Here is a 72,089-nt window from a genome sequence, read left to right on the forward strand (position 1 = left end):
TATAATTTATGTTTTGAAAAAATTGGTTTGTTTGGTTGGTTAATTTTTTGTGTGTGTGTTTTCAAAAAAAATAAAAATATTATGTTTTCAATAAAATTGGTTTGTTTGTTTGCTTAATTTTATGTCTTCAAAAATGTTCTATTGTTCGTATTTGTGTAGGCTTCTTTGAACAGTTTCGTACCGTCACATCTGTGAGCATTATTTGAAAAAATATGAATTTTATCTTATAACTCCAAACGACGTGTGCCCTATTGCTGGTATTGTTAAAAACAAATACTAATTCATTTTTTTATATGCACAACCTTGTATCAAGTTTTGTTTGAATCTATTTGAATTCAACTCAATTACTAAACAAGTTTAAAAGCCGAGCTGAAGCGAGCCACTCAAACTCAAGCTCTTCATAAACAGTTGGATTTGTTTACAAGCTGCCTATTTTGGTTGTTGGTAGAAGGTGCTGGGAATATGTAATGGTTGTTGAAGCTATGGCCAAAGGAGTGGAGGAGAATAAGATAGAAAAAAATATAAAATGAGGAAATGAGAAGACTTCAATATAGTAAATGTAAGGTAAAGATAAAGAAAATACAATTAGTTCTATATTTTTAACATAATTATATTAGTATTTCTTGAAGTTTTACTTTGCATAATAGTTAGATTATTTTTTATTAATAATTTGTTAGTCATATAAATAAATAAACGATATCAAAATATTTTCGTATTAAAATGTATATTTATCATTTATTTATTTTAGTATTTACTTATTATTTATATTAATTTCAGTTACTTTGATTTTAGAGATCAATATAATTATTAACTGATTTTAGAGATCAATATAATTATGTTAAAAATATAAAATTAATTGTATTTTTTTTTTCTAAATCTCTGAGGTGAGTATAATTTATCCCTATAATAATTTTACATTTTCAGTTGATATTATTTAGGAGTACTTACGTTTAGGTCCTAATAAGTGGACTTTTTGTCTAATAGGACCTATGAGAAAAATTTGTCATAAAAAAGTCACTAATTGTAAGTTTTAGCAACAATTTATAAAAATCATGACAAAAAAAAGTCACTAATTGTCAATTTTTAGCGACATATATAAAAAATTGTCACAAAAAAATTATTTTTAACGACAATTTTACCAAGACTTATTTTCAATAGGACTTGATGGGAATTAAGTCCAACTATTAGGACCTAATGGTAATTTACCCTATTATTATTATTTATTTATGCCATTTCACATTTTTCATCACTCCTGTTAAAAAGACAAATATTTACCAGGGAGGGAGGTCAGTGTAATCCCACAAATGTCAAGGCGTAATTATCTTGTTTGGTTGAATCAATTTTTAAAAAATTTAGTTTTTTTGTCTTTTATAATTGAAACAAATTTTTTACTTCTTAAATGTATATACATTTAAGAAGTAAAATATTTATGAAAAAAATATTTAAAAAATTTACCAAATACAATAAATATAAAAATTCAAAAAAAAAAAAATGTTGAAAAACACAGTCTAAAAAAATATATATCTTGAAAACTTGTTTCTATTTTAAGTAACGATAATAAAATGCTGAAAGTGTTCTAAAAATAATTTTAAAAAAACTTTCAATATGAAATAGATAAAACCTTCTTATGTTGAAAGTGTGTTTTGTCAACACGATTTCTATTTTAATAAAAAAAAATTTGTTCAAAGGAAACGGTAATCAAATGATAAGATTGTTTTGTTAACAAATTTTCAATATAAAACAAAAAAAAATTGTTCTATTTCTAAGAAAATGCAAAGCGTCAAAAAAGTTTTAAGCTGAACACATGTTTTTAGTATTTAAAAAAAAAAAAAAAAAACTGTGTTGAAAAAGAGAAAAAGCATGTTTTTAATATAAAAAATAAATGTGTACAACGGTAATAAGATGTAACGCCAAAATAAATAAAAAAATAAGCTAGAAGCGTGTTTTTAATATAAATAAAAAAATTATGTTGAAAGAAACACACTCTGTTTATTTTTTAAAAAAATTATATTGAAAGTGTATGTCGTAAAAGAATCACGTATTTACAAAATAAACTTTCATTAATTATTTTAAAAAATAAAATTTTATTTATGAAACATATTTTCTATTAATTATTTAAAAAAATTATGATAAAAATGTATTTACAAAAATACAACACTATTAAATATTTAAAATTAAATAAAAATATATTTACGAAATACATTTTCTATTTCAACATACTTTCTATAGTTTTTTTAAAAAAAAATTATTAAAAAAATGTAAAATACTTATTTTCAATAGACTTTCTATTAATTATTTTTTTAAAAAAAATTATGATGAAAACATATTTTGTTTTTATTTAAAAAGAATTTATTTGTAAATGCGTTTTTATCACAATTTATGAAAATGTATTTACCAAATATGTTTTCAGCTTTTAATTAAAAAAATTATGATTTTAATTTTTTTATTAGTTATTTAAAAAAATTATGAAGAAAATGTAAACTTATTTACAAGACACGTTTTCTTAATGATTTTTTTTTTTCAAAAGCAAATACATTTTCATGAAAACGTATTTAGCAAATAAATTTTGATCTATTTTGGAAATTAATTTTAAAAACAACCTAGTTTTTTATTTTTGGATTAAAAAAATCCAAATTGGTTAATGAGTTGGGTGAGTTGGCGAGAGAGAGAGAGAGACTGAATGAATGAATGAACAAAAAGGAAAGAAAATAAGATGGGTGAGTGGGAATTAGAAATATTTTGACCTTAGAATGAATTTGGAAATTAATTTTAGCCATTGATACAAAATTCATCTTTTAGACATTTTAACACATTTTCAAAAACAGTCATACTTTATTTTATATATATATATATATATATAAAATATATGGCGGAGAATGAGAGTGAAATGAGAAGACTACTCTCTATCTGTTTCTTGTTTTCTCGTTCATGATCTTCTTTCTTCTTTCTCATTGCTACTGTTTTTTGTTTTTTTTTTTTTTTGAATTTTTGCCCCAAAATGACGTCATTTTGGAGCACTATAGGGAGAGGGGAACCCTACAGTCTACAAAGGATCCAAACCTTGTTTGTAGTGATGGCTACATGGTGGGTTTGGAGCGAGTTTGTCATCCCCTGTTTTTGCCCTCGTGGAAAAACCCTGCCCCGCCCCAACCCTGTTACAGGTGGAAAATTTTAACCCCATCCCTACGGATACATGATTATATTTCAAATAGTCAAAAAAATTGAGAATCATTTAAATTCTTAACACACTAAATAATTTCTCTTGTTTCCATATATATAAACAGTGAAACTTTTAGAATTATTATTTATTTATATTTAAATAGAATTGCAGACTTTTAATATTCATTTCTTATATTTAATTATATCAAGTCGAGTTTGGATCGGGAAGGTGAGATCTGCCCTCACCCCACCCCTATTGTGAGTGATCAAAATATAATTTACTCCCGCCCCACATAAATGTCAAGTTGGGAAAAATCCGCTCCATTCGAACCGGTATGAGTGGGCCCCTGCGGATCGGATTAAAATGGCTATCCCTACTTTTTTTGTTCCAATTTTTGAATTCAATTTTCTAAAAATTAAGTTTTTTTTTTATTTTTAATGATTTTTTTAATATTTTAAGCAATTTTTTTTTGAAACTTTTTAAATACACTTAACTTAAATGTAACTAAAAAGTAAAATATTTTTAAAAAATTAATAAATACATAAGAATAAGAAAATATACTAAATTTTCATATATATATATATATATATTTTATATTTTTAATATTTAATAAATTTTTTAAAAACCTTTTTCACAAATATTATATATTTTTAATTATATTCATATTAAATGTATGTAAAAAAATTAAAAACTTATTTAAAATATTAAAAAAATTCATTAAAAATAAAAAAAAAAATTCAACTTACAAAAAATCAAAATAGAAAATTGAAACCAAAACTGCTCATCATTCATGAATTAGTAATTTCCAATCAGTTTTATACCACATCCTCATTCTCTTCACTCTCTCTTTCTCCCCGATTGGGGATCAAACTGTTCCTCCTCTTCTCTCTCTCTCTCTCTCCAGGAAGCCCTAACAGCGACTACCCTGCCAAACTAAGACTTCACTACAAATATGGAGACCCACGGAAGCAGCAAGACCAAGAGCAAGAGGAAGAGAGAAGCTTCGTCTTCCAAGACCAGTCAAAGCAGAAGCAGAAGCCGAAGAAAATCCGACGACGACGACGACTCCGAGACCGATAGCCGCGGCTCGTTAACGCCGAGCCACCACCGCTCTCACAAGCGGAGTCTCAGCCGCCGGAGCGCTTCGAGGGATTCGGATGATTCCGACGATGGAAGTGATCTTGAGAGGAAGCGGAAGAGGTCGTCTTCGAAGAAGGTTACGGATGAGGACATTGCTGATTACTTGGCCAAGAAAGCTCAGAAAAAGGTACTGTTTTTATGATTGATTGATTGATTGATTTTTTTTTTTTTCTAATTTTTTTTTTTGTGGGTTTGGTGTCTAGGGTTTTTGTTGTTGATTGTTATGGTGGTTTGAGTTTTGATGCTTTTAGGCTCTTAAAGTCGCGAAGAAATTGAAGTCACAGACTGTGTCTGGTTATTCCAATGATGCCAATCCCTTTGGGGATTCCAATCTCAATGAAAAGTAAGTTCATTCTTTGTTTCTACATTGAGTTATTCTGATATATTTCAATTTTGATAAACAATTCTTAGTTTTATGTAGAGTTCAATCTAGATTTTAGGTAATTCTGTTTTCATTTCCTGAAAAGTTGAGGACCGAAACTTTTGATGGCTATAGGAGAAGATGCACAAAGGGTCATTCTTAATAACCACTCAAATCCAAATTTAAAACATTACACTGGAGTTCTTCTGCTATTGTGGTTTATAATTTTATCTGATACGGCGGGTAGAAAATCGAGCTACTAGCAACTGTGATGCGTGTACTTATAAAAAATGAAGGGTTGTGGTGCCTCTCAAACTCTATATATGTTATGAAGAGATGCATTTATTATGTAGTCGGAATCTACTAGGAAGCCTTCATGTGTAGTATTTTGTTACCTAATTATATGGAACTATGTTTCTTATAGGTAGACTATTATAAATATTCATGTGGGAAAAAATATTCATGTGGACTATAGGATTTTCTTGAGAGAGATTGAAGGGAAAAAAATAGAGATGTAAGGGGGGTGAGAGAACAAGTACTGTGAGGGCACCGGGTGAGGTTTTGAGTGTTTTGGCTATCTCACATGTATTCTCTATCTTTATCATAGGGAAATCTCTCTCCCGTTGATGTTTTGAGTGTTTTTGATGATAAATGTTGATTCAAGCCAAGGGCTTTATATGTATAGAGGTAAGACTCTTTTTTTGTTGTAACCAAGTGATAACTTGGAAAGATGTAAATCTGTAGGGCAATTATTTTGCTGTTAGTAATTAGAGTTACATGCTATAGTTTCAAGATAAACATTTATGAAAATGTAATGCATGTAATATCTTTTGTAAAAAAGACTCTGATGAATGAAAATATAACGTTTCTATTATATTTTATGGGTCTTATGAATGGTTTGTTTATGTCATATTTTGAGGGAGTTACACTCAATCACTAAAACTAAGAATATCAATTTCACTTTCAATGAAGGCAAGCTTCTTATTTGCAGTGAAATATTCGACGCCTTAAGAAGAAAAGTATTTACACCTTTATATTTATTTTTTACTATTCTAAAATATTTAATTTATTTACTAAATATAAAAATTTAAAAATTGAATTGCTTACACCTCACTCCTTTAGGCTTAGGCCTCATCTCAAAAGGGCTACAACGCCTCGAGTTACACAGCCGCTTTAAAAAACTTCATATACTAGGTACGTTTGGGGTACGGCAAAATTTACGGATAAAAAACTGGATACGTGTTTCGTATACCTGATACGTATGCAGAAATACCATGAGGTAGCCAAAACACTCAAAAAAAAGCCTTCAACTCCTAAACCTCCTAAGCTAAGACCTTGGAGGCAGCATGTCACCTGTACCTGAAAAATTGTTTCCCAAGTAGGATGAGCCAAAGCGCAGTAGAGATATGCTAAACAATATATGAGAATTAACTAAGATATTAGCATCAGATAAATGTGCAACATTCCTAAGCAATACATATTCCTTTCAAGTTCATTCAATATAGACAACCAATACCTCAACTCAATTCCATTCTTCCATTTCGGATAAAATCAATTAACCAAATTCATTATTATCAAAAAAACCAAAATGAGATTACTACTCAATGGTTGACAATTCAATACATTTATCAATCCAACACTTTTATTTCTTGCCATTTTATGGAACTACGTCCGAAGGAACCGACACCCATATACATATAAGATTTTGGGACTTTCACCCTGGACACTCCGGCCAACTTAATTTTCAATGGAGTCCATCCCCTATCTCCTCCTATACAATGAAGTACATACCCTATCTCCTTCCAAACAAAGTTACATATACAATGTATTTAAACACGTTGTCATATACAATGACTAATCAAATCACATATTCAATGGTTTAATCAAACCGTCATAGTCAATGACATAATTCAATTGATTAGTTTCGATCTTCCTAATCCTCATGCAGTTTCTACCAGTGTTTTTTAAGGCGAAAAGCGAATCGAGGCGACAAGGTCACCTAACGCCTAAGCGTGAGGCGACGAGGCGAGGCGAGGCGAGGGCTTCATCGAAGCGAGGCAACCAGAAATGATATTTTTTAAAAATAAATGGTATAGACAAAAATATAAATATTTTCAAGAACCATCATGCAGTTATCATTCCAAATACTAAATATCAATAAACAAAAGAAAATATCCAACAAAGACAAATACAATCCACCAATCCAAAAGTTCTAAAAATCATCTTCAACATCAAGCAAATGAACTTCTTCTTCATTATCATTGGTTTCAGCATATCCCTCTGCATCTTCTTCCTCTCTCCCATCTGAAATTGACTCTTCCTCATCAATAAGTTGCAACTAGGTCTACCTGCTGATTTTCAAGTTGAACAACCCCTTTCTATTGCCCTTGTTGATCTAGTTCTTTGACTACTTTCCTCAACTCTAGCAGCTATAGCAACATCATCCCATGTCAAAGTATCATCCTCAAAGACAAGTTCCTTCTCCATCCTTCCAACCAACCACTCATTACTTTCATCAATATCCGTCAAGGCAATGGGATCAATAGTGTCACGGGAATTGTATCGACGTCTCAATGCTCTATTATACTTAACAAATACCAAATCATTCAGACGTTTTTGAGCTAACCTATTTCTCTTTTTGGTGTGAATCTGCAAAAATTCAAACCAAATAAAAATATTCAAATTTTTATCTAGGTATTAAATAAATTTATAGGTATTCATATTCACTATAGTTAAAAATAGGTACTCACATGTTCAAACACACTCCAATTCGGCTCACATCCAGATGAGCTACAAGTTAGACTAAGAATTTTGATGGCGAATGTTTGTAAATTTGGCGTTTCAGATCCATATGCACTCCACCAATCAGCTGTTGATTATAACTAATTAATTAGAAAGAATATTTAAATTATAAAAAACTAACTAAAATTACTTAAGTATAAAATATAGATCACCTGGTGCCCTTGTAGTTCTTTGTCTAATGGCCAAAGCCATCCCAAAGAGACCATCAGATTTCTTATAGGTAGTCAACTCTGCGCAAACTTTATCTTGTGTCTCATTACTTGGGACCAACCTTTGTATGCATTTATATAGGCCTGACATGACTTCCTTATCTTTCTCAATATTCGGATTTGCGTAAAAATACTCTGGGTTTAAATAATACCCAGCTGCATGCAACGGCCTATGCAATTGAACATTCCATCTATTGTCAATTATTTCAAAAAACTCCTTGTACTTCTCTTCATTTCCATTAAATGATTTTGCAATCGCTTCTTTAGCCCTATCCATTGCCTCATAAATATATCCCATGGGAGGCTTTCTCTCACCATCAACCAATCGCAGTACACGAACAAGAGGACTTGATATTTTGTGAGCATAAAGAACATTGTTCCAAAAAGAAGGCATTAATATGACTTGTGCGGTCTTTTTACCCTGTTGTTCCTTCGCCCATTTGCTTATGGTCCATTCCTCTGAAGTGAACATCTTCTTCTAGTTGGTTTGTTGTTGATGAATCCTTGATAAAGTTAGAAAAGCAGTTGCAAATCGAGTTTTTGCTGGCTTAATCAAATCCTTGCACTGGGTAAATTGCCTCATCACATTCAACAAACCAGAGCAGTTCACAATATAACCATGCACCGCAATTGCCTTTTCAAATGTCTTGTTGAAGTTAGGAATTTTGAAAATGTCCTCCAACATCAAGTCCAAGCAATGAGCTGTACATGGTGTCCAATACAAATGTGGCCGCTTCGCCTCCAAAAACTTCCCTATTACAAGTTTTTTTTTAAAAAAGGAATAATATGAGAATTGCATATTCATATTGTAAGTAAGTACTAAGTAAATGTATACTACTAAGTTACTAACCGGCCAACACATTTGCTGAGGCACTATCTGTAACAACTTGAACCACGTTGGCTTCACCAATACGCTCCACAAAGTTGTCAAGCAATTCAAACATCTTATTTGCATCCTTGGATAAGCTAGAAGCATCAACGGATTCAATAAACATTGATCCTCTTGGGCAATTAACCAAAAAATTAATTAATGCTCTGTTTCTTTTGTCCTTCCACTCATCGGCCATTAAAGAGCATCCATATGTTACCCAATCTTTTTTATGATCCTCCATGGTCTTATTAGTGTGGTCTACCTCTTTCTGCAAATAAGGAACCCGCACCTCATGGTAGCTTGGTGGTTTCATGCCAAGACCATATTGCCCAAAAGCTTCAACCATTGGCCCAAAACTATTGTAGTTCCACAACATTGAATGGTATACCCGTATCATACATCCACCTTGAAAACCAAACAAGAGCCCGATCTCTCAACACCTTCTTGCTAGGATCATTATCATCAATTCTTGTTTGCTTTCCCTTGACTTTACGATTTTGCACCGCAACTTCCGGATCAGGGGTGAAGTACACATCCATGGGTCCCTTTTGCTTTGTTTGTTTGGAACCAACAGATTTGGAGGAGTTACTTCCTTGTTCTCGACAGGTAGAACCTTGAGTAGAAACAGGTCTTTTACCATGTTGATTTATCTCAAGAATTTCATCATCATCATCGTCATCATTATCCATCTCATCAAAATCAGGAACCATCCTCAATTGCACCTTTGATTGACTTTTTTGAGACATATAGTCTTTAATCTCATCTTTGACATGAGATGGACATTTTTTACAAGCAACAACATTTTTATAACCACCAGCAAGATGTTGCTTGACTCGATAAGCACCGCCATTCATTTCTTTGTCGCAAAAGTTACAAATGAACTTTGAAAGGTTTTGGGGATTTACCATCCGTGCATATTGCCATGCCGGATCTTTTTTACTTTCACTCGACTTCGACATTAATTCTATTCAACAAGCAATTCAATGTTTCAGCATAAAGAAATTAAAGAACATATTTTAACAACATTAAAGAACGTAAAGAAATTAAAATAGTTGAAATTAATTGAATCAAAATAATTAATTGAATTAAAATAATTAATTGAATAACCAGGAAATTAAAATAACCAACAAATTAATTGAATTAAAATAAACAAATTAATTGAATTAATTGAATTAAACAAATTAATTGAATTAAAATAATTAATTGAATAACCAGGAAATTAAAATAACTAGGAAATTAATTAAATTAAATTAATTGAATTAAAATAAACAAATTAATTGAATAATCAGGAAATTAATTGAATTAAATTAATTGAATTAAAATAAACAAATTAATTGAATTAAAATAATTAATTGAATAACAAGAAATTAAAATAATCAGGAAATTAATTGAATTAATTGAAATTTTAACACAGAAGAAAAAAAATAATTGAATTAATTGAAAAAAAATTAATTTTTTGCGAATTAAAAATTAATTTTTTTTAAAAAAAATGAATTAATTCGAAGTCGAACAGTGTTCGACAGTGCTCTTCTTCTTCAAGTCGAAGTCGAACAAAGAACAGGTGAAGTCGAACAGGTCCGACAGTGAACAAAGGAGAAAGGAAGAAGAAGAAGAAAGGAAGAAGGTAGAAGAAGCAACTCACCACGTCCGAAGAAGGAAGAAGCAGACCCAGGCGATTCGACTTCGGCAGAAGAAGACCAGAAGAAGACCAGATGCTTCGATTCGACTTTGGCAGAAGATGCACTCCATTAAGTCGATCTAGGGTTTGGCTTCTTATTTCGTAATTAACTTTGTCGATCAAGGGCCCAGATGATTCGAACGAAGTCGATCAAGGGCCCAGATGTTTCGAACTTAAATCAAGCAAAAATACGATGAAGTGTCGCTTCTTTCCGCCTCACGCTTCATCGCCTAAGCCTCGCTTCAGGTGCTTCTGAGTCGCCTCACCATTTCGCCTCGCCTCAGCACGCATGAAGCGCTGAAGGCTCGCCTCGCCTCGCCTCGCTTAACGCTTAGGCGAGTGCTTAGGCGAGCCTCTGATAACACTGGTTTCTACAACAATTATGGCTATCCTCCACCGATAGCTCAAAACAGATATTTCTAAACAGATAAATAAATCTATCAATAGATAATTTATCAAATTCCATAGGTGAGTAATTTATCAAATCCAACTACACCATTCAATTACAAGTCCTTCCAATTTCAGATTTCTCACATCAATTTCATCGTTTATACCAATTATTTATTCAATTCGTAATAGGGCCAATCTCCCCCTTTTTCAATCACCAACCCCAAGGCTCAATTTTCACCAATTATACACAAATAACTCCATTTTCAAGACCTCACATACACATATGGAGCCCAAAATAGAAAACCCCTCTTTCAAAATTTCAAACCCAAACCCTAACTTCCCAATTCCACCATTTATGCAAAAATGACGAATATCTAGGTCAAAACTCATATTAAAGAATAGGTTATCCTTACCTCAAATGGAGAAGCTCAAAGAGGAAGGAGGAGAAACTTGAAGATGCTCCAAACTTGAACTTTTTTGGATCAAAGGAAAAGCCCACGCGATACTCTACCCTTTTTACAAAGGAAGTAGGGTAGAAAGACTCTAGATCAAGGAGTATTTGTAGAGAGAGAGTGTTTTAGAGAGAGAGACAGCCGGATCAGGGTTTCTACAGAAGAAGAAGGTCAAAAATGGTGTAAACCATCTCTGTTGTGAATTGATATATGCGAGGCTCGCTCGAGCGAAGGAGTTGTCCTCGAGCAACCAGACACAACAAGTGGCCTCACTCGAGTGCAAGAAGTGTCATTCGAGCGGACAATGCAAAGCTTCAGGTCTGCCACAAACGCAGACGCACGCTCGAGCGCAAGAGTTCTCGCTCGAGCGAAGAATCGATTCCTCAAGGCTCGCTCGAGCGAAAGATGTGTCTGAGAAAGAAACCTGAAGACCCTCAATCCTCGCTCGAGCGCAAGAACCCTTGCTCGAGCGAAGAAGCAAATACCCAAGGCTCGCTTGAGTGCAAAAAGTCTCGCTTGAGCGAAGAAGCCAAAACCTGGGCAGCAACCACTTACACCAACTAACAACCAACTTGTTCCAAACTCACCCAACAAGTCCCAAAACTCAAATTCAATGAATTAAAGGAAGAAAACAAGACATAGACAACAACATACAATCACAAAACCCGAGTCCGGAACGCAATAAAGGTCGGGGTAAAACCCAAATCGCTATATTGAGTGTCTTACTTGAATATTAACTTTGTGTTTTATTTTTATTTTTATATATATATTCTTACTTGAACATTAACTTTGAGCAGTACGCCTTTTCTTCTTAAGGTGTTTTTTTAATTAATATTCTTAGTTTTAGTTCTAGTGATTGAAATTCATATGCGTACTACTCATATCTTATGCATGCGCAAAAGGCATACAAGGCGCATGGCTCAAGCTGTAGCCTTTAGGGAGTATGGCCTAAAAATCAAAGCTTTGATGCGTTTTACTTTAGTCTCGAGGTGAGTCCTAGTAAAGCCTTTTAAAACTTTATACTCAAGTCGCACCTCAACGAGAATAATATTTTCTTATATACAAAGGTGAACTTAGCTTCATTAGATTTTTATTTATTATTTACCTATTAATGTATGTTTTGCCTGATTTTAAAATTAAGATTTGGTTTGTAAGTTATTTAATATAATGACATTTAATTTTGATTTGTAGTGTACTTTTGGTATTAAATATGAATTGTAGGTTAGATCTTAACCAACTATATCATTTAACTAATTTTTGCATTACTCTAAATTAAAAATAGATATTTTTTACGAATGTACCCAGCCGTACCTGCACCCTACTTTTTAAAGATTTTCCCATATCGACTTACCCGTATTGTACTAGTACCAGTACCAGTGCTTCATAGACTGTAGTTAGTTGTTTATTTGGATGATGTTAATTTAAAATATTTGATTTGTAGATTTGTGTGGCGAAAGAAGATTGAGAAGGATATTTCTCAAGGTGTGCCACTTGACATGTTTTCAATAAAAGCTGAGAAGAAGAAGCAAAGAGAAAGGATGGTATGTAGTTGCATGTCAAATTTTTTATTTGCATATTATTATTTAGTGTCAAGTTTTTCATATTACTAACTTGAGCATTATATATCATGAGTAGTAATTCTAAGTTCATTATGTGATACATGTATAAATTAGAGAACTGACGTGAGAATGACTTGTCAAAATTGTAATTTCCATAAATAGAAAACTTAAATAATGTTAAGGTATTGTTTATATCATCTTATCAAGGGTTTTAAAAGGCGTCTTCTAGGCTCATCTTCAAGAACCATTTTTGTTGTTGACTTGTGTTTCAAAAATTGTTGGTTGATTGATAATTCTCTTATTAATTAAGGGAAAAAAGAAAGAAAGAAATTCACAGGACCATCCAGAATTTAAATAGCAGCAAAAATGTTGAAAATTTGTGTAACCCGAACATTGTTTGAAGAATGCGTCACTTGATCGGTTTTATTATCTTTCTTGCAGTACATTTGTGGCGTATCTACTTTTCCAAGCTTCAAAAGACGTTTGCTTAAAGAAATTAGAATAAATTGGTTATGTTGCATGTAAGATATTTAGTTACCTGAAAATTTTATTTCTCATTACTCTTGCAATTTTTGTTTTTCAAAAATTTTATTCATCAAGTTTGCTGAAACAGATTGTTCTCTGTTGGAACCATTTCTGTTGAAGAATGGTGTTCCAAAATTGTAGGCTGATATTGACATTACTAAGAAAAAAAAAGAAAAAAATCATGGGCTTATCCATAATTTAAATAGCAGCAAAAAAATGTTGATAATTTGTGCAAGATGAACACTGTCTGAAGAATACATCACTTGATCAGTTTTATTGTCTTTTGTTGAGGACATTTGTGTCATATCTACTTTTCCAAGCAGTAAAAGATGTTTGGTTGGTTATGTTGCATTTAGGATATTTATTTACCTATATAAAATTTATTGTTTTTTGATTTTTATTCAACGAGTTCTCTGAAACCTATGAGGCACGGACAATGACAAGGGACATGACACAGACACGTAGACACACAATTTTTTTAAAAACTGGGACAGGACACGCTGGGGACATGTTCAATATATATAATTTTATTTATTTATTATATGTTCTAAAATTGGGAAGAAAAAAAAAATCATTGGAAGGTAATTAAAAATGTAAAATAACACTAAAATAAATGAAACGAAACGAAACATACATTTCACTACTTTAACATCACATGCCACATTTAAGAATAAAAAATTCCTATGAAATTACAATAACAAGATAATTAATAAACACATTCAATAAAACAATAAAATTAATTAGCACATTCAACAAATTGATTTTTTCTAACAAATAAAAATAATTAGTTCTATATATATGTTGAAGGTTAAGCAAGCAAGAATACTAAAAAAAATAGAAACAATGAAAAGAGGGGAAAAAAACAGGGGCTCATATATAAATAAATAAAATAAAAGTTTTTGTTAAAAATAAGATATTTTTAATCTCTCATCAGAGAGAAGAAAAAGAAATAAAAAATAAAAAAGTATTTTTAATCTTTCATAAGAGAATAAAATATACGTATATATATATATATATATATGTATATAATATATAAACACAAAACAGAGACCATAAAACATAGGGGAAGAGAGATGAAAACAAAGAGAGATGAATTGTGAAAAAGCGAGAGAGAGAGAGAGAGCCGAAAGACACACAGATAGAGAGATGACATGCAAACTGAAGAAACAAGAAAAACGAAGCAAAGAAGAAGAACGAAGGACATACCTCGATCTAGGCTTCAACTAGCTCTTCACCATCTTGAGTTTCAACAAGTTCAGATTCTTCTTCACCCTCTTTCTATTCTCTCTTCTCTGTTCTTCTCTTCCCCTTCTGCGATTCTCTTCTCCTCTTCTCATTCTTCTTTTTCAGTCTTTGTTTTTTACAGTTTGGCCCCATTTAGAAGTTTCATAAATTATGTTTTGTACCTTGCCGTGTCTGAAACGTGTCCGAGCATGTCCAAAATGTGTCCGGCTGCAAAAAATTTAAAAACAAAGAAAAAGGGGACACCTTAGGGATTGGAGTGTCGGACACGTGTCCACAGCGTGTTCAATGCGTATCTGTGTCCGACGTGTGTCCGACACTGATATGCAGGCCCTAGGGAGGTGTCCATGCTTCATAGGCTGAAACAAATTGTTCTCTGTTGGTTTGTCAACTTTGAAGTTTGGATATTTTAAAAATTGTCTGTTTAAAATCTATTACTTCTTGTTGTTGAGTATGTAGCTTTGCAGGTTGTCATTATATACTATTGTTGATGTGCATTCTTCCATAATGTTGCAGGCGGAGATTGAAAAAGTGAAAAAGAGAAGGGAAGAAAGGGCGATTGAGAAAGCGCAACATGAGGAAGAAATGGTATGCCAAGCTTTCATGTTGTGGATTAGGTTTATTATTTGTTTGTTTGTGGGAAGAATTATTTGTAACTTTTTACTGGGGAAATTAGATTGCAGTTTATTATTTCCTTTTGCTTCCTTGGGTTGAGTTTAGGTATAGCTTGATGTAGATAACTTATTTTCTTTTCTTTTTTCCAGGCATTATTAGCCAGAGAACGTGCTCGGGCTGAGTTCCAAGACTGGGAGAAAAAAGAAGAAGAGGTGCAGCACTGCAATGATTTCAATATTCTATTCCCTTGCCATTTTTCCTTTTCATGTTTAACACATTATACCTTTATTATTTTTTTCTTGTTACGGTGGCATGTCTGTCATTTCTCTTCCATTTTGTGATATGACAAGTTGCTAACATATTTTATTACACAGTTTCATTTTGATCAAAGCAAAGTTAGGTCAGAGATTCGGTTGCGGGAAGGGCGTACAAAGCCGATTGATATTCTTTCCAAGCAGCTCAATCCTTTGGATGATTTTGATATAGAAATAAATGAACCATACATGGTCTTGAAGGTATAATTCCCTTACATATTTTAAAATCAAAAGTTTGCCATAGTTACTATCCAATATTTTTGCCCTTTCTGTATTTTCTTTTTCATTTTCATTTAGTTGTTTAACTTGTTAGATAGCTACGAAAAAGTCCATGCTTACACTAATGTTGGGAGCAAGAAAAAGCTTGTGTTAGATTTTATCAATATCTTCTATTACACAATATGCCTTCCTGTCCTCTATTTTAGAATGTCTAGCTTCGTATTCTCTGTGTTGCTCTAAACTTTTTTTTTTTTATCCTCGCTCTAAACTTATTGACATACTGTCTGTTATATACTTGTGAGCATAGAGTGGAATAATGGTGTGGCATTTGGATATGTAGAATGTGAGTCTTTTGGATATATGTGCAAGTTGATCCAGTGTAAATAATATTTAAGGTGAAAAAATGAGTAAATAGGAAAACATTTTTAATTATTGCAACATGGTGGATTCAGACCACTAGTGTAGTAGATGTCGAGAGTGCCACAACCATTTACATGAGATGTAACGATTCACAAATGTGGATTTATAAGAAAACATAACAGTATTACTCCCTCTGTCCCAAAATGAGTGATGTTCTACATTACACGGACTCGGCAGTTTTGGCGAAGTACCTGTGTCGGCACGACACGACACGACACGACATGGGTATGGGTATGGAATCCAATCAGGATACGGCATGGAGAAAATGGATACGGTGGCATACCTGCGATTAGGGCTTTGATCTTCATCTTAGGCTGCGATCGTCTTCATCTCTTGATTGTCTTCTCTCTTCTCTCACTCTCGATCTCCTCTTCTCTCACCCTAAATAAATAATTTATCATATATAATATAGTTTATAAATTATAATTTTTATCATATATAATATAAATTATATCATATATTATATAATTTGTCATATATAATATATCATAAATAATATAATTTTTACGCCTAAAATAAAAATAAATATAATCAGCTTGTTTGGTTTCGTTTTTCTGAAAATAATTTTTAGAAAATTTTACTTGTTTTTCATATTTTTTTGTTTTTATTGAATTTTTTTAATATTTGAAGCAATTTTTTTAATTTTTAGACATACCTAACATAAATATACCTAGAAAGTTAAAAAATTTTCAAAAAAACCTTTTAAAAATTCACTAAATACCAAAAATACAAAAAAAATACAAGAATTCAGTACAATTTTTGTATTTTTATGTATTTATTAATTTTTTAAAATATTTTTTCACAAATTTTTTACTTTTTAGATACATCTAAGTAAGGTGCATCTAAAAAATTAAAAAAAATGCTTAAAATTTTAAAAATATTCACTAAAAACAAAAAAAAAAAAACGCGAAAAATAAAAAACTCAGTTTTTAAAAAATTTAATCCAGAAAACTCAAATCAAGCACACTGAATATAATTTATTTTATGCCTAATATAATTTTTATTTGTTATTTGTTATTATTATTATTTTTTAATTGAATCTATTATTTCTCAACTTTTTTTAAATCATCTTCATATAATAAATATATTTAAAAAATACCTACGTAATGTATCCCCGTATCCATATCTAAATTTGGATCCATATTCACGTATTTTTAATTTTGAAGTGTTAGACCCCTAGATATGCACCGACACCCGATACCCACACCCAAGTAACGTAGGTGATGTTTGAAAAAGTTTTAAGGAAAAACAGTAACGAGAAGTCACTTGATCTTTTGCCATTACTGTTCCCGTTTATAAAAATAAAAAAATTGTGCATCACACAACTCTAGAAACAAAAAGTAATGGGATCCCCTTGAATGAAGATGCAACTGAAACCCAAAACGAAGACAAATAATAAATTTATCCTATAGACCTTCAAAATCTTTTGATCTATGAAGCACTGATACTTCTAAATGGGAGTCGTATCCATATTGTCCTTATATTATATACTGATACTCCTTGATGTTAGAATTTCCCATCTTTACCTTCACCTACTCCACTACACACTCCACTTCACCTACCTCTACTCCACTACACACTCCACTTCACCTAACCCACTATCACCTCCACTACACCTACTACCACATTTTCTTCTATATATAGATTGTATAGGAATTGTAATTAATGAATCTTGTAATCTATCAATCAAGACATCAATCAATAACATTATATCAATCAACAATACAATTCTCTATTTCTCTTTATACATTAAATTTCTACATGGTATCAGAGCCATAAGATTTAGGCCCGTATTTTGTTTTCTCACCGGCGGGCAGCCGGCCGGCAACCTTGCCTTCGCTGCCCGCTGGAATTTTGTACACATACCTTCACTTTCCTGCATCTTCCAACTTTCTTACAACTGTTGTCCCATAGATGGGCTTCATATCTACCAGTCCATCTATGCCTTGTGACACCTCTATACTGTGAAGTCCTCTGTCCAAATGTATCAATGGACTTCCTATGGCCAACCTGCTTCTGATCAAGCTTCTCAGCCCTCTTTTCTTCCCCTCCTTGAATGGTGTTTGGTACACCTCATGGCCTCTAAATGCATAGTAATCTGAGTATTGCTGGGCTTGAATCTGCTGTTGTTGACTATTGTTGGTCTCATGATCTGGGTTGTGGTGGTAGTACATGCTCTCTTCTTACATGAGAAGGCGCGTCACTGTCGGAATACGGGCTGCCGCCTCTGGCCCCTTAAGCTTCCGCTGCTTCCGCCCTACTCTTGCTGGCGGCGCCGCACCTGCGCTGAAGGTTGCCCAATTTAGGCGGAAAGTTTGCTCGGTATTTGGCATTGTAGTACCATTGGTTGTCGATGGCATCATCTTCACAGCCTCAATCTCTCTCCTCGAAATCACAGTGAATTGAAATTCGGCAACAAATGGTATACAGAGTGGTAGTAGTACTGTTTTTGTGCGAAGGGACAGAAATCATCACATTTCTCACCTTTTTTCTTTTATTTTGTCCTCCACTTTACACCTCACATGCCTTCTCTCTGTCTAAACAATAATTTTTCACCACCCAACTTTCTTTTTATTTTATTTTCTTTTCTTTTATTTTATCACCAACTCACTTCTTATGATGAAAACACATGCCTTAATTTATTTTAATAACATGAGTGGCCTCCCTTTTCCACCATCTCCCTCTTTTTCTACACAATATTTTTTGTACCACCGCCCACTCCATGATACCCATATTAATATTATTATTATTTTCACAAAAAAAAAAAAAAAAAAAAAAAAAAAAAATTCATTCCAGTTGATTTTTCTGCATTACCACACCTACCATTCGAGTTTGCCAAACACACTTATTTTATTCATGTCAGGATCAACCCCGATCACAATTTTACACAAAAAAAAAAAAAAAAAAAAAAAAAAAAAAAAAAAAAAACAAACAAACAAACAAACCACTACAACACACCCAACACCCACAGTGGGATTTTTCTTCTCTACTCTGCTGCAGGTCTCTTCTTCTTGCCTCCGTCCTGGACGGCCCTTGCCGGTGTTGCCTCCGTGTTTCCCACACCACCGAGCACATTCACTCCACCCTGCTCCTCCACTACAGCATATGGCGGCCCTCCAAATCGGAACATAAAACTGGCCTTCCGCTTCAGCTCCTTGTTTTCCGCCTTTAGCACACTTATCTCTGCTCGCGCATCCTTATACATGCGTTGGAGCAGAGCCAGTTGGGCGTTTAACTGCTGCACCTCATTTGTCCTACTCTGCAGCCGGTTCGACAAATTTGTAACCGCAGTCATTGTTTCCACGCATGACTTCAGAGTATACTGATTAGCCTCAATATCAGTTTGCACCGCCATTTTTTGCTCCACCGACCGCATCGGAAAGTTCAATGGAGCAAAACCAGAGGTGTTTGGTTGAGGTTCACTGGCCACCGCACCAGTTATTTCTCTTGTGGGCTCGTTCAGTTCTGGAAAGAGCGTGAGCAGGTTCTGGGTAGCTGGACGGGAAGAAGAGGCCATGTTTTTGGGTTGCTAAGTGTTTCAGCGAAATAGCAATTTCAGACTGGTAATGTTCGGAAGGGTTGGTGACAGAATGGCAACAAAGTGTTCCACAGTTTCTCTCTCCGCAGAGGCAGAGTTTTTTCAGCGAAGGGTTGGTTTCAGAGGTTTCAGAATGGTATGCCTCAGCCTCAGCCTTCGTCTTGGTTAAATAGCCGAGGCAGCCACGCGTATCGCGCGCCTCTTGCCGCCCGACAAACTGGCACGCCTTTTCATGGCACATCTTTTGACAAAGTGGACACGCCTTTTGATGGCACGCCTTTTGATGAATTGGGCACGCCTTTTGATGGCACGCCTTTTGACAAAATTGGGCACACCTTTTGAGGGTGCAACTTTTTAAGAGTCCGACAAGAATCTGTAAACTGTCCCGACATTGATTCCGGTTAGTTTTTACAAGTGTCCGACAAGACTCTGTAAACTGTCCCGACATTGATTCCGGTTAGCTCCTTTATGGGTCCGACAAGACTCTGTAAACTGTCCCGACATTGATTCCGGTTAGCTCCTTTATGGGTCCGACAAGACTCTGTAAACTGTCCCGACATTGATTCCGGTTAGCTCCTTTATGGGTCCGACAAGACTCTGCAAACTGTCCCGACATTGATTCCGGTTAGTTTCTACAAGGGTCCAGCAAGACTCCGTAAACTGTCACAACATTGTCTTCTACAACGGTCCGACATGACCCCATAAACTGTCTTCTACATCGGTCTGACACCACCATACAGTGTCCTCTACAACGTTATGACACCCCATACAGTGTCTTCACCAACGGTCTGACACGACCATACAGTGTCTCCTATCCTTTTTTATGTATTTTCTTGTTTTGTTACTCTCTCCAAACTCAAGTTGGTTAGTTTCTCTCCTCCTTGAGTTTGCGGGGGGCTGTTAGAATTTCCCATCTTTACCTTCACCTACTCCACTACACACTCCACTTCACCTACCTCTACTCCACTACACACTCCACTTCACCTAACCCACTATCACCTCCACTACACCTACTACCACATTTTCTTCTATATATAGATTGTATAGGAATTGTAATTAATGAATCTTGTAATCTATCAATCAAGACATCAATCAATAACATTATATCAATCAACAATACAATTCTCTATTTCTCTTTATACATTAAATTTCTACACTTGAATACTATCAAATATGTATCTGAAACTTTTTAAATGTATTTGATACTTGATGTTAAATTTTGAGAAGTATTAGATACTTTTCAAACATCCTATGTCACGTATCCAAATTATTATGAATCTGAAATTGTGATAACTTTTGCATTTATTAGAGTATAATTGTTAGAATAAAAAAAAGTTTTCAATATTTTCTTATTTGTTACTAAAGAAGAAAATAGTGAGATTATAGTATTACTCTACTTTTTTAGATTTTATCAAATTAATGTATCCATTGAGAAAAAAACTAGTATTTAATTCCTAAAGGATGGTTTCTCACTATTCTTTAAGTTCATGTATAATATAATACTAAGGCCTCGTTTGGGATGCTACCTTTTTAGCCAATTAGTCAAAAAGTTACTAAATTAGTCAATTAGCCAATTAGTCATACCAAAAAGTCAACAATTACGACTTCTCTCTACTTTTTGCACAGCTTTTCGTAATTAGTCAAAAAGTCATCCCAAACATACAAGTTTTTTTTACCTACCTTTTTATCTAATTAGCCAAAAAGTTACTAAATTAGCCTGTTCCCAAATGAGGCCTAAAGAAAAAGAAATAAACAAAAACTTATCATAGCCTTATCCGTATATATATTTATAGATTTTGTCATATTGTCATATCTGTGTCGATCGGTATCCCGTATCTATATCCATGCTTCATAGCTTCCGATTATCGTCAACAATTTTTGCATGTCTTTCTAACCAAATCACCTAAAAAGTACATATTACACAATACCATCGATCCCCTGCGCCTTATTAGGTCCGAAGCCCCTATAATGAATCAAAAACATCTTCGAACAAGCAGAAGGAGCCACCCAATTCGTCTCCACCAACCAAAATGCTTGTATCATAGAGCCCTAGTCGCCAAACAATCCAAAAATTAGTGATCAATGCTCTCCTCATCTTGCGTGCATATAACACACCATTGAGGGAGTAAACGGCAATTAGGTCTTCTCTTCTTAAACATATTATTGGTGTTCAAGTTTCTTGGAAGCCATGGAGCATGCAAATTTCTTACTTAACTTTAATTCTAAATCATCTCATGAAGGCTAAAGGTACCAATATTGGGATTATCAATGATCTATCGGAAAATGACTTGCTGGAAAAAAATTCATGAAAAGTGAATAATCCACTATCTCTCTTATCAAGAGTGTCGTGTCTCCAGGATAAATAATCAAGAATAGACACAAGGGATGCTAACTCAATAGCCTCATGATCATTGAGATTTTTGTAAAATTAAAATTCCAATAAATTAGAGCAGAAGAAGATGAGACTATAGAAGCAATAGATGCAAAAAGAGAAAAATGAAAACAGTACAAACACGGAGATAAAGGATCAAAAGAGGTCTCACCCCGTCCATTCATCCTCTCACAACCTAATTTTCACCCTTTTAGGTATCACATGCCAAGAAATGAGTAAACTGAGAAGAATAAGGAAAACCCTGAGAAATAGATTTCAATGGAGATTGAGCTTTTCCTAAATTAACCACATTAGAATCCCAACCGTTGGCCTGAATTTCATACTAAACCTCAATGATAAAGTGCAAAGCCATAGAATGTTTCATAGGGAATCTCCGAAGCCATTTTCCATGCAAAGCAACTTTTTATCTACAATGTTTTCCAAGGCAAAATCCCCTGTGGTGTTTGGTAGATAAACCTCATCGCAACTAGTAAATGATAATTTGTAATATATTTTTTATTTTAATGGTTAATATGGGAAAGAAGAAGAGTAATTGCTTTGATTTTTCCATTGTAAGAAAGATGATGGTGTTCTTTGCACGATTGGCAGGTTGAGGAGATGATGGAGTTCTTTGTTAGAAACCTTGTACAAGTGCATAATGTGATGGGGGAGAAGAGAGAATGAAATTAGGTAGTTAGTATTCAAAACTGGGTGGCGAGATAGTATCCAATGGGGGAAAAAAGAAACAAGATCTTATGAGAGGTTTAAAATTCAAAGGAAATAATTGAATATTTTCTACGAAGCCAACCTAGCTTTTGGTCAAAGCAAATACTTAAAGTAGTATCTAGTGAGGATTTAGAACTTGTTGTCAGGTTGAACTTTGACTACTGATAGTTATGAGTTAACAGTAGACAACTCAAAAAGAAAACTACATTATAAAGTTTGATTATAGGTTGGAATTTGGTCACTTTGGATCTAGAGGTAATGCCATGTAATGCAGTTGGAAACACGAAGTTAAAGGTTGTTCTCATAAGTAAACTTTGCTCACAAGTTGGTTCATTGAGGACTTAATCCACAATATAGAAAAAACTAAATCAATGGGACTTACAGCGTTTCGGCAGCCAGCAGAAATATTTGCATTTCATTGGGAGTTAATGTGTGGACATTCATTTTGTAAAGAAATTTGGGTGTGTTGAGCAATATGTTATCTATATTGTTGTCTTTGACTATGACTGTCAACTTTCATAGAATTCTGCATATTTGTTTGTATTTGTGATTGTTGGATATTTATTACAAAGAAATCTTTTAGTTTGTGCACTTATGATTGAAAAGTCTCTGTTTGAGGCCAACGATTTGATGTCATTATATATTTAGAGTGCCGTTTTAACTAATGAATGCATTTGCTTGCTTCAGTTTTATTTATGATGAACTACTATTGCCATCATAATGAAGTAAAAAATGAAAGTATGAACAATAAATTCACTACATATGTCAGCTCAGCTGTGGCGTAAATTTCTTTGTGTGCTGTCTGTTGGTAGCATTTTGCAATTATTAGTATATTTTTAGTTCCTAATGTGATACAATAGTCTATTTTCTTTCCCCACGCTATTTTCATTTTCATGCAATACAGGGTTTGACAGTAAGAGAGATGGAAGAACTTCGGGAGGACATAAAAATGCATCTGGATTTAGACAGGGCAACACCTACACATATAGAGTATTGGGAGGTATTCTCTCTTTCCTTTGTCGATTTATGTATTTGGTGGTTTTCTCCTCAATGGTAGAGTATTAATTGTAACCCATCTCTAGCTTTATTTTCTATATAGTTTTGCATGTCTCTTTTATCTATAGTTGCTTTCAGATATTTCAAAAGTTCTATTTAAGTTTATGTTTCAATTTGGATTTACATGTATGAAATATCTATATTTATGTGCATGTGAAGAATGCGATGGCTTTCAGAAATTCTAAAAAGTTCAGGGGAGGTTACAAATTGGATTTGCGGGTCTCAAACATTGTATATGTGTGCATGTGAAAGAGTGTGATGGCATTCGGGAATCTGGAAACTGTGTTGTTACCTTGCTCATTGAGGATTACACTCGTGAGGGGATGAGGGTTTGGATTTATGTTTGTGAGTAAAAAATTATCCATCGGAGCGCAAGGCTGGCAACAATTTGTGCAGTATGATTTCTTAAGATTTTTTCACTCCCACGTGTCCCATGCAAACAATTTTCTCCCCAAAATAAAGAAGACAATATAAATAGAATTAGCCCTTGTTAATAAAGGACAGCGCTGGTGTTCAGGAGTATATGCCATCACTGCATTCAACTATTGCATCGCCATTCATTCATTATTCTTTTAATTAGTTCTACATGTAGAAGAGTATGTCTCTGAGTGGATGTCGTGATAAATAAATAAGCACAAGAAACTTAAGCCTGCTTTTGGAGCAATCTGATTATATTTCACCCTTTGGTGTATGTTTCACCAAAAGGAGGAGATTGATGCAGTTAAAGAAATGGTGTGTGGATTAGACTGTTTCAAGCTTGCCCTATCTTCTGCAACTATTTGGGACATCATACGTTTTGTGAGTGCTTTGAGGCGCAAATATCCTCTAACTGAAGTAGTTACCCCCCCCCCCCCCCCCCCAAAAAAAAAAAAAAAAAAAAAAATCCTAATTGGAGTGATTGGACTCAGAATTCGCTTGGCACTTATGTGGATTGTTTCATCTTGCTTGCTGTCTACAATCGGTATGCTACATTTTTACCATATATGTGGCCCTAGATAGTGGAATGGTTTGAAAGGATTCATGTCGCTCATCCTAAATATTTGAGATTAAGCTGTTGTTCAATTGGTCTGTATGATCTTTGAACAGCTCTTTGCTTGTTTTATTGATTGGTTTTGATTTTGTTTTCCAGCGTGACCTTTTCCTCGTTTAACTTGTTAATCTACAATTCTACTCAGTAAAGGCTTGCAACTCAACTACTTGAATTCTTTTTTGCTACTGAGTTCTCTCGTCGGACATCCGCCATGTCCTTACTTACCCGCACTTTATGTTACTTCAGATTGGGCATAAGTGTTCGATGTGGGTGTCTTTTGGGTTAATCAAAAATCCTTACTTTCATGTCCTAGGGCAATGAATTGTATATGTACAACTGGCATAACATTTTCCGTGGCTTAAATTATACTGATGACCATGTTCACCATCTTTTGCATCCCTTGCTTTTACAAAATTGGTGGAGATGGAGAAAGTATTGAAAGTCTAGTTTAAAGAATTGTAATTTCTTTTCTCCACCATCAAATATTTTGGAGCCACTGACCTATAAAAAGAATGGGACCACTCTGGGAATCTAGCTCTTGGATCTTTCTTTGCAATGCCAGATCAATAGGGATGGACATAGGCTTATGTAGCATTTATATTCACGTCTAAAAATAAAAATGTTTCCCATTGTTTTTATCATATTTTCTTTTCTTCCCTGTTTTCCATGGTAATCGAAAAAGAAAAATTGAATTCCTTTACATTTAAATTTCCATTCACTCACCACATTCATGAATGAATCAGAGCGTTGGTCTGTTCTTATCAGATTTGACAATTGGGAGGCTTCCAACCTTTTAGGAAAGGCAGTAAGAATGTTAAGAGTCAGGGGATTTTGGAATTTTTTTGAGACTCGATGGTTAAATTGGCTACTTTGGAAGCTGCTTTTGCTGCTCAGAATTGTATCTTATCAAATGGGAGATTTTCTGTTCACATAATATTAGTCATCTTCAAAATTGACTTGTAAAACCAGTGGTTATTTTCCAATGGAAAACTGTTTTCCTTTTTATTTTTCTCTACACTTAAATATTAAGAATTTCCAAAAGGTCATAAGTACGTCAAGGAAAAGAAGGAGAAATGACGTCTAAATGTAAAACAATTTTGACCCTTCTTATCATTGTATTTCCTTTCCCTCATTTTCCATGGTAACCAAACAAGAAAAAAAGGATTTCCTTTACATGTTCTTTTCACTTCTCTCACCAAATCCTTGAACTTGTTGACTTGGTGAATTCTTTAATGTTTTAAACTGTGGCAGTTTTCGTCCTTTTAGAGAAAGTAAAAGGAACGTTAGAATTTTGGATTTGCTTTGAGACTTTATTCCTAGATCGGCTACCTTTGAGGCTGGTTTCCTGGCTCTGAGTTTTATCATATTTATGGGGATTCTGTACCATCATCATATTAGTCATCTACATTGTGTTGGTGGTTTTCTTTAGTTTTCTTGGTGCATTGTTGGAGCAGATCTCATTTTCCTTGCAGTTCCATTCTTTTCTGTAAATTAAATTGGGCAAATTACACCTCCAGTCCTGTAGTTTAGGTGAACTTTTACCTTGGTTCTTGTAAAAAAAAGGATGAAATTGAAACTGCAGAGATCAAAGTGAAATCTTACCTAAATCTCAAGGACCATTAGTGTAATTTACCCAATTAATTTTGTACCTCATGATGCAGACAACCATAGAGCTGCAATACATGGTTTCCATATGAAATGAACTAAATCTGTCATGGACATTGTTACCTGTCAAATCTAGAACTGAGTATTTTTTCCAAGTAACTTCTAAATAATATGGAATTTGATAGGCACTCCTGGTGGTTTGCGATTGGGAACTAGCTGAAGCTCGAAAGAAAGATGCACTGGATCGAGCTAGAGTGCGTGGAGAACAACCACCGGCTGAGTTGCTAGCTGAAGAAAGGGGTTTGCATTCAAGCATTGAGACTGATGTCAAAAATCTCTTGCAAGGAAAATCCTATGGGGAATTGGAAGCACTACAATCCCAGATTGAGTCACAGATGCGTTCTGGCACAGCCAAAGTAGTCGAGTATTGGGAAGCTGTTCTTAAACGGCTTCACATCTACAAGGCAAAGGTACATATCGTTCAATATTCTTGGATTCCTTTGTGTTCACAAAGTGACGAGTTGGACTCAAAAGGCATAAATTGCTGCAATTACAGGCTTGTTTGAAGGAAATTCATACTAAAATGTTGCGGAAGCACTTGGAACATCTTGAGCAGCCATTGGAGGGTGAAGAAAACTTGGAACCAGAGCGGAGTTTGAGTCCTATAGAAGAAGAAACTGATCATGATGAAAAGGGTACAGAGCACTGTCATCTTCTTAATTTTTGATCATTGGATCTAATAGTTGGCTAATAATAGTCTTTTTATATTTCAGATGCTGAAGCTTTCTCTCCCGAACCCATGCCGGATGAGGAGACACACGAGGTGGAAGAAGAGGCTGGATCATATTCACCACAGCTGTTGCATGACAATGAAAATGAAGAAGCAATCGATCCTGAAGAGGACAGGGCTATATTGGTAACTAGTCTTTGATTTGTTTTTAATTTTATTTATTTTTTTATGTACACTGAACTTGATAAATTTGTATGTGCATTGTGGCACATTAACAGGAACTGAAACGCAAGGCCGTGTTGGAAGAACAACAAAGACGGATCCAAGAAGCAATGGCTTCAAGGCCAGCTCCACCAGAAGATAACCTGGAGATTAAGGCCATGAAAGCAATGGGAGCCATGGAGGAAGGCGATGCAGTGTTTGGTACCGGTGATGAAATAAATCTTGATTCACAGGTGTCTCATCTTGGCTTATATTATGCCTTACCTTTCTGTTTGATTTATCATCATGTGTTTTTACACACCGCATTGATGTGGATACAGGTGTACTGGTGGCACGACAAATACCGCCCGAGGAAGCCAAAATACTTTAACCGTGTTCACACTGGGTATGAGTGGAACAAATACAACCAAACTCACTATGATCACGACAACCCACCACCGAAGATCGTGCAAGGGTACAAATTCAACATATTCTACCCTGATCTTGTTGACAAAATAAAAGCTCCTACTTACACCATAGAGAAGGATGGAGATAGCGGCGAGACTTGCATCATAAGGTTTCATGCTGGGCCGCCTTATGAGGACATAGTAAGTTTTCCTAGTCTAGCGGTTAAACATTTCTTGTTACTATTAACTGTTAAAATTAGATGACTTAATTTCATGTGTTATTGTGATACAGGCATTCCGGATTGTAAACAAAGAATGGGAATATTCACACAAGAAGGGGTTCAAGTGCACGTTCGAACGAGGAATCTTGCACGTATATTTCAACTTCAAACGATACCGGTACCGTCGTTAAGATCAAATGGGGTGCAGAGCATTTGCTTTTGCTTCTTGCTTATCAAAGATGCCTCGGATTCATTCATTTAGACTGGAGTCTTCTGACAGGAATATGAAAATGTTGCACAAAATATATTTTCTTACAAATTGATGTAGCATATAATAGTTGTCTTTGGTATTTAAGATTGGATTAGTTGGAATTAAATGATAGGGACTAAAAACAATTTAAATTAAACTATAATATAATATCAAATTTCTTGGTGTTTATCGGATTGTTGTAAACCCCCTTTTGCCAGCGTTGATTGTGCCAGTGTAAAATTATTTGTAAAATAGTAACAGATAAAATATAAGGTTGTGTTTCATTCATGGGGCTCACCTCTAGGCCTCACTATCTTGTGAATGATTCGTTTGGCATAGTGGTTGGGTTGGTTTTTTGGTTAAAATAGTCACAAAAAGATAAAATAAATTAAAAAATTAATAAGATAAAATGTCATATTTAAATCATAATTTTTATTTTTTCTCTTAAAAAAGTCAAAATAGTTAGAAAGTTTAATCCAAATTAGATTTTTTAGTCTCAAGTTAAAATAGTTAAAAAATTAGAAAGTCGAAAAATCAATTCACATTTCAAACGAACTTAGTGCTCTTTTGAGAAGTTTGTTAAAAGTCAGTTTTTAACTTTTAATCTATTTTAGGTCACATCACCTCTATAACTCATCCAAAAAAAAAAGACAAAATAGGCTAAAAAAGTAAAAAAAAAAATAACTTTTAATCAACTTTTCAAAACGTTCCAACAGTTTTTAATCGACTTTCCAAAACACCTCTCACTATAGTTGTGTAATTGTTATGCTCTCTCGCCTGCACACTCTTTATATATAAAATATATGATAAGTTTATACTAATTTTGCTGCAATGAGAAGACTATTATATGATATCTTTGACAACAGCTTTCATATTTGAACCATCATGATTGCATTCCCACATTCAGGAAGAAGCAATAAAAACTACGATGATGGGTAAATATCACAGGAATAACTGTTTTGTTGTTTTTTTGACTAATCCCATTCTTTGTTTTAAAAAAAAAAAATATTCTTGATCTTAGCTTCCTACCAAAAGAACAGATGCGTTTCGAATTAATATTGGCTGGTTAGCTATAAAGAAATAATCACATTATGTATTATGTCTTGTGCCCCCATGATGATTGCATCCCCACATTCAAGAAGAAGCAATGAAAACTATGATAATGGGTAAAGATCATAGGGAATAATTGTTTTGTTGTTTTTTTTGACTAATCCCATTCTTTGTTTAAAAAAAAATTATTCTTAACCTTTGCTTCCTACCAACGAGCAGATGAGTTTACGAATTAATATTGGCTGGTTAGCTATAAAGAAATGAGAAGACCTACATATAGGTCATAATAAGTAGATTTATTATTCAATATGTACTATGATATTTAATAGCGTTAACGTTATTAATTGTTAATTTTTAACAACAGTTTAAAATTTTTGTCACAAAAAATCTCGCTAATTATAAGTTTTAACGATAGTTTAAAAAAATCATCACAAAAAACACCAATTTTCAACTTTCAGTAACAGTTTAAAAAAATTGTTAAAGAAAAAGTCACTCATTATAAGTTTTAACGACAATTTATATAAATTGCGACAAACTGTGCCCCCATGATGTAATGATTCGAGCTATTCTCGAAAAAAGAAAAATTTATACAAAAATGGATACAAAATTTTGTATGTTGGATTTTCTCTGGCTGGGTGTTTAATTGGACAGTTTAGTTCGGTCCATTGTGCGCCCATTTCGGGTCTGTCTTAATGATTCAAATCGTTTATTTTGTAAGATTTTGTGAGAATATCATATATATCAAAAATCAAGTTGATTGGATATCAGAAGCAACTCGAGACTCGATCGGATCACATTTGTCTAAAAATAATTAGGACTACTTTCAAAATTATGTTGTCTTTTAACTATTTTTTAGACAAATGTGAATAAATTGAAAATGTCTTGATATCTGATTAATTTGATTTTTGATATTTATAATCTTCTCAAAAGATTTTACAAAATGAATTATTGAGACGGATTCAAAATGAACATACAATAAGTTGGATTGGACCATCTAGTTTGATATCCCAACAGGAGTATCCAATTACTGTGGGATTCACCCCCACCCAACCCAAGTAAATATTCTGACTAAATTCTATATATGCTTTGTGGAATTTACTGATTGAACCCTCACCAACCACAAGAATTGTAGTTGAAGATCACTATTGTCAAATTAACCAAGGTTAGGCATGCAGCTCCCTAGAATTAACAAACACCACAATAATGGAAATGGCAATACCCCATTTATAAAGGAATAAAGTGGAGAAAATTAAAATGTACTCATGAATTTGGTTTAAGTTTTTTAAACATTTGAATGGAACGTGATTTTATGTAAGAATTTGAGATTGTCCGGGGCTTTGGGATTTATTATGGGATCTATTTTGATAATTTGATTTGTTTATTTTGTAGAGCTCTTTGTGATAATTGTGCTAATTTTGTGATAATTGTTTTTTAGTCCTAAAATAAAATGAAAATGACACAATTTTCATTTTATTTTAGGTAAATCCAATAATCGTAACTTTTTTATTTTATCTTATTTGTCTCAAAAAACACACTCGCCATATTTTTATTTTATTTTTCAGAGAAAACACATGATCAAATAAAGATGTTACAATTATTGTACCAACCTAATTTTTTTTTATGAATGATATACACAGAGCGCCTTTTAAAAGTAATGGTTTAAATTATCGAAACGAGATCCTTGATAATTCGCATAGGCCCAAACAATTTTCTCAAAATCAAATTTGAATTTGTCAACATCTTATTTGCTTCGGAGTTTTAAACCTTACAGTTTCCAAATATAGGGTTAAAGTAAGAAATGTATTAGAGGTTACATTTTGGTTTATTTTGGATTGAACTCAAATCTTAAATTACCATGTGGGAGTGGTGATAGGATTTTTATTTGGTTTAGGAAAATGATTCCAATTTGAGTTATACTCAAATTGGATTGAGATCCTTACCATTTGTGTCGTTGTGAGCGTATTGGATTAATACTAATGAGATTCTCATTTCATCTTCACCAAGTTACTATGTCAGAGACAAAATTAACAAAATTAAATTGAGACCCTTGTGGTTTGAGTACAAGGTGGTATGGCATACATACTTTGGAGAGGTATCTATAGTTTATTATTGTTCTATGGATAAATTACACTAAATACCCCTATATTTTCACTAAAATTTTACTTTAGTCATTTCATTTTAATTATAACAGTCATCCCCTTACACTTTAAATCAAGATGCAATCTCACCCTTCTATCTATCTATCGTTAATGAAGTTGATGGAATTTGTCTTTTGAAGCATATGTGACATTTTTTTTTGGGGGGTCTAATTACCACTCTTATACTTTTATTAAAATCTCACTTTAGTCTAAACTGTTAGCAAAATCTCACATTGGTCCTTCCATTATCAATTTCCATTAGCTTTAGTAATGGTAGATGGACGAAAATGTGAGATTAGAACTTAATTTAAAATATAGGAGGTTGATTGTTGTAATTGAAAGTAAAATGATCGAAGTAAATTTTGGTGAAAGTGCAACAGCAGTAAGTGTAGTTTACGCTTATTCTATTAATGATTTAGATGACTTGTTTGGAATTAGACCAATCTAACTCGGATAGAAAATTTTAGAGACAAAATTAAGCTGGGGGGTCAAAGAGACACAAACGCACATATCCGAATTAGAGATACCACGGATACATATATGTAGTAGCAACCTATAAAACATGGATACTCTTATAAGGGAATTGTATCCATATTAGAGATGCTCAATGGATAATCACGAATATATATCGGATACTTCATAAATATCCGATACTTTTGGAATACTCTAGATCAAGTATTTGAACTATTTTAAAAGTCAGATTGTAATAATTCTTGCATAACATTAGAGAAGGAGATAAAAGTTAAATTAAAATAGTAAATTGATGTATCCTTGTATATGTATTCCATATCTATACTTATAGCTTTTTAGAAAGTAAAAATAAATTAGGAAATATGATGATACTCAATGATGGAGCCGGAAAAATTGTTCAGAAGGGACACTTATTAATTATAATTTTAAAATTATTTTCTCATAATCAATAATAGTAGGTAATAATTTTTTTTAATTAATATTAAGCACAAAATCTTAAATATTTAATATAAAAGTTTAATTTTTTTTTTTTTTTCATTTATACAATTGACCTTGCAAAAGATCATAATTGGAAATATGAGGTTACTTGTAAGTAGTGTATTATAAGTAATACAAAAGAGTCATGTATAGATTATATAATATATAAATAATAGTGATACCGCATTATCTATATATGATATCATTAATCAATAGTAAAATAACACATGGAGAGTTAATCCTACTTGTCAAATATAATTAACAATTCAATAATTCTGCATTTTCGTAGTGGAGTTAACTATGTTTACATATAAATGATGATGTGATATCACTCTTGCACTGAATTTTTTTTTACAAAATTTTCAAACATAATAATGTGGCTTGTTATAGTTTTTTCATTTTCAATCAAAACAGCCACTATTATTTTCATAACTGAAAAAATGCCATTAAGAAATCATTCTAAATGTTACTGCTATGTAATTTTTTTATTTGTTAATTATTTTCCTTATCCCCAAAAAAAAAAAATTGCAAAATTGAGGGGGGAAGGGGGCACGACCTCTTCATAAATCCGTCCCTGGTGATACTAAACTCGAATTTTAATAGTTAAACAAGCAACTGTGTACAACACTTAAGCATATAACACATTTAAGTATAAAAAGAAAAAGTATAAGGGTAATAAAAACAATTTAGCATATATATTAAAATGAAAATTTCATAGGATTCACTAAAAAAAAGTAATAGTTGATAGTTGGCTCTTAAACTAATACCTGATTCTTAATTTATAAATATTAATATACCAATTTTTGTTGAACTTTTGTATAATCCAATACTAAAAATTATAAAAATATATTTTTTTCATAGTATCATGGCTGTACCCATATCTTAACTTTTGAAGTTTTATTATATCAACATATCTGTATCGTATCTGTATTCCGTATCTGTATCATACTTCACAGATAGCAGCTTCTAAATGCAGATGTATTAGTATGGGTTACATACAAAAGAAAGGCAACAAGGATCCTGAATCAAGCTTGAGAGAGCAACCCAATATGACTTGGCCTATAACACCAGCCAGAACAGTGCATGCACACATGAGAGAGAGAGAGAGAGAGAGAGAGAGAGAGAGAGTGAGATTACAAAAGAAATGGTAAAATCACTATGTAATGCTTTCCCCATTTCACAAGATAAATTTTTTTAATTGAAACTTGAGAGTGCAAATGCAAATGCAAATGCTTTCCCCCATTTACAAAAGGTGGTTTGCGTTTCCCACCATGATCAATACCCAATGGATTGCAATTCCAGTTACCCCATTTTTGGAAATCTCTTTTGGATCATTCATACTTTCTGCACAAAGTAAGCATCTGATCCCAATCTTTTTCCTCCCCCCTGATTCTCTTTATTTTCAGTGGGTAACACAAAATCAAAGGTCTTTCCTCCCATCATTTCTACTACCCTTTTTAATTCTATACCTCTTTATCTTCACAACATGAATATGCATTGAATTTACACATCCATTTTTCAAGTTTTTAAAAAGTATCATTTGACACATCCATTTCTCAAGCTTTTCAACAGTTTCTGAAGCATCTTAATACGTAGGGCATGTTTGGCATAACTTTTTACAAGCTGAAGCTTGATACTGAAAAAGTAAACACTCAAAGTAACCTTTCCTCTACTTCCTAATAATAAGTTATTTTCAGCTAATTTAAGTAATTTCTAACTTGTAAGCTGTAAGCAAAAGCTGCAACAAACTCTCTGACAGAAATTTCAAAAAAGAAAAGAAAAGACCATAATCAACTCCATAATCATATAGTCTCAACACTCATCTCATTAGAAGCCTCTTCTTGTGCTAGTATCTCGCTTACATATTGGAGCTCCTGAACAACATCTTTCATGCTAGGTCTGTCCTCTTTCTTCTCTCTCAAACAGGCAAGCGCAAGCTCGGCAAAAAACTTCACACTTGTCACTATCTTAACATGAGGCTCCTCTCCAAGACACTGTTGATCCACGACTTCCATGATCGAATCACCGTGAGCTCGCTGACTGACATAAACAGCCAGGTTCACATCATCTTGGTCACGCGTGAAGTCTATTGCCTTCTGAGAGGTCAGAAGCTCAAGCAACACGACCCCATAACTATAAACATCACTTTTTTCAGTTAATTGGTAGTTGCGATAGTACTCAGGGTCCAAGTACCCTAATGTTCCCTGGGCACACGTGGATAGGTGACTCAACCCAGGGCGGGCCAATCTAGAGAGCCCAAAATCCGCGACTTTTGCATTGAAGTCATCGTCTAGGAGTATGTTTGATGACTTGACATCTCTATGGTAAATGGGTGTGTAAGCTGCGGAATGTAGATATGCTAATGCTTCAGCGGTTTGTAAAGAGATTCTAAGCCTTGTTTTCCAATCCAGAAAGGTGCACTTGCGATGTAGATGGTCATGGAGGGTACCGTTGGAAATGTACTCGTAAATCAACAATGGCTGCTCGGCTTCCACACAACAACCCATGAGCCTAACTAGGTTTCGGTGATTTACCTGAGAAAGTATACCGACTTCGTTGAGTACTTGATGGGTGCTTTTGATGTCACCCACTTTGGCTGACTTAACGGCGACAACTGTCCCATCTTGAAGCTCGCCCTTATAGACTTCTCCAAAGCCACCGCTCCCCAAGATCCGGTCTTTGGAAAACCCATTTGTCGCTTTCTTCATCTCCTTAAGGCTGAACATCCTTGCATACTTTCCACCATTGCTTGATTTTAATGCGTCTTCTCTTGCCTTGGCGAGCTTTGCCTGGTTTGAAACTTTCCTGGATTTTCTCACCGTTATTGCAGCCATTACTACTGCAAGAGTGAAAAAGGAAACAACTCCAATTGAAACCTTGAAAGTAAGGTCAGATTTTCGGTTCTTCTTCTTCTGTCTTGAGCATGTACTGAGGCTATGGTTCCAATAATACCCGCTGTTGCAAAGACAACGGAAGACATTGTTTTCACCAGTAGGCGAACACTTGGAAGCCCCAGAACAATCAAGTTGGGTTTTACAAGCTGGTTCTGGTGGAGGAGCCCACTGAATTTCCAACCCTTCTTCCCATTGATTCGGAGGTTTTTCTGGATCCAGATGAAGTATGCTTCTAAAACCTCTGCAACCCGAACTGTGCAGTCTTATCTTGTATGCTGATGGCGTGCCACCTGCAAGAAAGGTACAACATGGGTCTAGGCTGCTTGCACACTGAAGTGCACGTTTTTTGTCAACATGTCCCGAGCTCTCCAAGTAAAGGTGACAAAGACTTGAAGAAGTGCAATTTAGAGGAGAGATCAAGAGACGTGGTGAACAGCTGAAGAGGAAGATGGTGTTGGATGATGTGATGTTAAACGGAAGCGTCTGGTTTAGCCAGAGCCCCTCGCTCACGGGCATGTCTTGAGTTACACATGTACCCGGAAGCCATGGTGCTGGTTGTACCACGATGCGTTGAAAGGCTTCCATAATTCTTAGAATGAGATAAGAACTTCCATTGAGTCCATCAAAGAAAAGTTTGTGAGAAAGGGGATCACAACGAATAGAGTAATCAGGATCACCACAATTGGGATTGGTGCTTAAAGGATATGGGACTTGTACAGAGCCACAGTTTGGGCAAGTCTTTTGGGAAGAAGAGTAACTGAAAAGGTAAAGAAGAAAGAAAAGAGAGATACAAAGAAGAGGTGGTTTCCCATTTGGTTTGGTCATGTTCATTCTAAAAGAACAAAGATGACGAGTAGAAAAGATTATGGTACAAAGAGGGAGGAAGATGGGTAAATAAAGGCTATGAAAGGAGGAATAAAGTGGGCAAAATGAAAATCTTAAAAGTGGATACAAGAATCTATGTCAAAAATCACAAAAATTTTGGCATTTATAAGGCTGTTGGATTCCTATCTATGGAGTACATGACTAATGGTTTCTCTTCCCTATCTCAAAGGTTCTCTGATTTTCATATTTTTTTACCATATGGTAGGAAAAGTCTCAAAAATAAGTGTGGAGTGGAGCACGAATCATCAAAATAAGGAAATATTCAAAATTAAAAGTATGAATGCTATAGAGTAATATCTAGCACTACAAATAATTTATACTTTCTGCTCTATTATAATAAACATGTGGATCATTCCCAACAAATATTATATACAGTAGCACAAGGCAAGCACAAGAACAGTTGTCTATTACACGATACAATCTATCTATTTTATCATCACACAAAAAAGTTAAGGTGCAGTGAATTTCATAGTGTAATATAGAAAAGCAATATGAAAAAAAAGAACTACCAATGAATGAACACTAATGAATAAGAAATTATAAATATATGTACAAGTGTGCTCTACATTTCAGGTAAAACAGGTTACATATCATCATGCGTATTACTTTCTGAGGACATGCAAAAATTGAAAATTAGATAGCTGCTACTGAAAACACACTTCAAGCTGAAGCAACAAACAACTCCATACACTTCATTATTTTAAGTCTATTTGTTGGATGTCTTTTACATTCTTTAAATAATTTTCCATCCACTTTGTTATTCATGTCTGTCTACCCCTTAAAATAAAATTTGTTATTATTTGGTGAGATACTAAAATCTTAAAATTATACGGAATTAAGCTTCTGATTTCATTACATGAATAGTATGATATCAATGTACTAGGGCACATTTTTCCACTCCAGCAACAAATGAAAAGCAGCCTGATGGTCCACTTTGAAGTAAAACAAGGTACTATATGAATTTCGTGGAATGTAGTTGGCTTCTGTTCTTGGTACACCAAATGACCAGTGGTTGCAGAACATAATTGAGTTATCCTTCAACAATTTTAACTGGAGACCTGAACAAGAAAATAATACACAAGTTTGAGTATTAAATAGACAGAGACGTAAAGCATACCAGAAGGTTAATAAATGTGCTTCTCAGCACCCGTATCACGTACCCAAACGGGCTTTGTTTGATGGCCAGTAGTTCAACATTCAACTGCAGGTCCCCCAACACCACCACCACCACAAAAAAAAAAGAAAGAAGAAGAAGACAAATAAAGATACGAATATGGATGAGTAAGGATAAAAAAGGGCAGTGGAAGAAGTATAAGAAAAGTGAAAGGAATATTAAATTAAAATGAATAAACAATACAGGGGATTCATTGCACAAATACAACGTTAAGTGTCACTGTGTCACTATTCACAGTTACATGAGAAAAGAAAAAAAAAGGTCCACTCAATAGCTGGCCATCTATATGATAGAAAGCATTGTTTTTAGCAGTGAGTGATGAAGAATGAGAAGATTCTGGATGTCAAATCTGAAAAGCAACTTTCAACCATGGAGCATCCATTAAGGGCAAATTGTGTTTCTAAGGTAGCTAACAGCTTGTGGCTTCACTTTTGGTACAATTAAACATTTTTCCTTTCCTACATTTCATCCAGTTATTATAATCTAATATGAGTTTTATTTATTTTTATTTTTTCTAATATGTAAGCTCGAAGTCATTTATTTTAGTTGTCCTGGTACTGTACAGAATCAGACATTGATATTTTTTTTGTTGCCTTCGTCAACTTTTTTTTGGCACATTGGACGGCCATAGGCGAAAGAAAAAATGAAATAAGATAACATAGCCATATGTCTCATGACCTCAGCATCCTGCATATCCATAGTTAGCAAAGGAAGAATTTATTGTGGACCTTCTCTCAGCACTTGCCTGTTAACAGAGAGGGTTGATGCAGGAGCATAATTGTAACACCCCACATTTACGGCTTAGTCATGTTTGCATGCATCTATATATTTTGTCATGTTAAGTTGCTATAACAACCCATATTCGTGTCATAGTCATATTCATGTTCATTTACATAACTTTGTCTTGATAAGTTTGCATTCATGAATCTTGTCTTGTTTTGTGTTTATGTGATTTGTCTAAGTATTGTATACATGCTTTGCTCCTTCCTTGATGTTAAGCCTAGGACATGCCAAGCCTAGGTTATGTTAAGCCTAGATCATTCCGAGCCGAGGTCACCTTCAGCCTAGAAATTGCCTTGGAACCACTTTGTTTGACCTCCACCTTCGCCTTGACATATTGGCCGAGTTGTCATTATCTAGGCCGAGGTGTTCATCACCAAGGCCGAGATGTGTATTATCTAGGCCGAGATGTTACCTTTGCACCTAAGTGATCTTGTCCTGGAGTGGTATGACCTAGACCGAGGTGTGGCACATCTAGGCCGAGGTGTGGCACAGCTTAGTCAAGTGTTGTCCTTCCTAGCCGAAGTCATTGTCACCTTAGTTGCCGAAGCTTTGTCCTTAGCCGATGTCATCACTTGCCGGAGTGCCTTACCGAGTAGCTTGTTAGATACACTTTGTCATAGTCTTGTCTTGTCAATCTATCACCTTTTTGAGGAGAGCCAACCAGCTGTTGCCACGTGTCCGAGCTGAGTGTTAAGTCAGCCGATAGAGAGAGAAAACCTATCATTTCTATATCTTTGTTTTGAAGGGGAGAGAGAAGCTCTAGGAGAGGAAGAGGAGTTCTTGAGGGAGAGTAGATTTCCAAACTTGATCCCTAGAGATCGAACCGTTAGATCCGTGTTCTAAAGTTAGATTCTTGATCTGCTTTTGTCGTTCTTTATGTCCATGTTATTGCATTGCATGATTGAATATGACTTGTAAGCCATGTATTGCTTTGAAGTTCGGTTTTAGAAAGAGAAAATAGCATTCATGTGTTCTTGAAGAAAAGTCATGTTTTGATCCGAAAGTTCATGCCAAGATCCATGTTTTGTGTTTGTTTTCACATGATTTTCAAGTATGGGTACCCAGGTCCATGTTTTCGAACTCATAGCATGAAATCCCAGATTTTGTAATAAGGAAGTTATGATTTTAGCATCCATGTTCTTCATGGTCTTCATGTTTATGTTCTTCATGTTCTTCACGGGTGGAAACCCCGATCTCTAGACCTCACTTCCCTAAGTATAGTCGCCGAAATCACTCTTGCCTAGACCTCACACTTAGGCCAAGCATCGTATCTCACCTTGGCCTACCTTGCATGATCACTTACACCTTCAGTTTGTCTTGTGCGCACCTCGGCATGCAGCCGCACGCCGAAGCCTTGGTAACCACACCTCGGCCAGGAGGTGTGGGACCTCGGCAAAGACCTGGTTGGTACCCAGCATGTCTTCCTGACATGTAAAATAGTGTTTTGACTTCCAGCATGTTTTCCCGAGACCATTTGCATGCATGTAAGATTTGTTTTGAGAAGTGCATTCAGTATGCTTTGCCATGTGTTTGTAGGACTTGGACCCTTGCCTTGATCCCGGCGTCCCAAGAACTATATGAGTGGTATTTTTAATAAAGTTATGTTATAAAGATTTCATAAAGCCTTGTTTCGTTTTGATAAAAGTATTTGATCAAGCATGAATGATTACCCCTATTTTTATGTATCAAGTAAGCTTTGTTTTGATGACCTTCTCGGAAAGTCCTTAGTGCCAGGGGACTATAATGCAACTGCACATCTTGTTTTGAAAGTCCCTTGTGCTGGAGGACTCTAAATTTTCGCAGTACTCTCGTGTTAAAGGGCTATGGGCCTTTGTAACATAGGTCCCTTGTGCTGAAGGACTTTAAACTTTCGCAGTACTCTCGTGTTAGAGGGCTACGGGCCTTCGTAACATAGGTCCTTTGTGTTAGAGGACTCTAAACTTTTGTAGCACCCTTGTTTGAGATATCTCCCTTGCCACCGACTGCCTTGTGCGGGTGGGTTTGTCTAATTGATTCCGGGTCGATTATTCCCTTGTTTTGAGGGTCCTTTCGTGCTAGGGGACTTTAAGCCTAGGTAGCACCGTCCTTTCGTGCTAAGGGACGTTAAGCCTAAGTAGCACCCTTGTTAAGATATCGGCCACCGACGGACTATGAACGGGTGTGCTCGATGCCGAGGTTATGTTTTGTTTTGCCGGAATGTCAACACCCCATGTTTTAAGTTTGACGTATGTTAAGTAAGTAAGCAAGTTTTGAAAGACCAAGGTTCGATTAATGTTTTATTTCAAGTCAAGCTAAGCTATGTTATGTATGATTTTGACAAGGATATACTATGTATTGTTTTGAAAAGATCTCGGGTATCATTCATTTAACCCCTTTATTACTTGTACCATTCGCTGAGTATCCAAGCTCACCCTCCCTATGTATATATGTAGGTAACAAGCAAGAAGTCGGCTACGCCGAGATGTGTGTTTTGTATGCATGTTACGTCGGCAGTGAGGATGTCGGCAATCTTGAAGCTTATGTATTTTGTTCATGTCGGCTTGTGACGCCCTTTTGTTAAAATGTAATATATATTTTTGTACTTTATTTTAACTGTATTCAAGTTGTAAGCTATGTAAAGATGTATGCCATTCTATTTGATTTATGCACTGCTCTTATGGACTAATTAGATTTGTATGTATTGCTTCCGCACATGTTAGCCCCATATATTTATACTCTGATTGTGTGTGAATTTTGAAAGTTGGCCTTCGGTAATCTCGGATTACTGGCCATCACGGCACCATCTTACTAGGGGCGGTTTGGGGTCGTGACAATAATGGGCCAGCCATATGGGCTATAGGTGTCCTTCTGAATAATCTTTCTAGATGTCTAATTAGTTTCTAATCAAAGTTTTACGGTTAATTGATATTAGATATATTATAGCCTATTATTATAGCTTGGAATTTATGTTTTGACTACCTAGGATTTGAAAGGGTGGTTCTCTAAAAAATTGAAAGATTTCTTGGAAGTAGGTTAGAATTTAATAGTTTCCTCAAATGAAGAAGTCTTTGTAATGTCTATATATATCTCTAAATGAACAAGATCATGTTTTTGAGATTATAGAAAATATTTCTATGTAAGTTTCTCTTGCTTGGAGTGAGTTCATTCTCCTACAATCAAGATATGGCTTGGTCGGATTGAGTGACATCCATGATTAGCAACGTCAAGTGGTGTATGTTACGCCCCGGTGGGTGACATCCTAGGATTATCCCCTCTCTTGGTCGAGATATCTTGTTCTGGCCACCCTTGCAGGTTCTGGCCTACATCAAGGATTATGCCTTCGTAAACTATATGCTGAAGAATTTTATGTACATATTCCTATTGCCAAACTGATAATGTCTCTGCTGGAAATTGTGTTCATGTATATAATATGATAGTGGTGTTGGTGGTAGATAGTGGCATGTATAGAATATGATAGTGGTGTTGGTGGTAGATAGTGGTATGTATAGAATATGATAGTGGTGTTGGTGGTAGATAGTGGCATGTATAGAATATGATAGTGGTGTTGGTGGTAGATAGTGGCATGTATATAATATGATAGTGGTAGATAGTGGTAATATATAATATGTAAGTGGCATATAATGGGTTATGATGATGTTTGTAATATCTCCTATATAAGGAGTGTCATTTGGTCTTGTAAGATAAGAAGTTTTGAATATAACAGAAATATATTCCTTCTTCCTCATATTTTCGGAGTTCTTCTTCTTCATATTTTCTAAGTGTCTCTCTAGGCTTACTCCAAGGAATTTGACATTAGTGTTGAAATGAAAAGCACCAGGCTACCAGCTGGTCCAACAAGATTCGACCGGAACATCAACTTTACATGTACAACCCCTTAAAAGACTTGTAAAACAGTATGGAGTCATCATCAGGCTACCAAGATTCATTGTTACCCTTCTCAAATTGAAACTTAGATAATACGTAGAAACAAATTACCTCAATTGTCGCATTTGGAGGGATTTCCTGTACCCCTTTGCTTCCATAAGCTAACTCAGGAGGAACTATCAGCACTCGCTGCAAGAAATGGATAATGTGAACTCTTCATAAAGTATGTAAATCACGAGCCCATTAGCTAACTGTGTTACTTATCCAACTTTAAGTCTTTCGCCAATCATTATAGAGTGAAAAATGAAGTGTTCTTTCTTGATAACCAAATAATCCTAAGAACTCTTATTTGATAGTTTTCTTACATGTAACAAGGAAATATTATGCCATGAGCAGTCATACCTGGCCTCCTACTTTCATGCCTTGAACACCTAAATCTAATCCTTTGAGGACTGTGCCCCTCTCCGATTGACCAACATCAAATCCATAAGGCTGTAGCAATTGAGGAATATGCACAGTATTAAAGAGGCATAAAAATTCTTCAAAAGATAATTATGGACTAGAAATTAAATAGATGTCAACAAAATTGTCCAGTATTCTTAAAACAACTTTGGCTGTGTTTCTCCAACACAGTAAGAAATGAGAGTCATATTGCAAGGCTTTTTAAGAATCACGCCCAAACATATATGTTTTACAATAACTAGAGGACTCTATATATGGGTGCAGAATGACAAATTTCTGGGGCTAGGGATTATTTTCTCCACATAATAATTTAAGAAAAGTTAAAATCAAATGGAATAGGTACTATTTATAATGTAGATGGAAAGAGGAAATTGATGCTGTTATATTCTAAATTCATGTACACAAAATCCAAAAGTGGAAATTTAAAAAAATAGGTGAAAGCGCTAGTGCAAAATAATGTGCACATAACTAGATTATGGATTGGAATATGAGTTCCCTGTCTACCTTGAAGAAAAACGTAGACTGGGAAATGGAGTCTATATGCTAGATTTCTTGCCTCCCTTCCTCGTACAAGAAAGTACTAGATGGAAATAGATGATGAAATCTCGAAAATGGGAGGCGAAAGAGCATGTTTAGTTTCCGAGTAATTAACCAATACTCCTTCCTGTTCCGGGAATTCCATGTTGGTAGTATGCCCGACCAATAGCAAGGGCCTAAAGAATTACATGGCCCTACAAACAAGGAAATGATGGAAAAATAACAAGATACCATTGGATGGGCACATGGCCACGTGGTTTTCTTGACCCATATAATAATTTCTGCTACATAAGAATTTGGGAAGGTATAGAGTGTCTATGTAGCCAATATACTTTCATTTCATGAGAAGTGATACAAAACATTGGAGGCATCCAACCAAAAATAAATTGGCATTAGGTGGAAAGGCCTTTAGACTATATTAACCAAATTTGGGTGGCTTAGAGAGCCAATGTGAGACAAGTTTCTAATAATTCCTTCCACCCTTAGACTAAATTAACCAAGTTTGGCTGGCTTACAGAGGTGATGTGAGATAAGTCTCCAACACTAACCCGCATATGCAGTTCGGTTGCATGTGGAGGTGATAGAGAGAAGAGACACAAGATAGAAAGATCCGGAATGGAGACTTGGCCCGCGAGGCCACCTAAGACCTAGCTCTGGTACCATGCTAGATTTATTCAAGGCATCCAACCCAAAATCATTTGGCATGTCTAGAATATATGGACCAAGTTTGACTGGTTTAGAGAGGCGATGCGGGACAAGTCTTATGAAAAGCTAGAGGTATAACCACAAAAGGTTTGTTTTTTCAATATGGAGTCGAAAATTGTCTAGTCAAGTGCAATGGAGAAGAAATGAGAAGAAAGACAATAAGGCCAAAAAGAAAGTGTGCCATGACACCTCAAGAAAAGACATGGTGATCAATGTTATTTACAAACAAAAAAGCCTCAAATTAAGCACATGACAAGAAGAATCATGTAACTGAATACAAGTAGCTGCACTGTGAAGCATTGCCAAAAATCATCCATGTCTCTACAAAGAGAGGCACCATAAACACACGCAGAACCCATGAGTTCTCCTCTTTTAATGAGCTTCTCTATGGTGAGAAGGTGTAAAGAGTTGATGCCAACTAAGAAAGAGTTTAACTTCCATTTTCCATTATTTTTTATGGGAGAATGCCAATGGAAGAAGGAAGTTTGGTGCTTGTTTTTAATATAGTGTGCTTTCTCGGAGGGAGGGATAGACATCCCTTCAAAGCGTATATGGCCCAGAAAAGTTCCCTCCAAACTCCAAAGTATTATTCTTTGTTTAGTGTGCTTGCACTGAAGGCCATTTTGATTATCAATTATGTGTCCAAGGGGACAAATGCTACTCAATTGGTGTTTCATGTGCAAGAAGGCATAGGAGATGGTTGATCAACTTCCGCTGGATTGTGAGTTTGTTAGAGATCTTTGAAGCTTGGCATCACTATACTAGTGCATTGCAGGATGCCTGGTAAGGTTATTGAGCGAAATGGCTGTTGGCTTAAGGGATGCACTCAGAAAATTCTCATCAACTTGGATGGACTCAATGCTTTGTTCCATACGAAGCATTTGGGAGGAAAGAAATAGGACAGCATTTGGAGATTGTATAGGTTGAAAAAATTGTTAAATACCTTCCCATTTTTGGATCCCAAAAAAAATTCTTGACTTCAATTCCTTTTATAGATTTTATATGAGATCTCAGTCTTTTGGAACGAGCTTAGTTGTTTTTCTTTTCCTCCTATATACACTGCGTGTACATGGTTGTGCTCTGTTTAGGTGTGCATAATGTAACATCTATTTACCCAAAAAGAAGAAGAACAACAAGAGGATTCTTGTATGATAATAGATGACTTGTTGTGTGACGTTGATAGAAGGATTGCACAATGGTTGGGGAAAATTACTGGAAATTATTCACTGGCTTACCCTTATCCATGGCTTCAAAGAAAGATAGAATAGCGGTTTCAAAATTACTGGAAAACTATTCTTAATGAATCATGTTAATTGGTTCTTCTCATAGTGCTATTTGACAATGAGTTAGATATGTATTTGTTTCAGTGTATCACCACTGATTATTTAACCAAAATTAATGAAAGAAGTGGTGTACATAGGAGGCCCATGATAGAAATCTTACTGTTCCACCACCAACACCAAGTCCCTGTCTACTTGTCATAAAAGTGATGCCTTTCCATTTAGCTACATAGTGGACCTACAGCATGAATTAACATCATTTAGTCCAGTTTTCTAAATAAAAATAATCACAAGAATCAAATAATATTTCTTAAGATTCTAACAAGAAAACAATACTGAAAATCTTGAAAAACATCTAGAATCTACATAAACACAAATGGATTGCACAAATCTACCAAGCTTTCTATAAGAAAGGAACAAACTTCTTGACTGTCAAATCCAGTTTCAAATGCGTCTTATTTCACTAAACAGTAATGCACTACGCTTAGCTTAACCATTCGAAAATGCTTTCAGTTCTCAAAGTAGTTTAACAGTATCATTTCCTGCCATCCAAAATTGATAAACGACATGCTTTCTTGAGTTCTCACTATGTGACAATTGAACACTTCCACTACAATATAATAAGGCCAAAATAGCAGATATGCACCTTTTTAGCTTCACATAATGTTTTTTACAATTTGGGTGATAAAATGTCGAAAAGGTAGTTGAAGTTTCAAACTTCCACTGGAGCATGATATTTTGTTTTGGACTTGAACAATATCACATAGTTGCCAACCTGAATCAGAGTTAAATTTACTAGCATAATCATATGACACAGCAGCATCCACAGACAATAACAAGATAAAATCACTCAGAATCTTCCCGAACATCAAAGTTAACTAGACTATAGTGAATGGCATCTTGTACTCAGAATAGTTGTCTGTTTGAGCAGCTTGCCATGAATAATCTTCTCTACATAGGTTAGTTTTTGAACCTTTATTGAATAAAAGGACTATTATACGAATAAAATGATTGTTGCAAGATATTTACTACTCTTAAGTCCAATATGAATATTTAATTTGTTGAAATATTCTCAACATTGTCAACAGAAAGGAAGATATAAAAGGTGACAAATGATAAAAACAGATATATTCTGGACCAAGTGGATGCATGAATGGGTTCTCACTTAGAGCATGGTACCAAAGTATTATGGGTAACAAGTGTACTGCATGGCATATGAACACTCTTTAAGATGGGTAACCATGAAAGTTAAAAATAAAAATTTAAGTGGGCCACAACCATACTGCAACTCGAGATCCCTTCACAGCTTCTGCTCCACCCCCAACCTTCAAATCATAATACCTGAATGATAATGCCATCAGAATTTGGGTAAATACCTGAAAATGGATGAATGCACAAATTTAAGATATTTTCTTTACTTTAGAATTGAAAATTGATAGAAGGATAAGCATCCAAAATTAGGAGTTGAGTTGAATCTTGAAACTTACAACCATTATCTATTCTAGCAATGCATATCATTTTCAGATTCCAAGAATCACATGTTTAGAATACTGTGCTCAGATGCAATAAGAATGGAAGATATATTTACATGTAAAATGCAGAGTTTTAAGGCACCTTAAGAACAAGCATCATAGGGTAATGAATTAAATCCACATGAAGAAATATGAGAAACAGTGTATTAAAGGTTATAATAGTTTACTAACTTTAAGCCATTGGGAAGGGTTTTAAAGTCACTCTCAGGTATCTTTTCTCCTCTAAGCTGCAGCAAACAAAAGAATTAACTCTTCCACCAACGTATTTTTAACAAAGAAAAATCCAATTGCACCAATCAAAAATAGGTGAATACATTAGAAGAATCTTACTGCTCTTCTGCTTGTGCTTACTGCACCAGCCACGTCACAGACAGAAATGCCAGCAGCTGAATCATAATAGACGTTTATTAGATATTTAAGTAAATAAATGGCACATTTACAAATATCGAGAAGCAAACTTTCAGAAAAATAGAAAACAAGACCTGAAAAGAGGGCATTGAAGAAAAGTTGAGTATCCAATAAGTGATAAGGTTGGTGTGGTGGAGTTTTTGTTAGATAGCTTGCTATACATTGTTGGACCCATTTCCTAATAACTTAAGCTTTTGGGAAAATTGATAACTTAACGTGGTATCAGAGCTCTGGTTGAGAGCGGTTTTGGATTCAAGTATCTCGGTTGGCATTTGGTATTCTGTCCCCACTTGGTTTCTCCCTCTTTGTTTGGTTGTTTGCTTCTCTTTCTATTTGATTCTTTGTTTGTCTCTCTACGTACAAGACAAGGTTGCACGTGAGGGAGGGTGTTAGATAGCTTGATATATATTGTCAGGCCCATTTCCTAATAGCTTAGGCTTTTGGAAAAATTGGTAACTTAACAGTTTTGACATAGTTTATATACACAAAGCGGTACTCAAAGGGTAGCTAGTCCTACTCACAGGATAAATGGAGAAGGAAGATAAAAAAGGATACAGATTAGCAATCAATCTTGATTCTATATGATCAAAACTGATACATGATAATGGAGAATCTGTTGATACCCAATCTTGACTCTATCTAATTATGCTTCGCCATGATATACATAAATAGATGCATAAATTCAACCATGAAATGGACAACTCAGTTGTTTTTAGATATCTCCACATTTACTTTTATATAGTTAGTACATATCCATATCCTCCTGGCTGTGTGCCTTACAGTGGATACCAAAGTTGCAACCCCTTACTGGGTTGAGGTCTGATATTTGGTAAGCTTCTTCTGAGCCAGTATAAGAAACCAAGTATATCAAGGCAATAGAAAGTTAAGATCTGTTACTGTAATCAGGCTTTCCTCATTGTCTTTTGTCTTCTTTCTAAAGCCAGTAGCTTTTCAGTATTGTTTTCACCTTACTTTGAAATGTGAGACACTAAGACTAAAAAAGACCCGGATAAGAGCTTCATGACTTGAAATATGGCTCTTGGATAGCATGTAAAAGTAGTAAGAGAATACTTCTGCCATCCCTGGATACTCAAGACAAGGAAACATGAAGTATTTTGTGTTGTCAATGCCAATTGGTTGCCAAAAGCTTATCCCAATGACATAGAGTAAGAAAGCAAGTTTAACTAGAAAAGTGGCATACGAATATAAATGATCACGAATCAATTCAAAAGTAGCTGACCTAGATTCTTCAACACAAAAGTCTCTCTCTCTCTCTCTCTCTCTCTCTCTCTCTCTTATTATTATTATTATTATTATTATTATTATTATTATTATTATTATTATTATTATTATTATTATTTTGCGTAATCAATTCGCAAAGCCTTCAATTCCAACCCAATTAGGCAAGCAATAAGAATCCTAAACATGGCCATATCATCCTCTCTGTAGCTTTGAACTAGCATAAGCATCGCTAAATTGCACGAATACATCCACTACGCTATGTTTATTTTAGATTCTTTCAATTTCCCTCCACATATCCATGATCCAAATATAGCTTTAGTCCCTATCCAGACTAAGAAGCGGAAATGGAATTCAGGATTCTTGGGTTTTGGATTTCAATATAATCCACACTGACATTAATACCAAAAAGTTACAGAATTTAACCCTAAAAATCTCCCAATCAGCAAGGAAAGCATAACCCAAAATTTAATTAAGAGTTTCAATAAAATGAAAAATGCAAGTGTTGAAGCCCCAAAGAGCAAAAACCCATGAGAGCGTTGGACTAACCTGCTGAGAGAAGACAAGCCATCAATGCCCTCCTTCCCTGGCATTGTGAAGAGAGTGTGGGTGCTTTAGCTGTAGCCTCTGGGGAAGAAGAAGATGAGCAACGACATGACAATACAGATGTGTTTCTGTTGAAGGGTCTCTTCCCTGTGGATTCAAATAATTCCTTAGTTTTCCAACAACAAATCCTAGAGAGAGAGAGAGAGAGAGAGAGAGCTTACTTGAGATGAAAATGGAGGAGAGAGAATGGGGAAGGAAGGCGGGTTTGTGATGGTGGTAAGGCAGGAGGGAGAGTTCCATTGGGACAGTTGGAAGTGACAGTTAGGAGAGAAAGTGAGGGAAAAATAAAGGAAACCAGTTGGTTGTGTAGAGAGAGAGAGGATAACATCCTCAATTTCATCCACATTTTTGCAAGTTTTGAAATCATGAAATGCTGATTTGTCGTCATCTATCTATCTATTCTATTATAAAGTTTTGACATTATGAACAGCTCTTATGTGACAGTATTTTTTATTTTTTAAAAAAAAATTAAATAAAGAGATAGGTAAGGCTTGAACCCATGACCATGAGTTTAAGACTCATACCAGTTAAGCTAAGTACACATTATAATATTAATTTCATTATTATTTTTTTTATTCCTATTTATTTAAATTGCACACGCATCGTGTGTGTCACCCACTAGTCTACTAAAAGCTCACAAATTGAAATTGCTCTTAAGCTTCGTTTGGCATGTATATTTTTTTGGTTAAATTAATTAAAAAAAATAAAAAAAATAAAAAATTAATAAGATAAAATATCATATTTAAATTATAATCATTTTATTTTTTCTTATAAAAAGTCAAAAAAAATCAAATCAAACAAATTGGGATATGGATTGACTTTTGGTTATTTTAACTCTAGGCTAAAATAATCTCGTTTAAGATGAATTTTTTAGACTTTTTTGAGAGAAAAATATAATAATTATGATTTAAATGTAACAATTTTTAACTTGAGACTAGAAAGTTTATTTTGCCTTTTTTTAATTAAAATAGCCCTAACTTCACCCAAACCCACATGCCAAACAAGCACTTTAGTCCCAAACTAAAATAATCATAAAATTAAAAAAATTTTATTGCCAAACAACAACTTTAGTATATGATTTTGGATTTCTATAATTTTATGGTTTGAAAACTAACGAAATGACCGTTGATAGGGTTACGTAGAGAAGCGGACCCCATTTGATGGTATTTTAAAGCTTGGTTTGGTTTGATTTTGTTTATAATTTTATGGTTTGAAATATATTAAAATATACTCTTAATTACTTATTTAAAATGAAATTATTTTCTTGAATTAAGTAGGTGTTTGGCATGTACTAAAAAATATATTTTTTTTTACATACATACACTTATTTAGGTCGCATCAATCAACATCTATCAATATTTTCTCTTTATTTTTCTACCCACTTTCTTTATTTTTTTACATATTTTTTTTATATATACAAAATTAAAAAATACACTTATTTAAAATATCCCAAACCATCCTAAGTAGAAATTTGATCTCATACTGTTGTTTGGAAATTGCTTATTTGGTTTTTTATTTTATTTTATTTTGTGTGTGTATTTTGTTACTTTTTTCAAAATAATATTTGAAAAATGCTTATACAGTTGTGTTTTTTAGATTTTAACAAATAATAAAAAAAAATTTGCCCCCCATCACATGCTTGGTAAGCAAAATTTTTATTTTATTCTTTGAGGCCATGGGACACGTGAGGGTATATTTATCTTTTTATCAAAATAAAAAAGTAGATTTTTTCATTAATGCAAAAATAACAAGATATATCTTGCTTTTTTGGCTTATTGTTTATTAGCTTTGTATTGGAAAAAGATGGCTGGTATATAGTGAGTTCCCAAACACCTACTAAGTTAAAACTACATCGTTTTGCTACTTTAAAAACACATGAAAACAAAATGTATTTATCAAAAATAAAATTTTGAACCTGTTCATCCAAACAAGAAAAAAAAAAAAAAATGATAAACAAAAAATGACTATTATAAGAACAAAAAATATAACCGGTTGACCGAACAATAACAGAAAATAATTAGTACCATAATCTAATAACCAAAAATAAAACTTTCGTCATAGCAAAACATATTTGGATGAATATGTTCTATTTTCATGTTTTTTTATGACAGCAAAACGACATAATTTGGACTTAAATACTATGACTAAAAAATTTGGATAAAACTACATAGTTTTGACCCCAATATTGTAGTTAAAAAATAAAACGACATAGTTTTAGTGCGTAACAGTAACATCCCCAAACTTTCATAACCTTGCATGTGTATTTAAAAATAAAAATAGATAAACTTACAATATATAAAAAAATAGGTACAGGAATAGATAAACCTACAATATATAAACTTACAAAACAAGTATGAGCCTCCGTTTGGAAAGTGGGTTGGCTTTTTGACTTTTTGGCTTTTTTGGCTATTTTAGCCTGGGCTAAAAAGCTTGGTTTGGGAAGGGCTTTTTAGCTTTTTGGCTTTTTGGCTTTTTTTTGTGAGAGAAGAGTGTAATGATTATGGGTTGGATGTGATGTTTTGTTTGTTGTGGCTAAAATAGCCTGTTTTGTCTTTTGTGGCTATTTTAGCCCCAACCCACTTGCCAAACACCACCTGAATTGTGCTTTTATTTATTTATTTATTTATTTTTTTGGGAGAATTACCTTTATCCTTTTAATTTTGATCACTAAATTGAGAAGGAAAAATGGGTAAAGGACTGCACAACCTATGCCCCCTTGTTTTAACAAGGAATTTCTCCTTAGATTCATTTTTGTGAAGTAAATCCTAATGTTATGTAAATCAATCCTTTCAATGGTTGACCCTGATGGAATGACATGTTCTTCTGAACCATAAAGAAGTCATTTCGGTCATATGGATAAGTTGGTTTAAACTTTAGGGGAATTATATGCAGGTGGGAGAAGGAGAAAAAAATTATAAATGAAAGGATGTGGGAGTGCAAGTGTCACTTGGACCTCTCCACGTGTTCGTAATTTTTTTCCCTTCTTCTATTTGCATATGGTTTCCCCTTTGAATTTTACACTGATCGGGCCGCTAAAAGAAATTCAGATTGGGCAAACAGGAGGAGGAATTATTAGACACCATCACGACCATCGGGTTGTGGGGTTCAGCATCCACAACAATGGAGGTAGCATTTCGGACTCTAGTGCTGTGTTTGGTTGGGAGATTTGGGAAGATATTTGAAAAGGGAAAGAGAAAAAGTGTTGGGGGATTTGGGAAGAGATTTGGAAAGGGAAAGAGAAGAGGTAGGCGAAATGTGAATAAAATATACTTACATTTCATCTAGTTTCATACATCTTTTCTCTTTTTATTTTCAAATCTTTTCCTAAATCCCGCAACCAAACACAACGTAAGGGATGATGGTAGTTGTGAGCTAGGGGTATCTAAAATCAACCATTTCTATCAGGATGCGAGCAAATATGCTAATCTTCTAGCCAACTGGGACAATGGATTGACTACGGGTTCTCATTTCTTTAGTTTAGCACATTCTTGTATTTTCAATCAACTGACACTGAATGCCAACGAATTACTTGTAACTAACTTATTTAGTTTATGAAGTACCCTAGAATGTCCCAATTTTGCGATTCATTATGAGATTAATCTCTTTTATGACTGGACTACTCGTGTTCAAAACATATAGCTTTACATCAGTAAAAAAAAGAAAAACTTAACGGAAGATTCACAATGGTCAGTATATGGGGTTTGTTTGAATTCAAAAAATGCTCATCCTATTTTAAACTACGATGATATTACTATCCCAAGGAAATCATTTTGTAGAGACAACCATTATCAGCCAAAGAAATGGCTCATTCAACTTGGAATTTTTAAGAAAATCAATTCCTGTTTTGGAGCCAACAATCATGAGGACTGTTCATAAAAACTGAATCATATCGAAACAAACTACAACTTAACTCCTCAAATTTGAAATTCACCGCACATTCTTAGCCCTTGGAAACAATTTTTTTTTCCTTTTTGTTCCTTCCAAGTTATTTCTGCATTGTCATGTCATGTATGTATAATATGCTATGAAGATTGGAACTTGTAAATTTAGTCATTTACTAGAACATGTCTTCCTTGGAGGAAGACATGGATCCTCATCATCTCCTCTATCAGAAACCAAAGGGCTTCCAAAGCACTTCACTTCATGCTTCTCTTTTTCTTTCATCTTCTCACTCCCTTCCACCCATTTCCTAAGCTTTCGGATCAACTTCGGCCTTTTAGAATCAGCACAAGCTCCGGCTTTGACCCCTGATGAGCAAGCCTCACCGTGCCCCAAAACCGAACCATCCAATTCAATCTCTCCACTTCCTGCAAACTCCAACTCCAACTGGTTATTTCTCGCTTCTATTTGTTCTCTCTGTTGCTGATCCCTCCTCATTAGCTCGTGCCTCAAGCATGCGTTGCACCAACGCAAGAATATAAGTTCCTTAACCTCTGTTGCTCGGTCCTTTTGGACTTGTTCTAGTTCACTAACTACCTGATTGTAATCCTCTAATTTGATCCCTTCTTCAATCTGCAAAACAAGTACCCTCGTTAAGACTCACAATAGCTGCAATACCATAAAGGTCCCAATTGGGGCATACAATGTTTCTCGTATTTGCATTCGCCACATTTTTATCTTGGCAAACCAATCATCTATAAGTGTAGTTTAGCAAATCGTGATATGATTATTACTCACAGACCCTCCTGTATAAATATGTGCAATGAACCAAAAAAAAAAAAAAAAAAAGGGAAAAAGATTAGTGTATGCCTAATAGAAGAAATGTTTGAACCTTATTTGAAGAAGCTGAATTTTCTATCAACTCTAGCTTGTACAAAAGCTCTTTCTTCTCTTGCTGCTGTTGGTGTACAACAATTTGAAGCTCTGTGATTTGATCCTCCAGTGCCTTAATAAAATTGATGTTTTTTTCTAACTCTTTGCTATTTCTCAAAACCTCTGCTGCTTTTTCTTCAATTTGCATATTCTGTTCTTGGATAACCCGAAACATCCCTTTTGTTTTTCTTGAGAGCTTCTCAACTTTCCTGTGAAGCAACCCATTTTCCAATCTTGCAAATCCAAACTGCTCTACTATTCTCAAATACTCCACCACTAACTCCTCAAACCTCTGGTTCTCCGCTTCCATGGAAGAAATTTCTTTGCCCATGAACTCGACACGTGCCATCTCCAACATCAAATTGTTGTGAAGTTCCATTACCACTGACTCTTTCTCTTTCATATCGAAATACTGAAGAAACCTCATCTCTAGCTGCCACTCCCTTTCTTGAAGTTCTTGGATTTGACATTTTAGGCCTAAAATCTCTTCTTCTGCATCACTTTTATCGTGGCTTGCCAAACATGCTAGTGGATTTGTGAAATGGGTACTTTTTATTACATTATGTTCTTGTTCTTCATCATCATTCATACAAGACAAAGACATGGAATCAAGGCTGTGACAGCTCTCTTCATCTCTGAACTCTTTGCAATTGGTTGAAAGAGAATTCACTTGGTTTTCTGAATTTAAAGCTTTTGAAACTGAACTTTTTCTTGTTGTGAGCCTAGCAAAGATGAAGCAAGCCACAGAGACGGCTATAGGAATTCCAGCCTTGAGGAGGACAGGCTTCATCACCTCTACCTTTGATCTTGTACTTTCCATATTGATGAACAATGACCAACTTTGATAGCTTGGTTTTGCTTTGTTTGTGATTGATCAAATTCAATTAAATACAATGAAAAAAATAAAATAAAAAATCAAGTTGTGGATTGTTTGGATAGTTAATATTAATTTATGATGATCATGTCTTGGTTGAGATTCTTTGCCTTTGTGCTTGCTTTGAACTTTCCTTTTGTTCTGAGTAATGGTGGTCTTTTGCTTTTTGATCACTCCATAGCACTCCTATAGGCCACCATTATTTCACTTTTCTCTCATGCTATTTGGAATCTAGTTCCTTTTTTTGGTTGATTTAATAGCATTTTGAATTGATGGGTTCATACCATGGCATACATGTGATGATTAATTTGGACCGTCCATGTAGTGACAATTATGTAGCTTTAATCTAGGACCAAAACTTAATCAAGTCTTTTGAGAAATGGGTGACTTTTTGAGAAATTTTTTATTTATTAGCCTCGACATATAGTAGTAGTGTCTCAACTTGTACATTATTAATTAAAATAATAGAACTCATCACTTTTAAATTAAGTTTTTGAGCACAAAAAATTAAGTGTCACATATTGAATAACACGCAATATTACTTCAAGATCAATAAATAATTTTTCGTCTTTCTCTTTTCACTTCATTTTTCGTAAGGCCTCATTTGGGAACAGGCTAATTTAGTAATTTTTTGGCTATTTGACTAAAATATGAGCTAAAAAAAACTAGTATGTTTGGGATGACTTTTTGACTTTTTACGAAAAGATGTGCAAAAAGTAAAGAGAAAAGAGAATCTTTAACTTTTTGGTATGAATTGTTGACTTTTTGACTAATTTAGTAACTTTTTGACTTTTTAACTAAAAAAGATGGTCCTCAAACGGGGCAAAATAAGTGATACCATCTTGTCCAATGCAACTTTCTAACATACCGATAATCTAGACGGAGAAATTAGAAGTATTCCCTCCACAACTTTTAATAATTAATTTTTTAATTAATTTATTTATTTTGTCACAGAAGTTAAAAGTTACATCAAACATCACAAACTCCCAAAAAATCCTAAAAATTTGGAAAAAACAAAAGAAAAAAAAACGAGAAGAAAACTATAGGGAAATTTAGTTATAAATCCTTTTTACCTTCTTTTTATTGTTAAAAGGACTAAGAAAAAAATTATACTTTCTAAACTCCCTCATAATTATAAAGTCTTGCATAAAGGACAAAATTTATTATTTAAATATTTTATAGGACTATTATACCCTCAACTTCTGCATATATAATCAGCTTCGTCATCAACTGTATCATAATCACCATAGTTGCATCTTCCAAGCTTCAGCAGAAGGTCATCGACAAGCCGCCGCCATAGTCGCGTCTTCCAAGCTTCAGCAGAAGGTCTTCTCTTCATGTTTATAATCAGCAACGATGTGACTTTGAGTATGTTAAAATTGAATGAGGATGTCGTTGGAGATTCGAAAGCTAGGGTTTCGGAGTAGATGGAGATTCGGAGTGCGGTGGAGATGGCTCAATTGGAAGCGGAGAAGAAACATAATGAGGTTGTTGATGAAATGCTGGCGATGTTGAATGCGAAGGCTGAAGCTTCGGGATTGAAAGAAGTTGAACAGGAGGTTGGGAATGTGGATGAGGAACAGTAAAATATGTATATATATATTTGTGTGTATGAGTGTTGTTGAACACAAGTATTCTTTTTCATTGAGATGTGTGATTGTTGATCGAGTTTTAGAAGTTTTTTGTTTCAATTAGATATGTGGATTTGTTGATTAATTTGTTTTGTTTTTGTTTGTTTGTTTTTTTTGAAGTTTTTTTTCTCAATTAGATATGTTGATTTGTTGATTAATTTGTATTGTTTTTGTTTGTTTGTTTGTTTTTGATTTATTTTTATTGTTTTTTATCTAATTTCATTTCACAGAACCAGAGTAAAATTTTACTCTGGTTCTGTTGTTCTGTTTTTTTCATTTGACAGAACCAGAGTAAAATTTTACTTTTATACAGAGTAAAATTTTACTTTTATGTAGAGACTAACATTTTACTTATTTTTCAGAGTAAAATTTTACTTTTATACAGAGTAAAATTTTACTTTTGTGTAGAGTCTAACATTTTACTAGTTTTTCAGAGTAAAATTTTACTTTTATACAGAGTAAAATTTTACTTTTAGTTTCAGAGTGTAACATTTTACTCTTATTCAGAGTAAAATTTTACTTTTATACAGAGTAAAATTTTATTTTTAGTTTCAGAATGTAAAATTTTACTTTCATACAGAGTAAAATTTTACTCTGAAATATATAGAGCTGATAGATATGAGGGTAATATAGCAAAAGAAACAAATTTTAAAATATTAGGGGGTTTTGAAAGTACTTATATAATTCTTGTCCTTTTAAAAGACAAATTAGATAGTGAGGGGACTATCACCAAATCTCCCAAAACTATAAACTCAATATTCTATCAATCATAAAAAGCTATTTATCGTTCGGCTTATATCATTATTTATAATGAAACTTAATTGGAAAAATTAGCAATAGATCCTTCATTATAAGTTCGTAGTAGATGAAGGCATGTTAAAAGATGTTCAACGCCACCGTCCCTCATGTTTTAAAATTTGCAACTGTTGATCCACTCATTATTTTTTTTGTGACTAATCAACGCTTTGGATATATTATTTGGCCCTAGAATCGCAAGTCGATTTCGTTAATGGTTGTTGAGCAATGTTCCTCATCAATAGTCGTTTGCATCACTGGAAATTAAAAGGGTTTGTTACCCAGTGGTGTCAGAAACAAAAAACAAAACAAAAAAAAAAATATATATATTTATATATATTACAATTTTAATTATTAATATATAAAAAGTTTTTTTTTATTAATTTGTAATTATTTTTTAAAACCCCAATGATGTGATATTTTCCCGTTAGGATTTTGATTCATGGGATATCATTAAATTGAATCCTTAGCGATATCAATCACAACTTAACTGAATCTAAATTTCATTTGGTGATAGAATGATAAAAAATCAACGTGATGTCAGAATTATATGCTAAGAGTTATGTTTTAGTTGACCTATAATTAATTAATTAATTTATTTATTTATGTTGATTTGCTATTTTAATTCTTGAATATGATGAATAATCAAAATTTAAAATATGATCACATGCATAAAAAAAATGTAGAGATAAACATTTTTTTTTATCAACAAAATATGAACTTTATTGATAAAAGGGAAGTACAAAGTACATCGCAAACATCAATAAAGCAAGTAAGAGCAAAAAGTATCATAGTTAAACTAAACGATCCTAACTAGGTTGGCACCGAGAAGAAAGCTAAATCATAAGCTAGCTCCAACCTAGGATGGTAAGGAACCAACCAAGACAAACCAAACAAAATATAAAAATGGAAAAAGAAAAGTAGCCAAGCACCCAAAAAACAAGTAGCAAATACCCACAAAGGCACACCCTCACATGATTGAGATAGAGTAATAAGTTAGTCACTGAGTAATGGAAATCTTTTACTGAGGCTTTGATCCATAATGCGAGCCTAAGCTTTATTAGCTCACTCAACTCAAAGCAATTAGGCTGCACTCCAGTGAAAATGCATTCATTCCTCTGCTTCCAAAGTGACCATAGAACAATTAGTGGTAGAGCATTCCAGATTCTTCTTTCCATTCTTTTAAACTTGCCACCCTTCCACCAATGAAAAAGATTATCAACTGTACCAGGTATCACCCATTGAAACCCCCACCACTTCATCATTTCAGCCCAGACATTCTAAGAAAATGGGCCAAATAGTAGCAGATGACTGGTTGATTCAGTTTCTGTTCCACAGAAAGTACACTGAGTGGAAGCATTGATACCAAGAATCCCATTTTTCTGAAGGAAAACAGCTGATTTAATTATGTCTTTCCATGCCAACTAGTTGAAGAATTGAATTTTGGGAGGGATATCTTTATTCCAAATGAATTTGCAGATAGTGATCCGAGGGCCAAGAGAAGCAATACAAAATTTATACACATCAGTAGCTTTGAAAATACCTGAATTTGAACCAAGCCAGGTAGGGCTGTCAGTCACCCCATTCCTGAGTAAGGGAGCTGAGGATAATGCATTTGTCAGCCTAGCAATCTCCACCTCTTCCCACTTATAGGGAGCTCTTTTGAAAGGTAAATTCCAATCCCCAGAAATGGATCTTCTTTCATAAAACAAAGGTAATGTGCCTTCCTTATTTGTTGACAATCTGAAAAGACTAGGAAATTCATCTTTTAGATAATAGTTTCCACATTATTTATCCAACCAAAATCTGACTCTTCTCCCATCACCAACTTTAATGAGAAAGTTGTCCAAAAAGAAATTGCAAAGTAGCTTCTTGTGAATGACAATAAAGATGATATCACTCCGCACCCTAGAATAATTGCAAGAAGACCTCAAAGTTGGTTGCCACCTAAATTCATCAATCAAGTACTTGCTACAAAGGACCTTTCTCCAAAGAGCAGTGAACTCACTTCCAAACTTCCACCACCATTTTAGTAAAAGGCTAGCATTAACATTAGTTATTCTTCTTATTCCTAAGCCTCCAAGGCTTGTGCTTTTGGTAACATTTGTCCACTTTACCATATGGATTTTCTTCTTTAGATTAGTACCTTCCCGTAGGAAATTTGCTCCAATTTTCTCTAGCTCTTTGGCCACTTCCATAGGCATTTTGAAAAGGGACAGGTAATAGAGAGGTAAATTAGACAGCATTGATTTGATTAAGGTAAGTCTACCTGCAAAGGATAGTAGTCTTCTCTTCCAACCTGCTAACCTTGATTTGACTTTGTCTAAGACAAGCTTCCAAGTGGACTTTCTTCCAGGATTGGCACCAAGAGGCAAACCTAAGAATTTTATTGGCAGGCCTTGCACTTTACAGTTAAGGAGATCAGCAAAGAATGATAATATCCCATCATCAACACCAATTCCACATAACACACTTTTGTGGTAGTTTATTTTTAGTCTAGAGAGTAGCTTAAAGCATCTTAATACTCTTTTAATGTTCACTAATTGCTCCCTATCTGCTTCACAGAAGATAATTGAGTCATCAGCAAATTGAATGTAGGAAATAACTACTTAATTCTTCCCAATTTTCACACCCTTAATAAGATTTATCTCATAAGCTCTAAGCATGAGTATGTTGAGCCCTTCTACTACTAAGATGAACAGAAATGGTGAAAGGGACCCCTGCCTCAGACCTCTTTGTGGAGAGAATTCTACAGTTGGTGATCCATTAACTAGAATAGAAAGCCTTGCTGAGGAGATACATTCTTTCATCCAAGTAATCCATTTTGTACCAAACCCAAAGTTAGAGAGCAAAGAAAAAAGAAAGTTCCAATTGACTGAATCAAATGCTTTTTCGAAGTTAATCTTGATGATGATACATTTCTTCTTAGATTTTTTCCAGCTGTCCACAACTTCATTGGCTGTACACTATCCAAAATGTGTTATAGCGATTTCGGTTTTGACCCGTCACTTATTGTGTTTTGGATTTAGGTTGGTATGGTTTTGAATGGTGATTCATATCTTGTTTCTCTTGTCTCCTCTCTGTTTCGGTTATTGGATTGTAGTGTGCGTTTGGAACAGGTTGGTTGCTTGTTTTTCCAAACCTGTGTTGCCCAGAATTTTGGCCTTCCGCTCGAGCAGGCCTTCTTGCGCTCAAGCGAGGTTTGCAAACACTCAGTACTTTGATCGTCTGAGCGGGCCACTTTTGTGCTCGAGCGGAACAAAACTTTGTTCCTGACGCTCGAGCGTCAACTCTTCTGCTCTAGCGGACTGTGCGTATATCATATCATGAAAGTGACATTTTATATCACTTTTTCATTACTCTCTCTCTAAAACTTTCCAAGGACCTAGATTTTGACTCTCTCACTCTAAAATACTCTCTCTCTCTCTCTCTACATTTTGACCTTGATTTAGTGGGTTCCCTACCTTTGTGCCTTTGTCAAAAAGTTAGAGCATCTCAAGATCTTCATTTTCATCTGATTGAAAGTTGGTTTCGGCATTGTTGGAGTTTTAACTTTGCTTTGCTTGGTCTTCTAGCTTGAGGTAGGGATTTTTTACACTTTGTTATGATTTTTAACTTAATTATTTGTGGTTGTGTAACAATGATGAGATTTGGGAGTATTTTGAGCCAAACCTAGGGTTTGGGTGAAATGTGAAAGAGGGGTTTTGGTGAAAATGAAATAAATGAACATGGGTTTGAAAATGAAGTCATGTTATGTCAAAATGGGTGATTTTGGTATTTGGATTGGTATTTTGAAAAGAGGGATTTTTTTCTTAAATTGATTATCATATCTATTTTGTATAAATAATTGAAATTGGTGTTGTAAACATGGAATTGAGTGAGTATTAAAATAGATGATGGAATTGAGTATATAATGCTTCACATCTTTGGAAATTTTGGATAAATTATCTGTCTTGAGATTGTATATCTATTTAGAAATATCTATTTTGGGCTATCAGTAGAGGATAGTTTTGCCTGTTGTAGAAATTGCATGTAGATTAGGTGAGTTGAAACTAGTCCATGGTTGATTATCATTGAATATGATCATGTTGTGAATACATTGTATATGCATGATTGTTTGAGAGGAGAAATGGGATGTACTCTATATGTGTGATTATGTGTTTAAATACATTGCATATGTATGATTGTTTGGGAGGAGAAAGGGGATAGACTCCATTGTTTGGGAGGAGAAATGGGATGGACTCCATTATAATTAAGTTGGCCGAAGTGTCTTGGGTGAAAGTCCCGAAATTTATACATGAGTGTCGATTCCGCGGACGACATATCCGTAAAATGGCAATTGGAAGTGTTTGTATGTTGATTCTGAAATTGTTGAACCATTGAGTTGTAGTCTTATTTGGGTTATTGAAAAATAATGGAATTGGCTCATGTATTGAAATGAATTGAAGGAGATGAAATGGAATAAGATCTTGGTATTTTTATGACTATATAAAAATGTGAATGTTTAATCCTTGGCATTGTATATACACACTGTACTTATATCTTCGTTAAACCTCATATACTGTGTTAGATTGTTTCTACTGGGCTGTGGCTCACCCTATTTGGGAAAAACATTTTCAGGTACGGATGGCTTGCCTCTACCAAGACAATTTCTTTGAGGGACTTTGGGAGCACAAGCTTCTTGTTTTGATTGTATATTTTTGTATAACCAAGGGCTTTATTTGTAAGAGCTAGTCTCCTTTTTGTTTAACCAAGTCAAGGCTTGAAAATGTGTAAAAGGATAAGGCATTTACTTATGTTAAAAACTTTTGTATCATTAACTTCATGTAATGAAAGGACTATTTACTCTGATTTATGTAACTATTAACAAATGATTGGGTTATATTTATCGTATTATTTTGGGGGTGTTACAACTTAGTATCAGAGCGTACTGGGTTTGAATACTTTAGGTACGTGAAAAGTGGTTAGTACCATAATGGGTTTGTCTCGCTTGGTTGAGACGTTTGTACGTATTGTATGCTTATGTGATAACATGCTTATATGATTATATGGGTATGAGATTTAGTTCCTAAGATGTTGATTGGGTCTACGGGTTTTTATTAGAAGAGCACTTGATCACTGCTGTTTCTAATTGGAACTATAGCAACACCGTAGGATGGTCATTATCTAGGAAGAAAATTCGTATGTGTTTATGCGATTACGTGCTTATGTGGGGTGAATTACTGTTGTCCATCGTATTAGAACGTGAATGAGTTAGCTTCGGTACATTTGTAAATATGCTAATATCTTCTGTTACTTCCATCAGGATATTAGGATGTGGTTGTAGTGGTAGGCGTGGTAGGCCTAGAAGGCACGAAATGCCTATACCAGATGAAATTCCAGCACAAGAAGAGAGAGTTGGTCAAGCCAACATGGTTGAGCCAGTCGGTCAACAGGCCATGGGCGCCTTAGCCCGTCAAATGGCAGAGGCATTGCGGGAGTCTATAGACATTCTCAAGGTTGAGAATCAAGTCCAAGCCCAAGTAGCTAAGGCAGGGCCTTCTTTTCTGAAGAGGGAGTTTTTCCGGTCTAATTCGGATGAATTTTTGGGTGACCTAAAGGAGCCACTGAAGGCAGATGAGTGGCTTGAACAGATAGTGAAGACGTTCGGGATGCTTGGCATCGAGGATGACCAGTTGATAGTGACTTTGGTGTTTTTCCACCTGAAGGGGGATGCGGGTCAGTGGCGGAAGTATGCTCGGGGACGCATTGGAGGGCCTTGGGAGGCTTTTGTCAACGCCTTCCAGGACAAGTTTCTACCTTCCACGGTGTAGACACCCCATTTTTGACCGACCTTAAGACTCAGAAGTCATCAATTAAGCGCTTGGTGATAGTGCATGTTGTGCTCGTTCTGAGGTTACGGAATTTCGGCTGAGAGCCTTACCCCCGAACCTCGGGACCCTTTTGTGCTTTACCTCGGTTTACAAACCAGGTCTTGTTTTCTCTTCCCAAAGGGAGGGAGAGGTCTCGTAGATCATCTCTCAGTGGCCGTAGGCTACTTTTCGTGGTCGTAGACCACTGTTCCCGTTTGGAGACCAGTTTTTGATTTTCGGAACCGTCGGTCGTGCGCCTCAGTTCGGGACCACTTAACTTTCTCCGTTTGCTCCGGTTTTTGGCACATACCTTATTTCCTTTCTGTAGAGGGACACTGTGGCTTGGGAGACCACCTTTGTGGTCGCACGTCACTTTCGATGCTTAACAGTCAGTTTTAAGGGCACCCGGCTACGCGTTTTGGCCCCCGAACCCTCGTTTTGCATCCATCTTGGTTCATTTTTGACATGGACCCTATTTTCATTGTTTGGAAAGTGGTACAAGGGTGGGAGACCACCTTTTCTCCTTGGAGACCACTTTTCTCCCGCCGGCCAGTTTTCTTGCCAGGTAACTGGTCTCCCTCATTTTTGGGCCACAATTGCTAGTCTCCCACCATACCACTAGCTTGCATTCAGCTGGGAGACCACCAAATGGGGCTGCCGACCACCTTTTGTTGAGTTGACCCTTTTGAACTGGATGGCCGACCACCTAAACTGGCTGGCCGACCACCTAAACTGGTCGGCCCCTTTCCTCCTGTCTTGTCTCAGTGAGTTGATTCCAGTTGTGCCAACTGGAAAGCACAGACTGGATCCTCCATACACGTGTATGGAGGATCTTCCACCTTGGTTTGAAGCTTCTTGGAGAAGCTTTAGTCCCTCCTGTCTATAAAGAAAGGCCTCTTCTTCCTTTGCAAGGGTTCAGAATTTGGTTGGAGCATATACCATATCTCTCCCATTGTCTCTATATTTTAGCCTCCAAAAGAGCCTTGATCTTGGCCCTTTACACACCACCTCACAGCCACACACTTCCATCATCACTCTAAGGTTCTTGGAGCTTGTTTTCAGAGGCTAAGGAGTTGCCTTTTTTGGTCCAGAAACTGCTGGAGTTCTTGGCTACAAGGGTAACACACCATTTCCTTCTTTTTGGCTTTATTTTGCTCCATCTCTTAGCCATACTTGCAAGCATTTTTGAGCTTTAGTGTAAACTAAAAAAACCCTTATTTTGAAGCCCTTAACATGTTTGTTTAAGATCATTTTTCTGTTGGGGGTCATCTATCCCCTTGCATGCTTCATTTTATCTTGTTTTGAGCCATGCCTTAGAGCATTTGTGTTGGCTTTTTTTTGGCCTTTTAGCCACTAAAATACAGTGGATTTTCAGTGGCTAACATGCTATTTTGAGTGCCAAAATCAGAGATGGGTGATCCTCTCTCTCCTTGTTTTGTTTTCTAACATTTTTGGCCTTACAAAGGAGCCCTTATTTGCATGCTTCCAAGCCATGTTTCAGGCCATTTTTGGTGGGTTTTAGGACCTGCATAGGCTCTATCCAGAGCCCATTTTTTCATTTTGGGTGTTCATCTTGCATGTGTAGAACAACCGTCTTTATAGCCTATCAAAGGAGCCTATCATTCTTGCATGCATAGACCATGTTTCAGTGGGTTTTTGGGCTTTATTTGACATGTCATACCTCTGAATTTTGCTGGTTTGGTGGTCTCTTGATTGCCTCACATGCTTGTAGTGTAAATCCTCTTTACTTGCTTATATTGCATGCTATTTTGGCCTTTGATCCTAGCACTTTTTGGCCATTCCTTAAGCTGATTTTATGCATGTTTTGGACTGCCTTAGCTCTATTTTTATGCCTCATGGTCGAATGATGCTTGCTATGCATGGTTGTAGTTCAATACCCTTGCCTAGCTTTGAGTTTTGGAGCCTATTGCATGCTTATATTGAGGTGTTTCCATATTTTGGGGCCATTGTGCATCATATTTTAGAAATTAGATGTATGCCATATTTCCATGTTTTCCACTCTTTAAATGCGTTTGAGAGTTGTGCATAAATACCTCATTTTTGGACCATTGCATGAGCTTCATTTCTATGCATTTTGAGCCATCATTTTAGACCATTTTCCCACTGTCTTGAACCTGCATAGGGACTGTTTGGGGCTGGTTGGGTCATTTGAGCATTGCTTTGTGTACCTCTAGTGTAATGCACTTCACTAGTTTCGATATCCGGGCCATCTAGCATGCATTATGTGAGGTGTTTACATGATTCGGGACCATCTTGCATGTCATTTCAGAGCTGAAAAATGTGTGATTGTATTCCATATTTCATCCCTTGCCATGCTTTGGTAGAGTTGCATTTGGTGCCTTAGGTTTGGTCCCTTGTATTTGTGCATATTTGCATGTGTTTTCGTTGCCTAATTTCATCATGTTTGGCCACTGATTTGAGAGTGGCTGAGGCCCATTCATTTTAGTTTAAGTCCATCTTGCATTATGTATTCCATGTCCATGTTGTCGCATGCTTGATCGTCACATTGTGTATGCCTTGTTTATGTCTTCGTGCATGTCCATCTTCGTATGTGCATTGCGTATGCCATATAGTTCATATGCATTGAGTATGCCATTCTTAGTTCATAGCATTGTGTATGCTAGTTGCATGTTTGCATATCATCCCTCGTATGCTAGCATGATTAGGTTGCATTGCGTTTAGGGTTGCATGCTAGTCGTATTGTGTATGCCGTGTATATTGCATTGTGTTTGGAATATGGTTTAGTCCAAACACAGGAAACGAGGGACGTTTCGTACTCCAAGTGACGAAACGTGCCTCAATTCTCGGTCGTCGACATTTCAGATTACCCATGATGGAGTTTAGGCCTTGTTGTGTTTATATGTGCATTCATTTTACATTGAGTCGTGCAATCTGACTCCTCGGCCATCATGCATCGAGATGCGTGATTGGTGGCACGAAGATCGAGGACTACACTCCCTGGAGCTTGTGCAATGATGGGGAAAGTGGTCATGCACACATATGTTGAAAATACTTTTCCATGCCCCTTTCTCGCTCTCTATTGCAGTAAACCGGAAACCAGCAGCAAAAACTGGTCAGCAGCCTTCTGGAGCTTTGTACAGTGTTCTGGGACCAGTTGCAAACAGAGGCAAATCGGGACATCGTGATGGATTTCCCGACAAGGCGACTTGAGCATGCATGCATCCCTATCATTCGAAACAGAGCTGAGGCAGTCCATTTTATTTAATTTGCATGCTAGTTTCCTTACTTACTTAGTTAATTCGTTAATTAATTAATATTGTGTAATAATTAGTTTAATTAGCTTAGATTAGCTAGTTTATTTTGTACTATTCATTCAGACCCTCCGAGGAGGGCAATGTTGTAATAAGTGTGCGTGTGTGTGTGATACATGCCTTCCAACCCCACGTCTTTCTCCCTTTTATTTACCAGCTTATGATGGTTAGTTTAGGGCACATTTCAATTAGCATACTTATACTCGCATGTTTGCATCCATTTATCTGTCTTGCATGCACCGGGTTCGGCGCATCATACTAACTGCATTGTATTTAAATTCTGAGTTGAATACGTGTATCAGTTGTTGCATTTCATATGCCATTTTAGAATAGCCAAGCCTATCTTAGTTGCATTTTTGCATGTGTTGCATTAGGCATTTCAGCATAGTTAGGATTCATGCATGATTTCTAATTAGCTTCTTTCTTTGGCTTGGAGTACTCGGTAAGTATTTATGCTTTAGCATCCTTGCATGCGTGTGAGTGACTGCCATGATAGCATGCTTACCATGAGACTATGTACTTATGTGATATAACTGCCTGAAGGTTGGATTATTTGAATTAGAACAATACATTGAATGAGAGTTTTAGGCCCACTTGAGAGTGGCAAAATCATGTTTTCTAAGCCCACCTGAGGGTGGCAAAATCCACGTCTTAGCCTACTTGCGAGTAGCACCTTCAAACCGTTTTTCAAAACGAACATGAGATGTTTTGTTCCAATTCAGGCGACCCAGTCTATACTTGTATGCTGTGCGCATCACATAGTAATTCTAGGCTAATAACCGGAATAAGAGCACATATGTTCTCAAAACTCGATATCATGCTTAGTAGTGGCCGATCTTTGATCGGGCGAGCGGGGGTGCTCATAGCTGACCTTCTCCAATTGTATCCAAGTTCCCGAGCCGAGGCAACTTTAGTGATAACGGACACGTGGCCTTAGGCAACAAGTCGGGGTTTCCTAAATTCCCCCAAAATAAATATTTAGGTGGCGACTCTGTATCTGGCAAAACAGTCCATGTTTGGCACTTCTTTCTAAAAATCAGTTTTTCAAAAACTATTTGCCGAATTTGGACTCTTTGATGATTCATCGGTCTTACATTACACTCTGCGAGATTAGATACAGGACCGTGACATTGAGTCCTGAATTGTAGTAAGCCCAAATGAACAAAACGGGATTTTCTCCTGGGACGTTTGGGGACGTCTACACACGGTTAGGGAGAAAGTTTAGAGACCAGTTCTCTAAGTTGGTGCAATTGAACACACCGGTGATTGAGTTTGAGGCCATACTCACTAGCCTCTCTAGGTTTCCACCACAGTTGGTGGCGATTGAAGAGCGCCATTGTTTGAGTTCGAGAAGAGGTTGAGGACCGGGCTCATGTTTAGAGTCGCCGAGTCCATGATTAGAGACTATGAGCGTCATGTAGAGGCGGCGGCCCATCTTAAGACCATCATGCAGGTAGATGAGGAGAGGATGAGGGGCTCTAGGAGAAGTTAGGATAGTCAGGGAGACGATAAGAGGTAGAGGGGTTCTAACCTCCAGCAGTCCTAAGGAGCACATTCGAGGTCTACCTTTTTAGTGCCAAGTTCAGGTTCTGGGAGAGGTGGTCAGGGGGATGTGACTTGTTTCAAATGTGGCCAGTTGGACCACAAGTCTCCAGCTTGCCCACAGAGAGGAGGAGGGCAGCGAGCAGCTTCGTCTTCGACTCGTTCTCAGAACTAAAGTCAGGGTAGAAGGCACCCACCTACTTGTTATTAGTGTGGGCAAGCGAGACACTTGAAGAGATTTTGCCCATAGTTGGGTGGCACGTCTGGTGCGTTCGAGGCATACACAGAGTCACCAACCAGCGCAGTCGACACAGGCCTTGAGGGCTAATCAAGGAGCCTCTTTGGCTCAATCCGTGCAACAGGCTTATGCTCCGAGGGGTGAGCAGGTAGATTAGAGGCCAACAGGGCGTGTGTATGCTATTACTGCGCCAGATCTTGTACTGGCTCCATTTGTAGTGAGAGGTACCTTTTTGTTTTGCAATTCAATTGCTAGTGTGTTGATTGATACAGGTGCATCTCATTCTTTTATCTTGTCTGCATTTGCATCTGTTTTGAGATTGGAGTTGGCACAGTTAGCATCTCCTATTAGTAAGGTCATCTTGAAACAGGGGTGTCAAGGTTGTGACATAGAGGTCGCCGGTCGTCGACTTTTATTTGCATTTGTATTGCTTGACATGTCTAGTTTTGATGTTATTTTGGGTCACCGATCGTCGACTTCCATAGAGTCACCTATTGATGGTGAAGTCACCTTGAAATAAGGGTGTCGGAGTTGTGACATAGAGGTTGTCGGTTGTTGACTTTTATTTGTATTTGTATTGCTTGACATGTCTAGTTTTGATGTTATTTTGGGTATAGACTGGTTATTGTCATACTGGGCTATTAGAGATTGCTACCGTCAGAAAGTTACTGTATGTACCTTGAGCGGTGACTGCTTTTATTTCTTGGGAGACCGAATAGATAGAGTCTTATCACTGGTGTATGATCCGCATGGGCGGAGTGAACTTAGCTGTCTTCTCGCTAGCTTTCTGAGTAGTGAATGTGATGAAGTTCGGGTTGAGTTGCCAAGGGTGGTTTGTGAATACCCCGATGTCTTTCCCGAGGACCTTACTAGTTTGCCACCTCACTAAGAGATCGAGTTCTCTATTGATTTAGTGTCTGGCACGGCATCGATTTATATGGCACTGTATCAGTTTACATCTACTGAGTTGAGTAAGTTGAAGGTTCAACACCTGGAGTTGTTAGATAAGGGTTTTATCCACCCTAGTACTTCACCTTGGGAAGCACCAACTTTCTTTGCTAAAAAGAAAGATGGAGCGTTGCGACTCTGTATTGATTACTGAAAGTTGAACCGGGTAACTGTTAAGAACAAGTATCCAATGCCTCGTATAGATGATCTGTTTGATCAGTTGAAAGGGTCTTGTTGTTTCTCTAAGATAGACTTGAGGTCAGGTTATCATCAGTTGAGGGTAAAGGAGGAGGATATCCTAAAGACGACATTCCATTCACGATATGGCCATTATGAGTTTCTGGTGATGCCTTTTGGGCTAACCAATGCCCCGACTATATTTATGGATTTGATGAATCGGATCTTCCATGAGTTCCTATATCGTTTCGTAGTCGTCTTTGTGGACGACATCTTGATTTACTCACCCTCTAAGGAAGAACACGAGGAACACTTACGATTAGTGCTTGAATTACTTAGAGCCCACAAGTTGTATGCTAAGTTCGGGAAGTGTGAGTTCTGGTTAAAAGATGTTAAGTTCTTAGGCCATGTGGTATTTGGAGAAAGGGTGACTGCAGATTTATCCAAGATAAAGGTAGTGCAAGATTAGGCACAGCCTAAGAATGCCTTTGAGATCCGTAGTTTTCTGGGGTTGGCCGGGTACTATCGGAGATTTGTGAAGGATTTCTCTAAACTAGCTTCACCTTTAACTAAGCTGGCGAAGAAAGGAGTCGAATTTGTGTGGAATGAGACTTGTGAGAAGTCGTTCCAAGAACTTAAAGTTAGACTAACCAATGCTCTAATTTTGATTATTCCAAAGAGGGGTTTGTGTTATTCAATGTATTGTGATGCCTCATGAGAAGGTTTGAGTTGTGTTCTGATGCAAGAGGGGAATGTGGTAGCCTATGGCCACTTCAAAAAAAGTCACTTTTAGCAACTAAAATATTGGCCCCCAATTGTCTGATTTTTGGTCGCCAATGACATTCTATGACCAAAAATTTTGGTTGCTACGTTTGTCAGGAAAGGTCTTTGAGGGTTTTGCCGACCAAAAAATCTTTGGTCGGAAAAAAGTAAGTCTTTAGCGGCCAAAATTTTGGCCGCCAATAGTCAATTATATTTCTTTAAAATTATACATTTACCGACCAATATTTTATTTGCCAATAGTCAAGGAATCTTCAAACAACACCTTTAGTCGTCAAAAGCTTCAAACGTGAAAAAATAAAATAATTCGTTGTAGAACAATTTGATCTGCTTTTGCGGAGACTCGAACCACCAACCTTATGTACCACACTCTTCCCACTACGCCTCTATAGCACTACATGACTGTATATGTGACATATATTATTTATATAGTACATACATCCATATTAATATAAAAGTATATTTATAAACATAATTATTTTATACATAATTTATGTAAAATAAACTATTTAGTAGCAAAATAAAAAAAAATTAACTTTTAGTGACCAAAATAATTTTAGTTGCTAAAAATGACCACTTTCGACGACTAAACTTATTTTTTTGTCGCCAATTGTAGACTTTTGGCTACTAAAATTTTTTTAGTCGATAAAACCAATATGATCAGCGACCAAACTTATTTTTAGTCGCTAATTGTAGACTTTTGGGCTATTAAATTTTTTTAGTCGCCAAAAAGATTTACTTTGGGCTACTAAAAATTTTTTAGTCACTAAAACCCATATAATCAGCGACCAAACTTATTTTTAGTCGCCAATTATAGACTTTTGGCTACTAAAATTGTTTTGTCGCCAAAAAACTTTACTTTTGGCTACTAATACTGTTTTGGTCGCTGAAAGCTATACTTTCAGCGACCAAATTTTTTTTAGTCGGGAAATTTGGTCGTTGAATGTGCTTTTTCATATAGTGGGCTCATAGTAGTTGAAAACACATGAGTGGAATTATCCTACTCATGATCTAGTGTTAGCAGCGGTGATATTTGCCTTGAAAATTTGGAAGCACTATCTGTATGGTGAGAAATTCGAGGTATTTTCTGATCACAAAAGTCTGAAGTATCTGTTTACACAGAAATACTTGAATTTGAGGTAGAGAATGTGGATGGAGTTCATAGAGGATTATGATTTCGAGTTGCATTATCATCCGGGGAAGGCCAATGTTGTGGCCGACGCCTTGAGCAGAAAATCTATTAGCAGTGTGGCTTGTATCGCCATTCGGGAATAGGAGATGTTGGATACTCTTGGGGAGTTTAACCTGTATCTTGGTGAGTCCATTGAATCTGCGGCCTTGTTTACCGTAATTGCCCAACCTACACTTGTGAACCGAGTGTTAGAAGCGCAGGAGAGTGTCCATGAAGTAGAAACCCTCAGGGAGAAGATTTCTAATAGGAAGGTGGAGAAGGGCTTGAATGTGTATCCCGACCTAAGTGTGAGACACCGTGACCATTTGTTCGTGCCGGAGTCTTGCCGAGAGGAGGTACTCCGAGAGTTTTACCATTCACGCCTTGCGGTGCATCCGAGAGGCACAAAGATGTATCACGATCTTAGTCGCCAATTTTGGTGGAGAGGTATGAGGAAGGAAGTGGCAATGTTTGTATTGAAATGCCTTACTTGTCAGCAAGTGAAGGCCGAGCATCAGAGGCCGACGGGTTTGTTATAACCCTTGCCTATAGCCGAGTAGAAGTGGGAGCATGTCACTATGGATTTTGTTATGGGCCTTTCGAGGACTCAGCATGGTAGTAATGCTATTTGCGTGGTAGTTGACCGGTTAACCAAGTCTGCGCACTTCATACCTATGAGCGTAAGTGATTCGGTAGACTATCTTACTGACTTGTATATCAGGGACACAGCGAGGTTGCACGAGGTCCCTGTGACGATTGTTTCGGATAGAGATCTACGTTTCACAACTCAGTTGTGGCAGAGCTTGCAGAGTGCCTTAGGTACTAGATTAACCTTTAGTACAGCGTATCATCCTCAGACTGATCTAAGCGTACTATTCAGATCCTTAAGGATATGCATCGAGGGTGTGTTCTCGACTTCAAGGGTTCGTGGGAGAGGCATCTGCCCTTGGTGGAGTTTGTCTATAACAATAGTTTCCAATCGAGTACTGGCATGGCACCATTTGCGGCCTTTTGTGGTCGACCGTGTAGATCTCCAGTGTGTTGGGCTGAGGTGGGTGATGCACCTTTATTGGACCCAGAGTTGGTTTGGGAAACGATGGAGAATGTGACACTTATCGATAAGAGGTTGGTGACGGCTTAGAGTTGCTAGAAAAGTTATGCTGACCGTAGGAGGAGACCCTTGTCTTTTGAGGTGGGTAACCATGTCTTATTGAAGATATCACCTAGGCGGGGTTTGATGAGATTTGGGAAGAGTGGGAAGTTGTCCCCTCAGTTTATTAGCCATTTTGAGATCCTTGAGTGGATTGGGGAGGTTACTTACCGTTTGGCGTTACCGCCACAACTTTTCAGAATTCATGACATGTTTCATATTAATATGC

The 72,089-nt window shown here is 35.6% G+C and overlaps 4 protein-coding genes and 1 pseudogene across 7 annotated transcripts; 1 reads left to right on the forward strand and 4 right to left on the reverse strand.

Moving 5' to 3' along the window:
• Positions 1-3,579: 3,579 nt before the first annotated feature.
• LOC114279782 (cactus-binding carboxy-terminal, cactin) lies at positions 3,580-28,281 on the forward strand. The gene is made up of 13 exons (XM_028222058.2): positions 3,580-4,427; positions 4,552-4,643; positions 12,505-12,604; positions 14,906-14,977; positions 15,154-15,216; positions 15,379-15,519; positions 23,497-23,592; positions 26,469-26,753; positions 26,840-26,978; positions 27,057-27,199; positions 27,292-27,468; positions 27,556-27,822; positions 27,914-28,281. The coding sequence occupies exons 1-13, from the start codon at positions 4,113-4,115 to the stop codon at positions 28,031-28,033; spliced, it is 2,010 nt and encodes a 669-aa protein (XP_028077859.2). The 5' UTR covers positions 3,580-4,112; the 3' UTR covers positions 28,034-28,281.
• Positions 8,151-9,502, reverse strand: LOC114279783 (uncharacterized). Its single transcript, XM_082893267.1, has 3 exons — positions 8,949-9,502; positions 8,523-8,899; positions 8,151-8,425 (listed from the first exon to the last, which is right to left on the reverse strand). Exons 1-3 carry the CDS (start codon positions 9,500-9,502, stop codon positions 8,151-8,153), a joined length of 1,206 nt encoding a protein of 401 aa, XP_082749393.1.
• A 5,499-nt stretch (positions 28,282-33,780) lies between the features above and the next one.
• Positions 33,781-36,086, reverse strand: LOC114279773 (wall-associated receptor kinase-like 20 pseudogene; annotated as a pseudogene). Its single transcript, XR_014342257.1, has one exon. The product of XR_014342257.1 is annotated as a wall-associated receptor kinase-like 20 pseudogene (transcript).
• Positions 36,087-36,519: 433 nt separating this feature from the next.
• LOC114279785 (FKBP-like peptidyl-prolyl cis-trans isomerase family protein) lies at positions 36,520-48,967 on the reverse strand. Of its 3 annotated transcripts, XM_082891720.1 has the most exons (10): positions 48,759-48,967; positions 48,541-48,684; positions 46,675-46,730; positions 46,516-46,571; positions 46,096-46,153; positions 44,976-45,050; positions 42,231-42,320; positions 41,940-42,017; positions 37,168-37,208; positions 36,520-37,065 (listed from the first exon to the last, which is right to left on the reverse strand). In XM_082891720.1, exons 1-10 carry the CDS (start codon positions 48,835-48,837, stop codon positions 37,038-37,040), a joined length of 705 nt encoding a protein of 234 aa, XP_082747846.1. In that variant the 5' UTR covers positions 48,838-48,967; the 3' UTR covers positions 36,520-37,037. The 3 variants fall into 3 exon arrangements, with proteins under 3 accessions (XP_082747846.1, XP_028077863.2, XP_028077862.2); XM_028222062.2 differs by lacking the exon at positions 46,516-46,571 and having other exon boundaries at positions 46,096-46,188; XM_028222061.2 differs by lacking the exon at positions 37,168-37,208 and having other exon boundaries at positions 36,833-37,065.
• A 3,472-nt stretch (positions 48,968-52,439) lies between these two features.
• Positions 52,440-54,477, reverse strand: LOC114279768 (CHUP1-like protein). The gene is made up of 2 exons (XM_028222050.2): positions 53,369-54,477; positions 52,440-53,109 (listed from the first exon to the last, which is right to left on the reverse strand). Exons 1-2 carry the CDS (start codon positions 54,227-54,229, stop codon positions 52,648-52,650), a joined length of 1,323 nt encoding a protein of 440 aa, XP_028077851.2. The 5' UTR covers positions 54,230-54,477; the 3' UTR covers positions 52,440-52,647.
• Between the last annotated feature and the right edge of the window lie 17,612 nt (positions 54,478-72,089).

This window comes from Camellia sinensis, chromosome 10 (assembly GCF_055761805.1).
Source record: "Camellia sinensis isolate YWXY chromosome 10, ASM5576180v1, whole genome shotgun sequence".
Taxonomy (NCBI): domain Eukaryota; kingdom Viridiplantae; phylum Streptophyta; class Magnoliopsida; order Ericales; family Theaceae; genus Camellia; species Camellia sinensis.

What these genes read in the sequence shown, in the direction of transcription:
- LOC114279782 (XM_028222058.2), top strand. Translation starts at nt 4,113, where the DNA reads ATGGAGACCCACGGAAGCAGCAAGACCAAGAGCAAGAGGAAGAGAGAA. An exon ending in CCAAGAAAGCTCAGAAAAAG is followed by an intron (nt 4,428 to 4,551) that starts GTACTGTTTTTA and finishes TGATGCTTTTAG; the next exon opens with GCTCTTAAAGTCGCGAAGAA. An exon ending in AACCATACATGGTCTTGAAG is followed by an intron (nt 15,520 to 23,496) that starts GTATAATTCCCT and finishes CATGCAATACAG; the next exon opens with GGTTTGACAGTAAGAGAGAT.
- LOC114279783 (XM_082893267.1), bottom strand. Translation starts at nt 9,502, where the DNA reads ATGTCGAAGTCGAGTGAAAGTAAAAAAGATCCGGCATGGCAATATGCA. An exon ending in GCTCTTGTTTGGTTTTCAAG is followed by an intron (nt 8,900 to 8,948) that starts GTGGATGTATGA and finishes GAACTACAATAG; the next exon opens with TTTTGGGCCAATGGTTGAAG. An exon ending in CTCAGCAAATGTGTTGGCCG is followed by an intron (nt 8,426 to 8,522) that starts GTTAGTAACTTA and finishes AACTTGTAATAG; the next exon opens with GGAAGTTTTTGGAGGCGAAG.
- LOC114279785 (XM_082891720.1), bottom strand. Translation starts at nt 48,837, where the DNA reads ATGGAACTCTCCCTCCTGCCTTACCACCATCACAAACCCGCCTTCCTT. An exon ending in TTGGTGTTGGTGGTGGAACA is followed by an intron (nt 42,321 to 44,975) that starts GTAAGATTTCTA and finishes CAATTGCTACAG; the next exon opens with CCTTATGGATTTGATGTTGG. An exon ending in CTCCAAATGCGACAATTGAG is followed by an intron (nt 37,209 to 41,939) that starts GTAATTTGTTTC and finishes GGGGACCTGCAG; the next exon opens with TTGAATGTTGAACTACTGGC.
- LOC114279768 (XM_028222050.2), bottom strand. Translation starts at nt 54,229, where the DNA reads ATGGAAAGTACAAGATCAAAGGTAGAGGTGATGAAGCCTGTCCTCCTC. An exon ending in ATTCAGCTTCTTCAAATAAG is followed by an intron (nt 53,110 to 53,368) that starts GTTCAAACATTT and finishes CTTGTTTTGCAG; the next exon opens with ATTGAAGAAGGGATCAAATT.